Source organism: Leptodactylus fuscus, chromosome 9, assembly GCF_031893055.1.
Source record: "Leptodactylus fuscus isolate aLepFus1 chromosome 9, aLepFus1.hap2, whole genome shotgun sequence".
NCBI classification, from domain to species: domain Eukaryota; kingdom Metazoa; phylum Chordata; class Amphibia; order Anura; family Leptodactylidae; genus Leptodactylus; species Leptodactylus fuscus.
This window is the reverse complement of record NC_134273.1, coordinates 81,007,415-81,079,503: the sequence shown is the minus strand read 5'-3', so window position 1 is coordinate 81,079,503 and position 72,089 is coordinate 81,007,415. Positions and strand designations below refer to the sequence as shown.

Below are 72,089 nucleotides of genomic sequence, written 5' to 3'. Positions count from 1 at the left end.
GTACAGCCTGAGGGTCTAACCCCTATAGATCAAACACGTCCCGCCAGTCCCTCCCCAACTAGGCCCCCTGTTAGAAAGCTACAATAATATGATAATAGAGTTAGAGCCTTTCCCGAGTTACTTTTCTTCCTGCCCCTTGATCGATTCCCCGATTCCAACTGCGGCAGCGGAGTAGTAAAGTGATGGACTCCACAGTCTTTTGGGACTTTGAGTCTGAAAGCAAAATCTTCAGTCAGAAGACAAGATCACTCAATGCGGCATCCTGAGGGCCGAGGAATGTTGTGAACAAGGGCTGAGGAGATCTCCTGCTGAGAGCACAACAATGGAGCAAAAAACAGACACTTAACAAGAGACTTACGTGGTTAAATGACGTCCCCGTCCCCATTGTCAGCCGCAGGAGAAGCAATTTTACTAGTCCATCATCCAGCGAGCGGGTAATTCATTCCCTGCCCACCTGCAGGACGCTGAAAGACGATAACACCTTTTATTATGTTTGTCACAAAAAATTTTCTAATAACTTTTTGGCAGAGGAAATTTTTCTTTATTAATGTAAATTGTGAGCCCCATATGGGGATGACAATGTATATTTAGTTTCCTATCAGTATGTCTTTGTAGAATGGGAGAAAATCCACGCAAACACGGGGAGAACATACAAACTCCTTGCAGATGTTGTTCCTGGCGGGATTCGAACCCAAGACTCCGGCGTTGCAAGGCTGCAGTGCTAACCACTGAGCCACCATGTTGCATATAATATTGGTTTTGGATGCATCTCGATGACATCACAACATTGCACCTTGGGATGAAGGTATGGAGTCAACTCCAGGGGAAAGGGGCAAGGTATTACTTTTGTAAAGTGGGTGGAGTCAAAGGGAAGATGGGAGGGGCCTTCTTCCTGGATTGTTTCCTTCTTTCTGCCCTTTGATGCCCCAAATCTGTAATAATTCTGCTGGGACACCCTGAGGTTTGGTGTTAATACTTTAGTTATGGGTGACCTTACCTTTCTATTATAAAAGAGTGGACAACCCCTTTAAGCCACCAATGTACGAAACTTCTGGATCGTCTTTAAGATGCTGAATGACCTCGGGAACTAGGAAAGGAAAAAATCCTCTGACTGCAGCCTTTTGCTGATATAATATTCCAGCAGATGACATTCCCTGCATGCCGATGTGTTCTTCTTGGAGTTTGGTGACACCCTTCTCTTGTAATCGAAACCAGAGCAAGACTGCGAGCAGCATGTCTCCTAGCACAACCAGTTCATTCTGTGTGCTTAGATCACTTGGCTGACGGGTAGAGTTACACCCTCCAGGGACGCTGGCATGGCAGAGTTTAGAGGCTGTACTAATGATTGGCTAATTAACCAATTAAAGGGAAACCAACACCATTTTATCACTGTGAAATGACTACCTAGAGTTGTCAACCTCGGTGAGAACAAGGCATTAATAACTGACATGCCATGTGAAAGATGGCGAGGGGCCACCGAGAGGACAGCGCGGCCACCACCTTGCCATTGACAAATGGATTAGGAACATTTTTTATTGCTGGTGTACCTCCTCCATATTCTAAAAGTTATTACAATCCCTCGTACCGGTCCTTCTTCCCGTAGTGCACCCTGGTGCCATCATGTGACACATAAACACCCGGCTACCCATAAGACGTAAGACGTCATCCATCAAACCTGGTGCCTTCTTCCATTGCTCACATGTCCATCGAAGAGACTTTTGGCAATGGATAGGGGGTCAACATGGGCACTGTGACCAGTATGGGGTTATACAGCCCTAGACACAATAATCTGACACCTATATATCATATCCAGTAGACAGCAGTAGATCTTCTTTGGGATTGGACCAGATGGGCTAGCCTTTACTCCCAATTTGCCTTGGACACCCATGACTCTGTCCCCAGGTTACCCAATGTCCACCCTTGGACCACTTTTGGTAAGTGTATACTGGAAACACTCTACAAGTTTTAGAAATTCTCTGACCTATCCCTCTAGCCATCACAATTTGGTCCTTGACAAAGATCCTCACTCTTGCCCAAATTTCCGGCTTACATGACCTTGAAGAACTGCCTATAGGTGACCTTGTCTCCAGATAATCCATCTTCACCTGTCATTGGTTTGGACGTTATGGATGATCAGTGTGTAATACTGCCATATGGTGAGTATATAATAGTACCGCTCAGTAGTAGCGCCATAATAACGCGGCTACATAGCGGTCGAATAATAGCCTACAAATCCCTGAATAATACGACAACTTGTAGAGGCCATAGCTGAGGTAGGATGGTGGAGACCCTAGGGGTATTAGAAGGATGTCCTATAGGAATAACCCAAAATGATTTCAGTTTCACTCCATAACATGTAGTAGAGTTCTAGAGGCCAAGGTGAACTTGTGATGACAGGTGTATTACTCATGACACATCACATTTGGGCTGAGGCCAGTAAAAATCTGTTCTGTAATAGCTGACATGTAATGAGCGGATATACATGTCAATAAAATATAATCATTGGTCTATGGGAGACGTTGTAAGCCTGAGAGAAAGCAGAGAACGTTGCGACATTGTGACCGTCCTCAACCTTCTCCTTCCAAGGGTGTATAGGTTTCTTTGGGACTGGCCCACTGATGCGTATGGGTCCTCCTGAACATCAATGCCAATGTGCCACAATATGTGTACACTCAGCCATGGTGAGCATAAGAGTTACCCCTTATCTTGTGCACGGGGGTAACTTGTTCCCACTAGAATACCCCTTTAACTTGAAGTTTCTGGACCCTGATCGAAAACCGGTCATGGCACCAGCTTCTGGTCACTTCTGGCACCAGGGCATAGCTGTGACTTTTATACTCCTGATTCTAGTGCTACAAGACCACAATGCAAACCACGGAGCCAAGTAGCAATTTAAAGGGGTTGCCTCCATTTAGAAATAAAGACTATATTGAGTTTTGTCCAGGATTACTGTTCTGCCCCATTAATGTGGTGCAATACCAGACACAACCAAAGAACAGGTGTGGCGCTGTTTCTCCAAAAAAAAAAAAAAAAGTAATAATTCCAGACAATCCTGGATTTATTCTCATAAAGAAATCATCTGACATAAACGACAAGTCATCAATATCTTTCAGGATGGATTTGTCACACCTCCAGCGTGTGGACGGCCAAAGCTTCTTCCGACATCTTGCAAACTAAATGGATATGATTTTTTTGCAAATTGCATTTATCGACTTAAGGATTAGCGAGGTTTCCTGACAAATGGGACGAAAGAGACGGATTCATAGATTAACAGTGTCAAGTGATTAGTATTATAAATGGCTCATTGACGTGATGAATCACATAGTCACATGTATTTTTTTGGGGGGGGATTGGTGGCCATAAGTCTACAGCAGTGGTCTGTAACCTGTATTACACTATCACAACCTGACAGCTGCAAATCAATTGGACAGGGTGCAATACTGGGCACTGTCCATGAACAAGAGTGGCGCTGTTTCTGGTTATAAACATAAAATTGGCAGCAATTGGCGAATGGGTAAGAGTCTATGTTTGGACAATCCTTTTAAGTATCCATAAGCTACTATAAATTCCCAATGAGACATGCAAGGTAGGCACAAACAGAGAAGAGAAGCAAAGTATAGACATCTAGGAGTCAATGGGCATCATGCTATCATTATGTACAATACACACACATCCATAATTGACCAGTGTTCAAGGTTGCACCCTGTTGGATGGATTACAGGACTTTTCCAGATTTAGAAAAACATGGCGGCTTTCCACCAAAAATAGCGCCACCCCCGTTCACTTTGTTATTTACAAAATAAAAAAAATCAAAGCCACGGTTTTCTAATCTCAATGCACTGAGACATTGCATCTAATGACGGCCAAGGGGGTAACGTTGCGACCCTCAAACCTAGCACAATAGTTGCAAAACATCCAACCTGTTGGATCTTTGGCCACAAGTTGCACATTACTGTTCCATCATAGGCTGCAAAGCAAGGTGTAGACATTTTTTGATCCTGCAAGTTGTCAAAGACTTACATCGCCCTACACATGTCACTACGTAGCCATTGTCCTTTACAAATATTGTATAAGGGTATATACGGAGGTGGAAAAGGGAGAGAGGTCCCTGCAACTGTGGCAAGCTTTAGCTTTGAAGGACCATTGACACTAGGTTGGGTCCCACCAACCAGGAACATCTTGTCATGATTGGTCACTTACTTAGAGGTCCAGTACTCAGTTACTTTTAGTAGACCTACAACCTAGTCAATGGCTAGGACAACCTCTTGAAGGTGGAAGAACTAAAGAGAAGGGTATAAAAGCTGAAGAAATTACCGCTCAACTCAACCAAGGAGGCCACATAGATGACTATGGAGATGACTCTTGACCTTCAGTATATAGGGAGGTGCACATCTCCTGATATTGTGTCTGTGTCTTATGATCTGATCTCAATACCTGTACCATGGAGGAAGACCATCTTTCCAGCATTGGTCCTGTTCTAACATCTAGTAAGCTTCCACTCTTTAAATATAATCTGGTTATTGATCCTGGCTTTAATGGACCATTGGTGTTGAGTTTGTAATACCCACCTTCCACCATCCAGGAACATCTAATCATGATCGGTCCCAGAACCTAGATTCCTAAAGATCAGCTACTTCTAGTGGACCTACAACATGAAAAAAACATGATGACAACCTTGGAAAGTGATGGAACTAGTATAAATCTTGAAGAAACAACACTCAACTCAACCAAGACCACATGGATGACTATGGACATGACTCTTGACCTCCAATGTCTATGAAGGTGCACATCTCATCTATGTTGTGTCTACGTTTGATGATCTGACCTGAATCATGGTTCCAGGTGAGGACCATCATGTTCTCACATCTAGTGATCCTTCACTCAGCCCATGTAGTAGAACATCTAGGCATCCATCCTCCGACAGATAATAAAACAGATCTATAATGTGGGGTTATACTGGTCCCGGTGCTTTGTTTTCTATCACCTTCCTACTACTACCTGCCTTGTGTAGCGGCAGTCACACTTAATTAGCTAATTCCTCTAATTACCTCATTAACTGAAATTGCTAACAGCAACGTAACTTAATTAGGCTTAGCCAGTAGTGGGTGATTTCACTTAACGTACGGCAAGGATTGTATGACTGAGGGCAATATACTGTAGAGTTCTTCAAGATTAAGGGAAATCAATTGAGTTTGCATGGGCGCAGACGCCATCCTGCGATATCGCTTCTGGGATAACAAGATTATCTGTGCCAAGATGGTTTAGACTCGAAATGGATTTAGGTTGTTGCAATGCAACGTGACTGTCTGTGGTGGAACCTGGTTCATCCTGGGACCTAAAGCAGAAACCACCTGACCTGGTGCCACTACGTTTTCACCCCCCGCCTATTTGACATCTCTTAGGATTAGCTCTTACACTCGATCCCATAAATGTTCATGGTCAACCAAGATCTAACTAATCCCAACCATCTCAGGAGGCCTTTGCTTCACTTAGAGGAGGTATGAGTATCCAAGCCCAAAGGGGTTGCAAGGAGAATTATACCAGGGCGTTGAGTTGAATGGCACAGACTAACCTTAAGATGGGGTTATGGCAGAACCTTTAAGACCTGCCATAAGTGCCGTACCCATTCAGAACATCATGGGGACATCGTTCTATCCATTCATGGAGACTTCATCATTAGCAAGAGCGCCAGCCAACGTTGTGGTAGCTGCAGCCATTTTACAAACAATTTGCTAAACAGATGGGGATATACTATTTAACAGGAACTTGTGGCCCCAAAAATGACTAAAATTTGAGGACATTTCCAATTCATCGCTAGTCAATTGTATTCAAGATTAGAGTTGTAAACTGGGCAGGCTAGACTGGGACAATTGAGCACGTTCCACACTCATCCATCTAAATTAAACGGGTTATCCGACTATAGTGAATGGGACAACCCTACAATTCCCAGTACAGTTCTTCTCGGAACTTGCAGACAGTGTTTGACAGGACTGGGCAGGGAGGTTGTTCCCGCCGCCATCTTGGAGAACTAAGCCCAGATCTTCTGTGGATGTAAGCTTGCTCCAATCCATCTGTCTCTTCATCTAATCCAAGATGGACTGGATGATCAGGGCTCTGCAAGGGCATACCTCCCAACCGTCCCGATTTCCGCGGGACATTCACGATTTTGGTGATGTGTCCCGCGGTCCCGGTTGGAGGGAGGTATGTCGGCTAAAGCAAGGAGCTGTCAGAGCTCAGCTCCTTGCTTCGCTGCTGCACGCCGCCTACTTGCTGTGTAGATGCGATGTGATGACGTCACATCGCGTCTACAACTGTGTGCGAGAGAGAGACGCGCAGAGAGCGGCGGGGAGCGAGGAGAAGGTAAGTGTAATGTGTACACTGAGGTGGAACGTGAATCTGGGGGCAGATGAAGGAGAGGACGGCATGACACTGGGGGCAGAGATGTGGAGACATGAATCTGGGGGCAAAGATAAAGAGGACATGAATCGGGGGGCAGAGATGGAGCGGACATGAATCTGGGGGCAGAGATGGAGGGGACATGAATCTGGGGGCAGAGATGGAGGGGACATGAATCTGGGGGCAGAGATGGAGGGGACATGAATCTGGGGGCAGAGATGGAGGGGACATGAATCTGGGGGCAGAGATGTGGGGACATGAATCTGGGGGCAGAGATGGAGGGGACATGAATCTGGGGGCAGAGATGGGGGGACATGAATCTGGGGGTAGAGATGGAGGGGACATGAATCTGGGGGCAGAGATGGAGGAGACATGAATCTGGGGGCAGAGATGGGGGGACATGAATCTGGAGGTAGAGATGGGGGGACATGAATCTGGGGGCAGAGATGGAGGGAACATGAATCTGGGGGCAGAGATGTGGGGACATGAATCTGGGGGCAGAGATGTGGGGACATGAATCTGGGGGCAGAGATGGAGGGGACATGAATCTGGGGGCAGAGATGGAAGAGACATGAATCTGGGGGCAGAGATGGAAGAGACATGAATCTGGGGGCAGAGATGAGGGGACAAGAATCTGGGGGCAGAGATGAGGGGACATGAATCTGGGGGCAGAGATGTGGGGACAAGAATCTGGGGGCAGAGATGGGGGGACAAGAATCTGGGGGCAGAGATGGGGGCGCGCCGCACATTTTTTCCCTCTTTCGGTTCTTCAAAAGTTGGGAGGTATGCAAGGGTCATATCATCGCTTCCAAGACTCCTCTTCCAAAGGGCAAAGGTCACCCCAAATATTCCTTAATTCTGTTAATTGACAAAGCCAAAGGATTAACCCTTCTATTCCTGGAAGCGTCCTCCCTCTGCAGCACTTATCCCTCACCTGCCTGCTGTACATAACAATTTATGACTTATTCCCAGGGCGCTCATTCTTCTGCTCAACTGTTACTAAGGTGATTCTAAAATTCTGCATTAAAAAAAAAGCCAGAAAAATCTGGAGAAGCGAACCGTCAGTCACCGCGTGGCACAGGAGCCTCCCACCACTTAACGTATTCAACTTTTTGCATAGGGCATAGAAAATATCTTTCCGATCAAGGTTAAAGCATTGGGGCTGGCGGCTCTCCGGCATTCACAGAGCGGAGGCACAATTAAAGCCGCTAAATAAAAAGCTTTTTTTCTTTTTTATTCCTTTTCTTTCACTCGCAGAAGGACGGAGGCGAAAAAAGAGAATGTGTCTGACACACACGCTGGTAGCCTGTCTGGTTGCCACAGAGACAACCAATACTATGGCAGAGCCGGCTCTGGTTCTTCAAGAGCTCCCTAGCTAAGATGCTTATCCCTCTAAGTGCTGATCTGTGTATTTAGCATGCTCAATAGGCGCCGCGCCGTACCATTCTCTCGTGTCGGATAAGTGGATGGGTAAGGAGCGCTCTAACACTTTTGAAGAACCTTCACATTTTTTAATGTTGGGCACTTGCCATTTTTTGGAGATGCAGCAGAGTGGTGAAATGCCAGACCTGAGGAACAATCGTCCAGGGCAGTCAGACAACGAATGGTTAATGCGTCAGCCCCGATGGGCAGATTGTTGCAGGTTGTGGCTGCCATCACCTTGTAGCCCCCATTATATAGGGTTCCTATGGAGCAGGATTGGGTGAAGGGTCAGGTTAGCTGCTACCCCTGGGGACACTAGCAATGAGACTGGCACTCAGGTGGGCACTGGGGCAGATACAGAAGAAGACGCTGAGGGTGACACTGATGATAGGGGATAGCACCAAGCCTAGATCACAGGCGAGCACTCATGCTGGGGGTATTTAGGGCACCTGTACGAGATCGCTGTAGATGACACTTTTGAGATGTATGTAAGGAGGAGGAAGCTAATGCATAGGGGAATACAAGAAGCCGGGCATGTGAGGAGACTCCAGTCAGTGTATATAGGGACACTACAACTAGTATATATGAGGACATGGCATTCAGTATATACAGGGACAATACAACGAGTGCATATGAGGACATGGCAGTCTGTATATATAGAGAGAGAGAGACATTACAATTGGTACATACAAGGACACTGCAGTCAGTATACACTCACCGGCCACTTTATTAGGTACACCTGTCCAACTGCTCGTTAACACTTAATTTCTAATCAGCCAATCACATGGCGGCAACTCAGTGCATTTAGGCATGTAGACATGGTCAAGACAATCTCCTGCAGTTCAAACCGAGCATCAGTATGGGGAAGAAAGGTGATTTGAGTGCCTTTGAACGTGGCATGGTTGTTGGTGCCAGAAGGGCTGGTCTGAGTATTTCAGAAACTGCTGATCTACTGGGATTTTCACGCACAACCATCTCTAGGGTTTACAGAGAATGGTCCGAAAAAGAAAAAACATCCAGTGAGCGGCAGTTCTGTGGGCGGAAATGCGTTGTTGATGCCAGAGGTCAGAGGAGAATGGCCAGACTGGTTCGAGCTGATAGAAAGGCAACAGTGACTCAAATAGCCACCCGTTACAACCAAGGTAGCCAGAAGAGCATCTCTGAACGCCGCACAGTACGTCCAACTTTGAGGCTACAGATGGGCTACAGCAGCAGAAGACCACACCGGGTGCCACTCCTTTCAGCTAAGAACAGGAAACTGAGGCTACAATTTGCACAAGCTCATCGAAATTGGACAATTGAAGATTGGAAAAACGTTGCCTGGTCTGATGAGTCTCGATTTCTGCTGCGACATTCGGATGGTAGGGTCAGAATTTGGCATCAACAACATGAAAGCATGGATCCATCCTGCCTTGTATCGGTAACGGTTCAGGCTGGTGGTGGTGGTGTCATGGTGTGGGGAATATTTTCTTGGCACTCTTTGGGCCCCTTGGTACCAATTGAGCATCGTTGTAACGCCAAAGCCTACCTGAGTATTGTTGCTGACCATGTCCATCCCTTTATGACCACAATGTACCCAACATCTGATGGCTACTTTCAGCAGGATAATGCAATGCCATGTCATAAAGCTGGAATCATCTCAGACTGGTTTCTTGAACATGACAATGAGTTCACTGTACTCCAATGGCCTCCACAGTCACCAGATCTCAATCCAATAGAGGAGCATCTTTGGGATGTGGTGGAACGGGAGATTCGCATCATGGATGTGCAGCCAACAAATCTGCGGCAACTGTGTGATGCCATCATGTCAATATGGACCAAAATCTCTGAGGAATGCTTCCAGCACCTTGTTGTATCTATGCCACGAAGAATTGAGGCAGTTCTGAAGGCAAAAGGGGGTCCAACCCGTTACTAGCATGGTGTACCTAATAAAGTGGCCGGTGAGTGTATATAGGGACACTACAACTAGTACATATGAATACATGGCAGTCAGTATATATGGGGACACTACAACTGGTACATATGAGGACACTGCAGCTAATATATAGGGGCACTACAGCAGATATATAGGGGGCATTGTGGCTGTCACTGTTTTCAGTGTACAGATTATAGACAGTATACAGAGTATAAACCCCATTTCCTCCTTTGACCACTGCTTATGTTAGGGACATGGAGGGAACAATACCTAGAAGTGGCCGCTGACCTTCAACCCTTTTGCCTATGAGTTAGTCCTGCCTTTACATCCATTGTAACCTGTCAGATTTCAGCTCTTCTATTTCTATGGCCCTTTGGGGTATGAGAGCTGTAATGTGACTGGCTGCCATGGACAATCCTCTCTTACACCTTTGCACCACTTTTGATAAAACAGCCCCCATTAAAGGGATTTTCCAGCCCCACATATTGTCTTTACACATCACTACAACACAACAAGCCCAGAGCGACCAATCAGATTGCAGCTTTCATTATTCCAGCGTATCATGTGATCTGGCTGGTTGCTTTGGACAACTATAACGCTTTTTGCTTGCTATACCAGATATATGGAGATTGTCCAAGCTCGGGCCGTATATTTATTAGAACATTAGTAGGGACTACTCCACCATCCCTATAGGGTACGAGACGTAGTGACAGTCCAATATACCGGCTATAAACAGTCACATCCCTGTACACTGTGTCCTCCAACCATGATGAGAAGGTACGGATAAGACCTGTAGTTGATGTCCATGTTGTATTACTGCGATATATCACCAGAATACGCCATAATAATCTGATCATGGCGGTCTATGGCGTATAGAAACAAGCTGATCATCAGATTCTGTACTACAGTATATGACCACATTGCAAAAGTGGGGCACGGTCAGACTGGCGAACTATCCGCATGGTCAGACTGGCGAAGTATCCGCACGGTCAGACTGGCGAACTATCCGGACGGTCAGACTGGCGAACTATCCGCATGGTCAGACTGGCGAAGTATCCGCATGGTCAGACTGGCGAACTATCCGCACGGTCAGACTGGCGAACTATCCGCATGGTCAGACTGGCGAAGTATCCGCACGGTCAGACTGGCGAACTATCCGGACGGTCAGACTGGCGAACTATCCGCATGGTCAGACTGGCGAAGTATCCGCATGGTCAGACTGGCGAACTATCCGCACGGTCAGACTGGCGAACTATCCGCACGGTCAGACTGGCGAACTATCCGCACGGTCAGACTGGCGAAATATCCGCACGGTCAGACTGGCGAAATATCCGCACGGTCAGACTGGCGAACTATCCGCACGGTCAGACTGGCGAACTATCCGGACGGTCAGACCGGCGAACTATCCACACGGTCAGACCGGCGAACTATCTGCACTGTCAGACCGGCGAACTATCCGCACGGTCAGACCGGCGAACTATCCGCACGGTCAGACTGGCGAACTATCAAAGACCACTTTACAAAAAAGTATTAAAAATGTTTGCAATCTTATATAGATTAGTATAGAAAGTGATAGATTTAAAGATGCAACAATTGTATCCAACTTTGTGCGATGTTTGATCAATTTGGCGCAAATTACGGCAAAGCAGACGCTGGCAATACAGACTATAACATTTCCCCTCATGGCCGATCTCCAGTCGCCATAAACGTTCCTCTTTGCTTCCTCTATGTCATTGATATCACCGCGGCTCCATGTCCCCTTCCTGTCCTGGCACGTGCCCACCCGGGCTGTGCTATCTGTATCCTCCTCTCTCTCACCATCTTATCCCTCGTCCTCTATCTCTGTCGCTTCCTTTTCCATCTGCTCAGTGACATCCTCTTTTCTCAGTGTATCCCTTGTAACTTCCTATCCTTGTGGTCTCCGCCGCTCTCCGCCATACTCTACAGTTTTACTTTCTTTCTATCTTGTTCGCCATATTTCTGGAGACCTTCCTCACACATGGCCAGGCGTCAGACCCAGTGGTGTCACTAAAGCCTTTTGGGCTTGGTGCAATCTTTGGTCCAGGCCCCCTGCCTCACCCTATAGTGAATTCTTGATAGTGATGGTTACGGGTTGAACGCATTTAATCCGCCTTAGTGTGGTCTCCTTGGTTTATGGGAAGATGGAAGCTGCAATCTCAATACTGATGCCAGTGTTTCTGGGCCCCCTAAGGGTCTGACTGCACCCTCTGCACCCCTCAAGTTACCCCCCCCCCCCGGTCGGACTCCCACCAGTCTGATATTGTCATTGTCATCCAGGTGTCCCTTGTACAAGTTGGAAACTTTCTTACTATTCCTATTTGTCATTGCTGAGTCTAATGCTGGCCATACATATAAGAGGCGTAATGCTGGGGGCACGTGTCGCTCTTTCTGATTGTCTCTGCCACCAGGTTACTCCCCTGCAGTGCCCGCCACCGTCCTTTCCAGCGGGCACAGACATCAATGTACGTTCACTGTACCTTTGTACTTGCAATAGTATCTGCTGGTTGTTCTGCATTGTGACGGTTTTCCTTTATATCGACCATTGACTCCATATTCTGTTCATCCCGATCCTCCTGATTCCTGTCTGCCTTGTCTCTGACTTCTGAACCTGCGCTGCTTGCCCTGATCTTCCATCTGTTTATGGATCATGAACTTAGCCTATATTTGACCATTTTTTGCTTGACCCCTGGTACCCCTCACCCATGTCTGTCTGGCCTTTGGCCAGGACCACCCCAAAAGGTAGTGACCCGGTTGTCTCCCCATAGCAAAATCCAGATCCTCATACAGCAGTTACAAGGTGACTACTGGGGAGGCTACTTGGACGATGCCCTTGGGAGTGGCCCAAAGTCAAACCAGTTGGGTGGCATGGTGAGTCCACATCCCACTGTGTTACAAGAGCTCTTGGCTGGACGATCATTCTGTCGATTCCCCCCTACACATGCATGCTTGGCTCACCCAACCAGTGCATATGTCCTAAATGAGGAGAAGGGAGGAAGCTCCTGCCAGATACCCCTGATGGAGGCTTATATGCCCGAGGACTAAAGGATGGAGCAGCTAAATTCACCTGCACAATCCTAATCTCCCCTGATATCTGTCACTGGTGGAGAGTCAGAGACCCCATACACGGTGGAGAGTCAGAGACCCCATACACACCGGACAGTCAGACAATCCTATAGAAATTGGCAGCTTCGGACAACAGTCAGCGACTGTCCAGCTATTGAAACACTGCACGTCCTAGCCTGCCCCGACAGCCTGCGGCGGATATGCTTCATTATGCAAACTAAGGTGTATGGATTTGCCAATTAATTGTATGGGGAAAACAGGGTGACGACCTCTACGGGAGCTAAAATGGCAGCCATATTGATTCCCTCCAGTGGCTATTGGGACATGCTGGGAGTTGTAGTTTTGTAACAGCTGGAGAGACAAAGCCTGGAGAACACTGGTTTCCGAATCTGTTCCTACATGCAGAATCTTTCATCCTTGGCAAGAAAAAAATTATATAGTTTTAGGATTTTAATAAGACCTGGTAAAGCTATGCTGCAGCATGTCAAGGGTTACTGACCCCTGGATCTCAATGATACTATTAAAAAGATAAGATGATACCTGTCAACTACCCTGGATTGTACCCTTGCATTGTAATTTCCAAGACTCACTGCAGGGCACTGTAAAGGGTTTGTCTAGGATTAGAAAAACACAGCTCCTTTTTTTTTTTTTTAAAAAAAAAAAAAAAGCGCCACACCTGTCCTCAGGTCATATGTGGAACTGCAATTCTGTCCCATTCACTCCAAATAGATAAGTTGCAGAACCATACCAAGTTGTGATGCTGTTTCTGGAAGAAGGCTGCCATGTTTCTTAAAACTACTTTGGTCAATATGCAACTGAGCTCTCAGAGCAACAAGGACATGTCCTTGTTTTTCCATTTAACTTATTTACATATTCACCAAAATGGTGATATTTCCACAACAACAAGGGGAAAACACTTCTTGGTTCTGGTGACACTAACCTATCTATCTGCAGGACTGGGGTGATATGCTGGTTCTGGTGACAGTAACCTATCTATCTGCAGGGCTGGGGTGATATGCTGGTTCTGGTGACACTAACCTATCTATCTGCAGGGCTGGGGTGATATGCTGGTTCTGGTGACAGTAACCTATCTATCTGCAGGGCTGGGGTGATATGCTGGTTCTGGTGACAGTAACCTATCTATCTATCTGCAGAACTGGGGTGATATGCTGGTTCTGGTGACAGTAACCTATCTATCTGCAGGGCTGGGGTGATATGCTGGTTCTGGTGACAGTAACCTATCTATCTGCAGGACTGGGGTGATATGCTGGTTCTGGTGACAGTAACCTATCTATCTGCAGGGCTGGGGTGATATGCTGGTTCTGGTGACAGTAACCTATCTATCTGCAGGGCTGGGGTGATATGCTGGTTCTGGTGACAGTAACCTATCTATCTGCAGGGCTGGGGTGATATACTGGTTCTGGTGACACTAACCTATCTATCTGCAGGGCTGGGGTGATATGCTGGTTCTGGTGACAGTAACCTATCTATCTGCAGGGCTGGGGTGATATGCTGGTTCTGGTGACAGTAACCTATCTATCTGCAGGACTGGGGTGATATGCTGGTTCTGGTGACAGTAACCTATCTATCTGCAGGGCTGGGGTGATATGCTGGTTCTGGTGACAGTAACCTATCTATCTGCAGGACTGGAGTGATATGCTGGTTCTGGTGACACTAACCTATCTATCTGCAGGGCTGGGGTGATATGCTGGTTCTGGTGACAGTAACCTATCTATCTGCAGGGCTGGGGTGATATGCTGGTTCTGGTGACAGTAACCTATCTATCTGCAGGACTGGGGTGATATGCTGGTTCTGGTGACAGTAACCTATCTATCTGCAGGGCTGGGGTGATATGCTGGTTCTGGTGACAGTAACCTATCTATCTGCAGGGCTGGGGTGATATGCTGGTTCTGGTGACAGTAACCTATCTATCTGCAGGGCTGGGGTGATATGCTGGTTCTGGTGACAGTAACCTATCTATCTGCAGGGCTGGGTGATATGCTGGTTCTGGTGACAGTAACCTATCTATCTGCAGGGCTGGGGGTCTGGTGAATTGTCTTAGTGATACTAGAAACAAGCGAGTTGGTCATTCTGGAAAAACCTGTAGAGACCCCTCTGATAGTTTCCATAGCCATTAGAGAGCCAATCACACACTGCAGGCGCCGCTTATCATGTTGTCCCTGCATAGACATGAGATTTCTCCTCCAGTCCAGGGTTGCAGATACTCAGTATAAAATGCAGTGTCCGTGACTCCACCTCTGTTTTGGAAAAAAACATGTCTGAACATGTGCATATGGGGAAAAAACATTGTCACCTAATGTCACCGCTGAGGACCAGCATCAGAAATATGTCACCTGGGACTTGTAGTTCTGTAACTGAATGTAAAAGCACCAAATGCCTATCATTAGAGGATACTAATCTCTACTACCAAGAGGTTCTGCAGCAGCAGATACCTTTATCCTCACACACCTACAATAGTCTAGGAGGCTTCAGAGACAAGTGACTGCTGTGAGAGTGTCTTGGCATGCTGGGACTTCTAGTTCTACCTTCTTAAAGAGCATTGACTTCCTAAGACTGATTCAAAGAGAAGAGACTGTGTCTATCTACTGAGACTTGTAGTTCTACAGCAGCTGGCATGGCAAAGGTTAACAGGCCATCTTAAATCAGTCAATCACACACCACCCACAGCTGCTGCAGAACCTCTTTGCTATCACAGCCATTAACCATTCTTCTGCTCTGTCAGGTCATATGGACCTTATAGCTCCAGGGACACTCTAGATTACAACCATGCTCTGTCCCGGTGCTAAGAGGTTCTGCAGCAACTCATGCTCTAGTCACAAACCACCTGTAGCTGCTGCAGAACATCTTTGCCATCACAGCCACCAACTAATCCTCTACTCCTTTAAGTCATATGAACCTCATAGCTCCATGATATGAACCATCTCTGATCTGATCCCAAGCAGTTCTGCAGCAGCTATGCCATAATCACAAACCACCTGTAGCTGCTGCAGAACCTCTTTGCCATCACAGCCACTGACCAATCCTCTGCTGTATCAAGTCATATTACCTTCATAGCTGCAGGTACAATCCAAATGATGAATCAGTCCTGCTCTGGTTCCAAGAGGTTCTGCAGCAGGTGACACTTAACAGTAACAATCCAGTAACTACCTGTAGCTGCTGCAGAACTTCTTTGCCATCACAGCTATCAACTACTCTTCTATTATACCAAGTAATATGAACCTCCAGGTACATTCCAGATCAAGAGGTTCTGCAGTAGCACATACCCCATAGCCACAAACTACCTGTAGCTGCTGCAGAACTTCTTAGCCTTCACAGCGGTCAACTATTCTTCTCTTATATCAAGTCATATTAACCTCAGCTTCAGAATAATTTCATAGCATGAATCAGTCCTGCCTTAGTTCCAAGAGGTTCTGCAGCAGGTGCCACTCCACAGTCACAAACTATTACCTGTAGCTGCTGCAGAACTTCTTTGCTATCACAGCTATCTACTATTCTTCTCTTATAACAAGTCATATGAGGCTCATAACTCCAGGTATATTCCAGATCACGAATCAGCCCTACCCTGATTGCAAGAGGTTCTGCAGCAGCTGATACCCCATAGTCACTAACTACCTGTAGTTGCTGCATAACTTCTTTGCTTTTCACAGCTATCGAGTATTCTTCTCATAAAGCAAGTCATATGAACCTCAGGTATATTCCAGATCACGGATCAGCCCTACTTTAGTCACAAGAGGTTCTGCAGCAGCTGATATCCCATACTTACAAACTCCTTGTATCCTATAGTCACAAACTTCTTGTAGCTGCTGCAGAATCTCTTTGCCTTCACAGCTGTCCACTCCTCTTCTCCTATATCAAGTCATATGAACTTCGCAGGTACATTCCAGATCAGGAATCAGCCCTGATCTGGTCGCAAGAGGTTCTGCAGCAGCTGATACCCCCTAGTCACTACCTGTAGCTGCTGCAGAACCTCTTTGCCTTCACAGCTATCCCACTACTTTTCTCCTATATCAAGTCATATGAACTTCGCAGGTACATTCCAGATCACGAATCGGCCCTGATCTGGTCGCAAGAGGTTCTGCAGCAGCTGATACCCCCTAGTCACTACCTGTAGCTGCTGCAGAACCTCTTTGCCTTCACAGCTCTCCACTCCTGTTCTCCTATATCAAGTCATATGAACTTCGCAGGTACATTCCAGATCACGAATCAGCCCTGATCTGGTCGCAAGAGGTTCTGCAGCAGCTGCTCCCCCTACCTCCCCCATTATATCCCAGCTGCCCCCTGCCTCGCTGACCCCCCGGGATCTTGTGACCCCCCCATCAATTATTACAAGAAGAATATTTCACCTTCCCCACTTGCTGGACTTTTAAATCCCCCACGGGCCGTGATTGGCTGCCGGGAGGTGTGACGTCACCTCGGCTGCGCCCCGCCCTTCCTTCCGTCCCTGAGTGTCTGTGCAGTCTGGCAGCGGATCGGCGAAGGAGAGAGCACGGCTGGGGCTGCTCCCGGACCTACCGAGGAGGACCCGCCAGCCTGCCAGCCCCCCTCCCCCGCCGTACCCCTTCACCTCCAGGCCATCTACCTCCCCCCTGGACCCTCCCTTTAAATCCCTATTTATTTATAGGTGTTGGGGGGGTTCCCTGCAGAACACAAGAGGGGGGAGGGTGCACCAGGCGTGCAGGATTTTTACCTTCATGATTATGGGAGACAAGAAGAGCCCGACCAGGTACAGTGCAGCAGGGGATGGGTGGGGGAGGGGTATCATAATAAGCCTTAAAGGGGAGGGGGGGGGGGGTGCAGGTTTATTTATATACCCCCATTACCATGTAGACAGATGGAGACATAATCCCCCCCCCCCACACCCTCCTCCTCCCCAATCATCTCCCTGTCCTTGTAAGTGGAGGCTGCAGTACCACCACCCTGTAGCCCCCTCCCCATGATCTGCTATATGGTCTATGGGATGTATAGATGTATATGGGGAGCTGTGTGTGCTGCTGGGGAGGAAGTGCACAGCTCTGCTATGGCGGCTGATCCTCTCTCAGACACATAACACACACACACACACTCCCTGCACAGAGCCTCAGACAAAGAGAATATTTACCAGGAGAGAGAGGAAAAAAAGGAGGGCAGGGTGGAGGAGAAAGAAACGCCTCCAGCAGCCTTAAAATCTAAATAAGTCATTACCCCCCCCCTCCCCAATATCCTTTGGTATTATTTCATTATTGATAGGTGAATGGGGAGGGAATGGGAGGCAGTGGGTGGCAGGAATGTCTTGTCTTGGCTATGGCTTCTTTGTCTTTTGTGTGTTATTTTCACAGTGGGGTGTGTAGTGTTTTTATAATGCTTTTATTCCATGTAACCCCCCCACCTTCTGTGCCGTCACCATCCCCTCATTGCTATATGTCAGGGCCCTATAGGGGCATGAAGGGTTAAACATGATGGTGACGGCTGTCGAACGAGGAGGGGGGGCAGTGTTGTCGGAATGGCTGCATGTCACGATGGGGGGGGGGGGGTTAGTTCATTGGCGGAGATGCTGTGGGTGTCTTCTGTGACGGGGTGCTGGCACAAGGTGGTGGTTTTGAGGGGGGGGGTGTGAAGTGAGGGCATAGGAGAAGGCTGTAAGGGTAGGAGTAGATGTGTTCGCCTCTGCCTAGCCATTACAGCTGCTTAACCCCTTCCTTCCTGCAGCCTCGGACTAGGTTAATTTGAAGGGCAGGGAGTTTTCGTCTTGGCTATGGTGATTCTTGGTCGTGGAGCTGACAACCTGGAAAGTTTGGGAGGTCTATACCTTGACATGTAGGGGTTAGGCTATAGGACGGGCCCATGTGGGTCATGTGATTGACAGCTGTGTGATCGTAGGATTCTGATCTCTCTTGTCCTTGCTTTACAGGCCAAAACGGCAAGCTAAACCTTCAGCGGATGAGGGATATTGGGATTGTAGTGTGTGCACTTTTAGGAACAGTGCAGAAGCCTTTAAATGCAGTATCTGCGATGTCCGGAAGGGAACGTCCACAAGGTACAGTACCCGCTGCCAGCTCCCTGCCCTTCCTGGTGCTTGGAATCCTTCTATTTATCTTCTGTAAATATTTACCTTATACGTAGATACATTTATTTCTTGCTACATTTATTTGTTTGTTTCAATGTTGCCAATGGGGTATAAAGCTGGAGACGACTTGCGCCATGTGGTGTTATTTCTCCCATCACGCCGCCATGCGACTTTCCATTACGTAAATGTTGTACGACCATTGACTTCTATGGAGTTCCAATTAACTCCGGGTGAAATTGCGCACGTTATGCAATTTAATGTCTTCCTGTGAAATTCCATTATTATGCGGATGGAGTAATGCAGGCCTACATGCAGCAGAGTTGAACTTGTCACTTAACTCTTCACGGTCTAGTATAACCTGCATTCCTACATAGATCTTCCACTACGATATCACAATGGCTTGTTGTGCCACGTGATGAACTCAGCTCTGCTGCGTCTAGGAAACTTGGCTCTGCTACATCAGTGTTGGTGTTTTGTGTCGAGTGCTGACCCCTTATGGATGATGTCTATATATCAGCTTAGGCTAGGGCTGTAATGGCGACTTTGACTGTCTGTGAATGGAGTCACATTGTGACCCCCGGGGTGCTGCGACTGCTATTCCAAAATATTGGACAGTGCTGGATTTTTATTGCAACTAGACGCCGCAGTCGCAGCACCCTTGGGCTCACGGTGCAAATCCATTCACTTACAATAGAGAGAGAGTCGAAGGGAGACACGTGACAAGTCGCCATGTGGCCCTAGCCTTAGTGTCTTCCCTTGAAATGCCATTATTATGCAGCTGATGTAATGTAGGCCTAAATGTAGCAGAGCTGAACGTGTCACTATTTTGGGACTACCTTGTGATATTGGAGGATGTTTACCAGTGTTCCTAGATCTCCTCTATGATATCGCAGTGAGTTCTTGTGCCATGTGACGATCTCAGCTCTGCTTCATCTAGAAAAATGGGCTCTGCTACATCAGTGTTTTCAAGGAAAATGTGTTTGTCGTCTGCTGACCCTTTATGGGTGATATCTGGGCTGTGAATAATTAACGGCATGTTGTCCTGTGACCCCTTGTCAGTGAATTGTGACCCCCCGACGCCACAAGAAGTCAACTAGTTGTCGGGGTTGCAGTGTGACTGTTTGCCTATATCGGTGTAGGAATTGCAGGGATTTCTGGTCATGGTCACAGTTGTCTTGTAGCTCAGCCTAATGGTAGGCCTACATGTAGCAGTGCTGAACCTGTTGCTTTACTCTCTGCATCCTGGGATGGATAATGGAGGAGGGTGACCTGCATTCCTATGTAGAGCTCCACTATATCATCACATTAACTTGTGCCATGTGACAAACTTGACTCTGCTGCTTCTAGGAAACTTGGCTCTGCTACATCATTCCTATTCATTTTCATGGGAATATGGTGCATGCTGTGTGCGGACCTGATACGGGTGATGTCTATATATCATCGGCTTATGCGAAATGTAGAATTTGCTGGCAGGTGAGGAGCAGGTGACTTGTCTAGACGGTTGATTTAACTCCCTCCAGACCTCTTTGTCTGTCCGAGGATTTGCTGCAAAATGACACTTCCAGGTGTTCTTATAGTCCGTAGGTGTCAATTTATTGGCTGCAATGGATTTGCAGGGTTAACGCGTGAAATATATTCTTGCAAACTGTGGCTTTTACTGCAAGTGACTGCTATTTGCTTTATGTGTTTGTTTTATGTCTCATGGGATGAGTTTGGTTATTAAGCTTTAACCCTTTCCAGGGATGTGTTGCAATAAGACGTATGCACTGAAAGGGTTAATGCTGCTTATTCGAATTCATCTCGCGGGCCCCACCTTAAGTCATGAGGCAGTCACCTGCGGAATATGATGGGAGTTGTAGTTGCTTCAGGAATCTGCTGGACAATTGATCTGGTTGGTGCGGCCGATGCATAAATATTCTTCTTTTACGTTCGATGCCGCTGCTTTATTTCAATATTGGCCGTAGATGAGACAATAAATCAAGCGGCCGGGGCCATGACAGATGGCGGAGGCGGTAATGGGAGCATCTATGGCGGCAGAGTGATGGTTTCCATTCCAATCATCATCTTCATCTCAGGAGGTTCAGATGTTGCAGCCGTAATACGGACGCCAAAATGTTGCTGCCGCCTGAAACCGGGGGACAATTTGTACAAGATTCTACCTGAGTGTGATTGTGAGGTCAAAGTGATCAATAAGTGTCAAGTTTTCTTGGAAAGTGAGACTTAGGGGCAGGTATGACATCCCCCTCCCCCCAAAAAACAAAACTTGTGACACTGCTAGATAGGTGGTGAGGGTGTTTAACTTGACCCGTGCTTTGGATAGGTCATCAATATCTGGCTGGTCAGGGTGCAGTAACCCGGGACTGCCACAGAACAGCTGCAAGGATTGGACCAGTGACGTCATGTTTGTTTGTCACATGGCCTGTTTGCAGCTCAGTGTGAATGGGGCCGACCTGTAATACCAATGCAGAGGTCGCAGCTCAAGCCTGAACCCTGCAGCCGCTTGAAACTCATCTCTGGGGGTCTCAGATGTCAAACCCCCACAATCACATGATGATCACCTATCCTAGCATAAGGTCGTAAATACTCCGTTCCTGGAAAGCCGCTTTAAACAGAAATCACTTGATGGTTATGCTGCTTGTGTGACCGGGGAAAACATGTTTCAGCCCCCCTTATGTTGCCATTCAAGTCTACAGGGGTGCTCTGTTTCTATTCAAAGTTCGGGGCTTCCTCCACTGAAGACTCCTTGACCCTTCCCCTCTGCTCTTGAGTGACAGCAATAGTATTCAACCAGAACACTCACTCGAGTAGAGCCGAGGGTTGGGGGGCATTTGGAGTGGAGAATTGCAACTTGTTTTCCTTGGTCATGCTAGTATATGCATCAACCAATGTATGTATAATGCTTACCCCTTACCCTATATAGCTAATACAGTCTAAACTGATGATGAGCTTCACCTTAAAGGGAGTGTAACCAGAACCAGCTTATACAATGGCCGTCCTCTTGTTGCTCCAAAGAGATTATTTGCATAATGATAAAAACAATGCAAACAGAGATTTACAAGGGGAAGACACTGTTTGATTCAGGAGACCCTAACCTATCTATCTGCAGGACTGGGGTGATATTCTGGGTTCTGATGAAACTCCCTTTAAGGAACGATTCCATCAAGACAGACAGTCCCTATAGTGTACTTGATATCAGTCTTATATGGGATTCTTCTGAGATAAGAGTCCTTGCCACTTGTTTTTTTTTGCTGATTCTGCGTTCTGTCTTGACGTTGGGAATTCTCTCCGTATCGTGTGATTCATCTGTTCATGTGAAACTTCCAGCGTGTGGCCGGGGCTCGTGCGAGTATTTCCTGCACGTGACTTGCCAGTTAATAACACAAGGCGATTATTTGTTGACTTGTAGTAGTGATACCGAAAGCTTGTCGTCAGTCAACAGAAATCTTCGTGGTTTGAAGATTTTGGAAATTTTATGAAAAACAAAATCTTAAAAAAAAAAAAAAAAAAAATTGATAAACTTAAATGTTTGACAATCTAGTCTTTGGTGATCGCCCCAATAAAGGGTATGATGGGGCTGGTTAATGGATGGACAACAGCAGAGTGTGAAGCTTCCATGCGTACTTGCCTTTGGTTGAGACCCAGGTTGGACAGACTAGAGCCAGTTTGAGCCAGTCCCACATCATAGACTGGTTGACTCCGCAGGGTCTCTGTCAATTCATTAACCTCTATGGAGATCCAATATCCAAAAGAGTGTGGACCCCTACTAGGCAAATCCACACTGTAGTGGGGGTCGTCTTTGGATATTCCCTATTGCAGGGAGTTGTTTGCTCACCCCAGGCCATGTCTGCCAGCAGGACCCATAATAAGCATTTGTCTTGTCTATTCAAGTGTTAACTGGCTGAGCGTTTACCATGTGGGGTAATGTAAAGGGTCAATTGTTCCTTGATTTGCATTGACCGGATGTGGTGGTCATGGCTGGATGACCTTCACTTTTTGCTGAGGATTGCCATCATGGCAGTCAGGGTTAACTAGAACAGACAGCAAAAGGTTAACTGCCCCCCATGTCACACCCACATGGTCTTAGCTGTCTTTCACCCTCCTCTTATGGGGGAGCTTGGGGCAATTGCGAATGACCCTTAGAATTGGGAGTCCTCCTTGATATCAGGCCTGGAGGGTAAGGTATGGCCAGACATTTGTCTCCTGACAGGTGTGAAAGCCCTAAGGGATCCATCATGTGGCTTGGAAGTAGTTTGCATAAACAAAAAAAACCCAAAAACTGCAGCATGTGAATAGTCGCTTATGGTTTTGAATGTCAGTGATTTGGGTTGCCCAGGGGGTGCGACTGTAGTCTACAGGTGTGTATAACATGTCACCATTTACTATAGGGCCATTAGTATGTAAAGAGTAAGGAGGAGAGAGTTCAGGTCAATAATCATTAACTCATTGATGGTTTTGTCTATTGGTACGGCTGGATGTGTCAGTGTGAACAAGGTCAGGTGAACGGTGGGCAAACAGGTCCAGCCCATTGTACAATACGTGGTTATAAAATGTAACTGTAGCTGTGTATATTCCGATTCCTACTGACTACACCAACAGGGAGGAGACTGGATATGTTAGAGGACCTTTCGCCACCACGTCCAATTCTTTACATCCTTTAATAGGTTCCACTCCGCTGATTTTGGCACAGTTGGAATTTTTCCTGTAGCCCCTTCTGTTCTGGAGCAATCAGTGCTGATAATTTTGGTGATAGGTGAACTAGACTCCCTGATGTCCAGTGGGTGATGTCACTTCTCCTTCACTGCTCCTGCCTGACATCACCCACTGGATATTAGGGAGTCTAGTTTGCATATCGGATATCAAATAGAACAGTAACGATTGATCGGGAACGGTGAGGGTTAGAGAAAAAATTCCAATTACTCTAGATTCACTGGAGGGGGGTCTATTAAATGATGGAAAGCGCTGGATGTCTACAGTACATTCAGGTTATGATGACATTGTGGATTCGGTACAATGTCCTGTCTGTAGGACATGTCCTATTACTTGCACACTATCTGGTACTATTGTGTGCACACTATATGTTGCTATGTGTGTACGGTTTGGCGCTTTTTGATGCCGTTTTACTTGCACCACATGATGTGACATTATTGTCATGCCTAGATAGATTTGCATTCCTCGAAGTATCTGTACGTAGATGTGGTTGTCATTTTGGTTCCTTTTTATGAGTTCCTTGGAAAGCGCTGCTTACACCTTTATTAGGAATGTCTGATCTATTGGTCATGAATGTGTCACTTCTTCATTATAATTACTGGGTTAGCCGTGCAATGGCCGCCTCCTCCGTCTTATATATTAGGACACTCCCTTCCAGCCGCTTACAATCTAGGGCAGAATTGGAGAAGTTGTAGTATGGCCGATCTCTGAACGTCTTTAAAACTGGTGGGTGAATTGGTCAAACCCCCAGCCCTTGTAGTATTAGGATGGACCATACCACTGTTACGTAGTATATTGATTGCAAATTTGGCCAAATCGGACTCCGCCCCCCAGTGCACTTGCCATTGCGACAATTGTTCCAGACAAGCCTGTTTGATACATTGTAGCGAAGACAGGGTAAATATTTACTTGTATCCATTCATAGATTGCCTGGAATGGATACAAGTGTAACAGTCTCTGGATTATTCCCATTCACTGCGGGCAAGCGGAGATCTGGAGGATCCAATACAAAGGGGATCCATGAACCTGCCGGTGGATCAGAGCGCTGCCGGCATTGACTCCCTGCGGCTCCCTCTCCGCACACTCGTGTATCACATGACGATTTTCACCTCTCTTCACCGATCTTTAATTTTAGAATTTTTTTTCCTGCCTTTTATTTCAGTGTTTTCAGAGATGTCATGATGATTGATGAGCGTTCAGACTGAGAAGATGTCACGCCGGAGACACCTGTATGTTTTATTCAGATGATGTTGCTTGTGAGGTTCTCAGTGTTTTTAGTAAAATGATCCAGCTCGCTCAGTGTTTGGCTGACACCGCGCTCGTCTTGTTAACACTTTGCTTCCCTGTCCAATTATATTACATAGGAGTATTAATCTAAATGCAGAGGTGGTTCCCGCAAGATTAGAGCTCGAGGAGCGGTGACGTTTACGGTCCTGTAAGACTATGGAGGCATGTCTTGGGGGGGGGGGGGGGTCTCCTTTATGTTTTTAATTCCTGCTATAGTAATAGTAAACTTTTGTCCTTCCTTGTATGTGTCCTATACAGGTACCCACAAGGAGAATAAAGCTGCAATATTCTATATACCAGGGGTGATCGCCTATATGCAAACCTCTGCTTAACATGGTCTACAGTCAGGCAAAGGTCTATGGTGAACAACAACAGTAAAGATGTCTCCTTGTCCAGGGTCCCCCAAATATGTAGAACTATTTATATCCAGTATCATTGTTGGTAAGAAAACCCCGACCAAACCTCTAAGATCTCACCCATAAGCTTGTCCATCCTTAAGGTCAGACCCCTAAGCTTGTCCAATCCTGGAGGTCAGACCCCTAAGCTTGTGCAGCCTTGAAGTCAGACCCTTAAACTTGTGCAGCCTTGAGGTCAGACCCCTAAGCTTGTCCATCCTTAAGGTCAGACCCCTAAGCTTGCCCAGCCTTGAGGTCAGACCCTTAAACTTGTCCAATCTTAAGGTCAGACCCCTAAGCTTGTCCAGCCTTGAGGTCAGACCCTTAAACTTGTCCAATCCTTAAGGTCAGACCCCTAAGCTTGTCCAGCCTTGAGGTCAGACCCTTAAACTTGTCCAATCCTTGAGGTCAGACCCCCTAAGCTTGATCGAAGCCCTCAGCTTGTTGAGACCCCATGTCGGAGCCCCTGAGCTTGTTCAGAGCCCTGAAATTAGATCCGTGCGCAGTTACTATAATTAGTTAGACCCCAGGCGACTAATAGAAAAAGTTTTTAAAAATTAACCCTTGTCACTACTGGATCCACTTCATTGCCATAACGTCGTAGCCTCGGGGAACTTCAGGCCTTGTGTGCAGCACTTTTGCTCCTGCCATAATGGAGGAGACCATGTCCTACTCCAGTGCACCAGTTGTGGGTTGCTTCCCTATACAATGGTCTAGAACCCTTCTATGATTTTGGGTGCACCCTCCATACAATCTTCCATCCTATTTTGCATTTAAAGTAAATCCTTTAATACTTATTTGCAGCCGCCATTACTGCAGGGCCCGCTTCTCCTCCATGTAACTCTATCTTTATTAATGTCTGCCGTTGGGTCCAGTCTTGTTCCATATTCCAGTTTATTAGACTTTGGCTTTTGTGCGGCTTTTACCCTTCCAGTCACTCTCGTAGCTGCCGTCGGTCTCTTCGCACTGTCAGAGGCGCTGCCAGCGAACGCCGTATGACAAGGGCAGACGAGGTGATGAAAAGATGATGCATCGGGTGAAACTCTCCAACCATTCTTATAGAAAATCGCTTTAATTTCTTCCAGTTGAGGACTTGCTTGTTAATTGATCTGTGGACGCGGCGTGTGTCGTTTCCATCGAGTTGTTGTGGTTCTACATTGCCTGGATTTCATTATATTTCTATTCTTCCTCGGAGAATCATCAATGGAATTGTTAAGGAGTCTTCTCTAGGAACAGGGTTTCCTAAATTTTTCCAAGGTTTAGCAGAACGTGGCTGCTTTCTTCCAAAAAATAACAGCGCCACACCGGTCCACAGGTGGTATATAGTACTGCAGTTCAGTCCTGTTCACTTCAATGGAGCATTGAGGAATGGTTTATGTTAAACAAAAAAATTCCCATTTCTTCTTATATAGCTTAATGTATTTTATACTGCAATTTTAACTCTGGCCACTAAGCCTAATAAGACGTTCACTTGTCACTTCTGTAGGAGTTTTATTTGCCTAGTTTTATGGGGTTTTTCCAAGACTTGACTATTGATGATCTATCCTTAACTTAGGTCATCACTATGTGATCAGTGGTGATCCGCTACCCAGGGCATTCACTTGAATGGGACTGAGCTGTGGCTGTATCGTGTGATTGACCCCATCAGCACATTGAAGTGGCCTCAGTGATTGTGAGTGCCTTGGCTTCTTCAAAGAGATGACCGGCGGGGGACCCAGGGGTCTGACCCCCATTGATCACATTGATGACCTGTCCTAGGGATAGGCCACTCATATGTAGGTCTTTCTTAACATCAGGTTATCTTCCTCTCCGCAATTGTTGACCTATTCTCATAACTTTTAAGAAATCTCCTCTGGTTCCTAGATTTCAATCATTGGTTTCTGTTTGCCGTTTTATCTAGCCCCTGGCCAGAGGCGCCGAGCCCCTTATCCCTCGTGTCCTCCTCACGCACCGCTATATCGCTTTCCCTTTCTTGGCTCGCTGTAGTTATCAGGAAGCTTCTACACCTTGTGATGTTCTCCTGCGCCTCAGGGCCTACAAGACTCTTGAAGCCTAAATTCACTTCAAGAGCCGAGATGGGAAAAGCCTTGAAGGCAACATGGCCATAACCTGAGATCTCATTTCTTTAGTATGACCGGGCTGATGTGTCGGGGATTGCATTGATTTATAAGTTGTCTGCACCTTCAAGACTGAGATATTATATGCCGTTTTACTCGTTTAGACATCTACTTGGTCATGTCTCTTGGATTTTTGGGTCTTTGATGTTCTGGCTCTGTTCCACGTGTTATGATTGGCATCTGTGCTTTGCAGGACCAATGGTTTCCACCCATGGGACGTCCCGTCAGGTTCTAGTTTCTCGAGAAAGTTTGGCAATGGCCAGGTCTCCATGTGGTCAATATCCGTAACACTGATACATGACTATTGTGTGACCATATTTGTCTGAAGGCCGAGATGGGTTGGGGGTTGTCTCCATCATGACCACCTTTAAGGTCTTCTCTCTGACCCATGTCCCACTTGAGTGTTCTTCACCCATTCTGTTTTCACTACCCTTTTGGTTTCCGTCATCCACCATGTGCGTGGAGTCTGTATACAGCTCATGGAGTCTCTGGGGTCCTGTATTACGGATCATAGGCCCTTACTGTTCCCCTAGCAGAGCTTTTTATGGGAGAAGGCTTCCGTAATAGAGCGTACGGTTAAATATGCTGTGAAATCGGCCGCACAATAAATACAGTATGGGACCATAAATTTCTATGGTTGCTGTATAATGGAGCTCCACAATCTGGTCCTAATGGTCATGTGTGGCCCTTAGAAGTGGCCCTACACTGTATACGTATTCTGGTTCACCATCCAATATGTATGGTGTCCATGATGGCAGATAGGGTGTCTGGCAGCGGTTTGTTCCAGTCTCAATATTGAGAACATATGCATTGCTTGCAAGCTTGCATGTGCATAATGATGTCTGACGGAATAGGGTTTGTTGTCGGCGATCTTAAGTGGCTAACATTAAGAAGGAGAAAGGCCCTTAAATTTTTGTACTGCACAAGAATTGCTTCCTAATACCGGAGGCTTGCGTATCAGACTGACCCACTGGGGTATCATGGTATCCTTCGGTGCCCCAGCCGCAACACCATCGTCCAGCAGAAGGTACCCACATCTTATCTGGTTGAGCCAAGGAACCTCCACTGATGACACTTAAAGATTGTGGGTACCATCATATGACCAACCATGCCTATAACATGATAATAAAGAGTGGTTCGCTCTATGGCTGACACCACGGCTGCCATGTTTTCCACACCTTGCACTGATGAGGATTTTCTTTGTTTTGCACACCCATAACAGTTCTCATGAATTAAAGATTTATGGCTTTCTGGCTCAGTGGGCAATATCTCCCCCTAGGTCCTTGACCTTCCAGGTCAGGTTGAAAGGTCAGGAGAAAACAGTAGATAAGATCAAGGAAATGGCAAATGGATGAAAGGAGAAGGAAACCTCCTATTTACAGCCAAATTTCCTGTGTACTACAGATGGAGGGGCCTCAGATCTTCTTTTCCTTTTGTAGGTTCAAACCATGATCTCCAGTGATTGACTGGCGGTCAGCTCTTGTTTTTGCCAAATTCTAGGAACCTGAGGATAATTGCAACCTTGGCGTGAGCCCTGTTGTGTCGGCTTGGCGGCGTGAGCCCTGTTGTGTCGGCTCGGCGTGAGCCCTGTTGGGTTGGGTCGGCTCGGCACAAGCCCTGTTGGGTTGGCTCGGCGCGAGCCCTGTTGGGTTGGGTCAGCTCGGCGCGAGCCCAGTTGGGTTGGGTCGGCTCGGCGGTGTGAGCCCTGTTGGGTTGGGTCAGCTCGGCGTGAGCCCTGTTGGGTTGGGTCAGCTCGGCGCGAGCCCTGTTGGGTTGGGTCAGCTCGGCGCGAGCCCTGTTGGGTTGGGTCAGCTCGGCGCGAGCCCTGTTGGGTTGGGTCAGCTCGGCGCGAGCCCTGTTGGGTTGGGTCAGCTCGGCGCGAGCCCTGTTGGGTTGGGTCAGCTCGGCGCGAGCCCTGTTGGGTTGGGTCAGCTCGGCGCGAGCCCTGTTGGGTTGGGTCAGCTCGGCGCGAGCCCGGTTGGGTCGGCTCGGCGGCGTGAGCCCTGTTGGGTTGTGTCGGCTCGGCGTGAGCCTGGTTGGGTCGGGTTGGCTCGGCGGCGTGAGCCCTGTTGGGTCGGGTTGGCTCGGCGGCGTGAGCCCTGTTGGGTTGAGTCGGCTCGGCGGCGTGAGCCCTGTTGGGTTGGGTCAGCTCGGCGCGAGCCCTGTTGGGTTGGGTCAGCTCGGCGCGAGCCCTGTTGGGTTGGGTCAGCTCGGCGCGAGCCCTGTTGGGTTGGGTCGGCTCGGCGTGAGCCCTGTTGGGTTGAGTCGGCTCGGCGGCGTGAGCCCTGTTGGGTTGTGTCGGCTCGGCGTGAGCCTGGTTGGGTCGGGTTGGCTCGGCGGCGCGAGCCCTGTTGGGTTGGGTCGGCTCGGCGGCACGAGCCCTGTCGGCTCGGCTGTCCAGTTTTTCAGTAATTTCTTTGAAGGTTTATCTCCCGAGAAGGAACTTTTTCCCCTTCTTCATGACTAGTGCTGGTCAGGCTGTCTATGACCACTTGGTTTTTTAATCTGATATTTGAAGATGTTTATTTGCTTTTCCTGATAAATGGCTTCGAGAACTGAACTTATTATCCCAAATCTTTCCTTTTATGACTCGTTCACCAATGTGTCCCCAGATAGAACATAACCATTATACTCCTTGCCAGGAGCCGTAGATCAGCGTTGTACGTGCGCCTCTAATTGTGCTCCGAACACATCCCGTGCCAGAGACGTATTGATCCGAGAAGAGATGAATTAAAAAAGCAGAATTAGTCTAGACCGCTCTGATTTTTGGCTTTCGTGTAGGTGTTGTCTGCTATTAACAGTCTCTCTCGGCCCGGGTAAGACATGTTGAGGTGACAGATGAAGGTCTCGAATATTAGGGCAGATACATTATTGTAAAATATAGGAGCCAGTTGGCCAGAGATTGGGCCAATCTGTCGTATTGGCTCCCTGCTTCTTGAGGTTCCCAATGAACCATAGCAATTCTTTAATGTAGTGAATTGTCACTTGAGCAATTTCCTAACGTATCGTGAAATTTAACTAATACTCCAGGATCATCCAATGAACTTTAAGGGATTTTCCAGGAATATGATATTGTTGAACTGGCAGGCGCCTGGCACCACACTGATCAGCTGTTTGAATTGCTTACCAAGCGCAGTGCCATACACTGTAGAGTGGCTGTGCTTGGTATTGCAGCCCAGTCCCAGTCATTTGACTCATGATTATGACATCACTTCCGGTGAAGCTGAAGTGGGCTGCCCGCCAATAGAATATCGTAAGAAAAGGTTGTCACTATTATTGTCTTTAAAAATCCCTTTAAGAAACTGGAGCTGTAATTCTAATTCTAAATTTAGTTCAACAATTTTGCCCGGAGTACCACTTTAAAAAAAGGGGGTGTCTAATCTTGACCTTGACACTGTAAGTAAGGGGAGAGAGTCACTAAAAGATGACCATTCTGATGCATTAGGGACTGGATGACTTCCACGTGTATTACTACGTCTTCCCTGTAGTGGCCACTGCAGGGAAAATGAGCAGCTGATTGCCTGCCTGCTTTCTCATGACCTGAACCTGCAGCGATCACTTGATCATGGTAGCGACTTTCCTATCGGAGGTTGTCTGTGGTTAGTATTGTCTGTGAGTTGGGGCCGCTGGACAGGGGTGATTATGGGAGGGACGTAAAAGGGATTAAGATAACTTGGTAGGTAGCGCAGCATCCTTTCACTTGGGAAATGGGAATTCTGCTGAGCGTATTTGCGTACGCGCCTGCAACTGGTTTAATCCATCTCAATAAAATGTATACAGCACTCTAGCCGCGTGCTCCGGAGTCTGCACCGCATGACATAACTGAGATGCATTTGCAGTGTATAAAGCAATTAGAATAGTGACAAATTCTCACCTCCACAGCACATCTATCTGCGCTTCTGTTTGCAGTCTCTAATGCGCAGTATATTACATATTCCACAACTTCCCGATCATTCATCTGGATTACATTAAATATATGCACAGCTTGAGGAGTGTAGATTGAAGCGTCCGTATAAATCCACATGACGATGGATGCGTGTAGGGTGCCAATGACTTCTAAAGGAGTGTGCTGAAAAATAAACAATAAATATGTCCTTCTTAAAGGGATGCCTGGCATTGGGGAGCACTTAAAGGCGCACAGGGTCAGAGAGGACTGCATGACACAGATGTTTCCACTATGTCCTCCTTGTACCCCTACTGCAGGACATCTGTGTTCCTTTAAAGATGACCTTTCACTACATCCAATTGATTACATCCATGTATAGGTGCCGTTCCACTGATTCCAGCGCAGTTGGAATTTTTTCTCTAGCCCCCACCATTCCCGAGCAATCACATTTGTTAGTTTCAGGTGGGCAGTCCCTGACTACCTGTTCAGGCTGAGGACCGCCCACCGGACCGTACCAAGTATAACTTACCTATTGGGTGCAGAGTTTAACCAACAATTGTTCAGGAATGGTGGGGTCTAGAGGAAAAATTCCAGCTGGTTTGGAAACCGTACAGCTGTACCTATTAACAGGTGCAAAGATTTGGAGGTGGGAAAAGGTTCCTTTAAATCAAACCGAGGAATCTGTTCACCTTTAATGGGGTGCATTGGGGTTCTGATGTATGATAGCGACAGTGTCTGTGCATTTTGAGCGATCCGTGCCATTTAAAGTAACCAAAAGCTGAAAAGATGTCCAGAGATCCTCTTAAAGCTAAGTCGAATAGAAACGTGTCCATGAACCAGGAAGTGCTGGATGAGCAGTATTGTATATCCTGCTTTGCCAGTTTTAGATTTACTTTTCTCCGAGTCGTCTTTCCTGGAACGGAGACAGTTGTGGAGCCGTTTCTGTCTTTTCCAAAATGAGATGTGTAGATGTAGAAGATTAACCTTCACTGTATTTGGGGGAGGGGGAAGGACACGTATTGTACAACGCTGCCATGTATGTAGGAGCAATAAAAAAATGATGCTAAATAAATAAATAAATGGCCATCTATCTGGTCTGGCAAAGTGTCCACAATTAGAAAAACATGGCTGACGTTTTTTTTTTTTCTTTCAAAAACAGCGCCACACTTGTTCCATAGGTTGTGTCTGGTATTGCAGCCCAGTTTGATAGAAGAAAATGAGGCTGAGTTGCAATACCAGACCCAACCTGTGGACAGGTGTGGCACTGTTTCTGGCTGTGTGTTGGTAATTCTGGTCTGGAACTTTTGTTGGAAGGGGTCCTAATGTTGGGATGGCCGTATACCCAGATATTACATAGGTGCCCGGGCCTATAAGGGTATATGTTGCAGTATGCCTGAATAATAGTCGGACGTGTATAGGGGCTTCCGTTTGCATGTGTCTTGGATACAGTGTTGTGCGGTGTCCCTACCGCATTTTGTTATATACAGTCACACCCTTCTTGGGTAATAACCTCACCATCCATAGAGATGGCTCCAGGGCCACGGAGGGGTTAACAGACTGTCGGAGTCCTTTCTGCCGCTCTCCATCTCTGGAGGACCGAGGCGCGCAGCATATTATTAGTCTGTAAAGTGCCTCTCCTGCCATGTAGTGTTTCCAGAGGCCCCAGACTCGCCGTTCTCATCTACAATAGCGGATAATTCCATTTGGCTCATGTCGCATATTACTAGGAGACAATCTCGCCACTCTTAAACTATTACATTAGTGGCATGATCTGTTCAATTACCGGCCAAATCCATAGATCAGCCAAATTACAATATCCCCTCCCCCACCCCCCCACCTGCGCAGTGAGTCTGGCGGCTCTAGATCCTAAGTGCAAGGAAAAGATCATTTTATAGAGCACTTTTCTAAAATCGGCGTAATTATTTGCGGCGCGTTTTCCCCCACGGGGCCTGGTAACAGTATTTCTGAGCGTGAAGACGAACCATGAAATGAAATGCTCTTTGATTGTATTAGGAAGAAGCCGCGTCAAGAATTAGGCCAGAAATCTAAAGAAATGGAATGGAAAAATTTCAGATTTTTCCTCCCCCCCTCATGGCATTGTCAGATCTCTGAAGATGCGTCCAGTGTCTCGCAGCCGATTGCTATGATGTGGCTAGCACCTCGCTAAGTCAGTGTGTTCAGGGTTACCTTTTATAGTGGCTGTTCTTGGTATTGCAGCTCAGCCCCATTGCATGGGACTGAGCTGCAGCTTGGCCGTACGACCGATGAATGGGATATGACTGGCCTGAGAAGAGGAAGTGGTGCCCATCCAACTCGAGACAGCTGTGGGGTTGTCGGGTGTCAGACTTAATTGATCTAATATTGATGGGCCTAAGGATGGGTCGTCAATATCACCGAGGGGGGGGGGGGGTCATGAATTGGACCTCTGGGGAGAAGTAGGGCCAAACTCTTGACCCCCATGAATGCCACTTATGTCCTATTCATTGGTCACAGTGATTGGGTTGATCTGCAATACCGGGCACAGCCACTGTACAATGTAGGGCGCTGTGTTGGGTATGTAGTGAAGAGGTTGCAGTGATCACCTGAACTATAGGCAAGGAACTTGGTGGTCAGACCCCTGCCAATGTTCAGTTATCTAGTGAATCGGTCATCCGTTATCAAGCCTGGAATACCCCTGTAATAAAGCATTTGGATATCTACGTATTGCTACTGACTCCCCAACCCCCCTCCCCCTTTGTGACCCGCAGTATCACTGCCTCTCCCCTGCTGTAGTCTTGGTTTCCATGTTGTGTTCTGTGGTCACCCTGTTCCACTTTGTCACATTTGTTGAAGTTGTCTGCTGACGCCGCTGCCGGTAATCCTGGTACCGCTCTCCAGTCTCCACCTTGTCTGTCACTAGATACAAGCAGTGGGTTGTTGTAGCTCCGCGCGGTGACAGCTGTCAATGTGACACACGGTTTCGCTGATGCTATTTCAGTAATGGCAGTCTCATTTCCTCCTGTTGTTTTCGGTTTAACATCTTGTCGTCCGCGCTGCTGTCTCAGCAAAACCGATGTGGCAGTGGTAAACATGGCGGCAGCTTTTGGGATCCCTCTTTGATCGACATAGAACTATATTCGGTCCATTTAGGCGTCTGGTTTGGTAAATAGTTGCTCCCATTGTGTTCGTTCCTCTGTTGTTCTTCATGGAAATGTCTGAATAAATTTCCACTCCATCCTGGCCAGAGCCCCTTGTCACGCTGACCAGTCAGCAGGCCAAAACTGTGTAAGTACACCTCTTATTGACAAGGTGGAATGATGGCGCCCATATATTTCCAGGAGGAATAACGGAACAACACAGATGATCCAAGAAACACTAAAAATGAACCAAGATACAAATGTTGGATTACTGCAAAATTCCTCATGCACTTATGTAAATGGTAACAGGTGTGGGCTGGTTAGGCAGTGGGTGTTGACATAAGAGGGTGAGTGTACATATCGCCCTGAGGCTACTTTTGGGTAGTGTACCTCATTGACTGATAGACGGGGGCATCAATGTACTGAGACAATCGGGATGCGGCAGTTTTGATGAATTGGCTGCCATCTATGCCCTATGTGGTGTTGGGGCAGTAGTTAAATGACATCTATGCCGGTCTGCCCTTGGTGGTGTTGGGGCAGTAGTTGCATGAGGGTCCAGATGAGCAAGAGCCACTCCTGCAGTTTCCTTATCCACCATCCAGACATGGGGGCGCCTTCATTACACCCCTGTCTCTGTTCAGACCATTTCCCGGTGTTTAGCAGTGGGAAACCCATTATGTCCTGCCATTGACAACCAGACCCCGTCACCTTGTGATGATGTAATCAATGAGTAGCCTGGACGACTACCTGGACCCGGTGACTACGCGCCGACTGCGCTGTGTTTTCTATGATCATTACAAACATTTTGGGTGCGCCTGGATGACGGACATGTCCGTTTGAGCTTTGACCAAGGCTTATCGATCGCAGCTGCCGATTTTTGGCGGGTGCGCAGTCCGCGACTCCAGCTGTTCTCTGTGACGAGAGCTGCTGCGTTGTATCGGCTCTGCCTTCATTTCCTCTGATATGCAGATTCGGCGCGCTGGCCTTTTCCAGGTTATTTTTAGAAAATAAATTGAAGTTTTGGACACTGGAGCAGAACTCGATGTACTCGGCTATATTTGTAAGGCGCTCGACACCCAGCCGATCTAAACACGGTGAATCACCCGCTGGAGTTTACATATCTTACATTGCTTCGTCTTGGGCTGAGAGTCTGAATAAGGGCCAATATGTGTGGATGTGACGTTCCTGCATCTTGTATGTGTCCTGCGTTACCTATCCTTATGATCAGAGATCGGTATTAGATCTGTGGTGCTCCGACACCAGGGACCCTCGCAGATCACTGGGTCCGAGGCTGCGCAGCTTGTAACGGCAAAGGTAGGCACTGCCTTATAAATTGGGACGGCGCCGCAGAACCAACACACATTGCTACTGTTTGTATGCTGAATTGTGCTGCCTGGATACCAGTGATCTGCGGGGGGGCCCAGTGTTGGACCCCGACAGATCTAATTTTGATGGCCTCAATCATGGAAACCAGATAACCCTGTTAAAGAATCTTTTTTTTTTTTCTTAGAAACAGCGCCACTCTTGTGCACTGTATGTATATGGTATTACAGCTAATTCTCTTTTATATGAATCAGTCTGAGCTGCAATACCGATCATAGCCTATGGACTAGAGTGGCGCTGCTGCTAGAAAACACAAAGCAGATCCCTCTAGCTAATCCCCTTTAAAATAGGATTAACCTGCTTATTCTAGTAGCCTGGGTTGCCATGAGCAGCTTACGGGATGGCTATAGCATCTTCATTACTAGTCTCCTGATGGCCGGCGTGGCTGATCTTTGGCGATTTGCCGCGACGATGAAATGTCTTAGCTTTCCTGTAATATTCATCTCCGTAAAAATCTATTGATTTGGAGGGGGAAGAGGGAATAAAACGCCTGAACTGTCAGGATTTCGCCTTTTGATGCTCGTAGCACGGATCAGATTGGAGGTTTTTGCATGACAACAGAAGGCGGCTGATCACAGAGAGCACACGACGTTTACAAAATTGGAGGCAATAACGCGGACACCGTTGTGCCATCTTGTTGACAGCTGTAAACATCGCCGTCTGATAGAAGCCGTTCCTCCAGGCGGTCAGGGAAGCAAACCTGAAATTCAAACAAATGTGTATCTTCTCCCAGATGAGGCGTCAGGCAGCAATCCTCCCCTCCACGTCTCGCTCTGATCTCCGGCACAACAGCAGACTTGTAACAGGTCACCAGGGGCTTATCCTGACAGCCGTCTGTCACTTTCCATCGCGCAGCCTCCTGCAAGCCGCACAATCATTGCTCTACCTGCCGCAGCACAACCATCTTCTGGGTAAACGGAGGAACGTCTCCGAGCCGCCTTTATATCTAGCACCGCCAGATCGCTCACATTCCCCAAACTTCCATAAGTTATGATACGAGCTGCAGGCAAGTCATAAACTATTAAGGGAGCCCCTTAACCATCGCTACTCCATATCCTGCCTGGTGGATTATAGATGAAATGGACCCTCCTGACGCCTGCCGGTGAGATACCGGGTGCAATCCTATTTGTGAGCTGTACGACGTGGAAATTTTTAAAGAGGAAGCCCAGTGTAGTGGGATCGGTGGTTGGCCAAACCATGGGATCTCCAGAGATCCCAAAAATAAGTGAGACCACCCATCAACGGCCGTGAATGTTAGATCTAAATATTACCAAGTGGGACCATGGAGGGACATCTCCCACCCAGTTTGGCCAACCAATGGGATCTCCACTGATCCCCAAAAATAAGCGAGACCACCCATCAATGGCCATGAATGTTAGCTCTAGATATAACCAAGTGGGATCACAGAGGAAGATCTCCCATCGAGTGTGGCCAACCAATGGGATTTCCAGTGATCCCAAAAACATCAGGCAAGTGAGACCTCTCAGCAGTGGCCATGAATGTTAGCTCTAGATATAACCAAGTGGGATCATGGAGGAAAATTTCAGAGTGTGGACAACTAGTGGGATCTCAACTGATCCCAAAAATAAGTGAGACTGGCCATGAATGTCAGATATAAGAATAAACCAGAACATTTCCCATCCAGTATGGCCAACCAGTGGGATCTCCACTGATCACAAAAACATCAGGAAAGTGAGACTGTCGTCAACGACCATTAATGTTAAATGGGATCATGGAGGAAGATCTCCCACAGAGTGTGGACAACTAGTGGGATCTCCACTGAACCCAAAAATAAATGAGACCGGCCATGAATGTTAGATAGTGGGATCATGGAGTAGCACCAAGGTGAGGGCCCAATTGAGAGCATTTTGGGTGTAAGGTATGTTATTCCCATCATGCTGCACAATAGAGGTACGAGGGATATAGAAATTTTGGTAATTGAATTATTCAGCGACACTTCCTTTAAGCTTGTTTGAACCTACTTAGACAGGTTACCCACAGCGCTAGAGGGCTTGCTCATTGTTCATACGCTTTGGGTTATTCTTTGGCTCCCTCTTCCCCGCCGTAGTGTTCTGGTCTTTGTCACCTACTTTTCCACTGTGTATAATGGATTGTTTCCCTCACGTCTATGCCAAGTGGCCAAAGGCGCATGTCGCTGTTATCATACTGATTAGAAAGCAGCTGATATTGGGCAAAAAGTTGAAACTGAGCTAAACTCGCTGAAGCTGATCTGTTCCTCACGGTCGTATCAACCAACATGGATGTCCTATGTCCATACGCCCAACTCATTCAGTTACAATCGACAAACATGTCTGACCTTCTATCTACCCCAGAGCCCATTTCACATGGGCATTTTCCGTGGTGGAAACTGAATCCGGTATCACCCAAAATATCCCCCGAGGTTGTGTTCACGCACAGTGTAGTGGTTATGTTGCTACGTCTAAACCCTACCTAATAGTAAACTGTTCTCCTCATGACCTCCATGATTTGGACAGATCTTTTGTTCTCCTGCCGTTCCGCCCTCTTTCACTCAGCTTATGCATTTCACAGGGGGTCATGTTTTTGACTTTTGACTCGCCCTTTGCTTGTAGAATAATAAACAGTTCCTTTAGCGTCTTCAGACAGGTATTGTACTAGTGCAGGCGTTCAGGTCATCTTCACTTGCTTGGTGGGCTTCCATATGTTTTGTCAGGTCATGAATGTGGACCTTCCTATAGGGTTTAGTGTTGCGTTGTAGAGTAGTTGAATTTTTAGCTTTAAGTTTCTGTCCCAAGTGTTGGATTCCCAGTGGTCCGGTATTGATGACCTACTCTATGGAGACCCCTTTTAAGTGACCCTACCACCACCATCTATCCCATGAGCTGAGATGGAGGGAGGACTTACACAAGGCTGAGGCTCTTCTCCACTGACCTCCGCTATTGTGATACTCCACAAGAATTTCACTAGATATAAAAATAGGTTTTGGTTTAACGTCAACCACTAAGTTGTGGTCAGCATCTCCGACCGCCACTTATACTTATGGTTATTGTTGGGTGGGAGCCAGCCTATTGGAAAATGGCCATATGTAACTGGAGTAAGTGATATTCCTTTACGAGTTTCAGTACTTGGATGGTTTGATGGAGGTGACAGGCAGGAATGTCCTGAGTCATGGACTCTGCTCGCTGCTTCACCGCTCTGTGTAATGGAGCTGCTTTATGTGATCAGGCAAAATCATAATTCATATTTTTCCAAAAAATTTAACGTCTTATTTTGTCGAAGGTAGAGAACGGACAAGATGGGACTGGACAAATATCCATTTGGTCATATGCTCGATCTATGAACGTCTGAAACCATGCAGACTAGACTATACCTTTTCGTCAATTGAAAGTTTTAGAATATTGGTGGAACATGAGCGTCAGATGTTTGTTGTCTTGTCTGAGCAGTTCTTTGGATTACTGAGAACATCACAACATCGGTAGATTCCACCAAACGTGGCTGGATCTGCCCATAAACATCTCATTTCTAGAGTTGCCCAAAACCGTGATGGACTGAACCACCAGAGGGATTCCCCGGTGGGCCCAAGTCCTAACGCAGTTGTCCAGCAGAAGATACTATGAAGGGTTACTATGGTCCATTTCTTGGGGGTTGTTAGAGAGTGGATCTCCAGAACTGCTGGGTTCGGGGGAACTTCAATCCGATCTAGACCCAAAGCCGAAACCGGCCGTATGAGACTGTTCCTCTTCCAAAGAGTAAGTGTAATCTTTACGTTAAAAGGGCCCAATTATTTAATGTATATAGGATTGCCCCATCAGGTGGGAACGTTGGGTTTCAGCATGCACGGTCCCTAGTTCTGAAGCATCTGGCTGCAAGTTACTCAAAAGTGCATGCACATTAGTGGGAGAGATGGGAGGAATCTCTGCCCTATATTTGCCATAGTTATCAGCAAATCCGTTGACCTCCTCCATGGTGCAGTTTTGGCTTCATTTTTTTGATGAATTATGGTAAAACCTCGTTGCGTGTTTTCTACAGCCCGACTTCTGACACATTTCTGTGATGAATATTATGGATATAGTCACTGTTGTCACCTTGCTTGTCAAAAATAATTCAGCCCCGTCCCTAGTAGAGCGTTTATCTCTCAGACGCATAGACAAGCCAGTGTGTTTACCCAGGGTGCCACTATGCCTTTGGCCTGTAGGAGAAATCTGGGCAAAGCGAATTCTAATGCTGGCATATCCTACCGAAAATCCATGGCCGCAGTTGAACCCTCGGCCCCTGCACTGCATGGCGGTAATATTAACCATGGTGCCACCAGGCCTCCCTTTTATTCCCCCGTGAGTGACATATAAATTGTTAGTGGCTGCAGTCTCGAGCCCCGGGGCGGTTATAAAAACGACAATGCCGAGCTCGACTCCAGCTTCCCCTTCCAGATGACACACTGCGCTGGCTGTACAATTCCACACATGTTGTGGGTCAGGCAAACAGCCAGCAGTTCTGTGTTTAGCCAGCAGGAAAAAATAAGCATTAGGATTCCCAGTAAGCCTCACATCCGTCTGTGTGTGCCTCACGGTCAGAGCCGCCCGCGCCACTGAACTGCGGGGAGATTGCCGGTATTAAGTGGGATGGGTAATGAAAGGTTTTCTTGGCTCCGATGTGACAATTTTTTATATTGAAAATCACTTTAAATGTTGGTATCGGGGACGTCTGTTCTCTTTCCACCTGCGCGGCGGTGTGTAACACAATGGAGGGAAAACCGATCGGGCCTGGTGGGCGTATGTTAGATGGTGACACTGATGGGAATAGTAAAGGCAGTCCGTGAGGGGGAGCGAATTAAGGGCCGAAATTTCTCTTTACCCCCTTGGGAAATGTGAAGGCCACCATAGGCAACCCATTGGAATCTGATTTTTACATGTCTCACTGGCTCTGGTGGGTCGAGGGCTCTAAGGGTATATTCACACACAGTTGGCAGCAGATTTGGCGTGGAATTCGCCTCAAAACCGGCTCCCATTGACTTCGACATGCCCTATCCTACTGTGGATTCCGCAGCTGACGCGTCCGCGGCGCAAGACTCCCTCCTTATTAGACCCAGAGTGGAATGCCGCGACGGGACGCCGGTGCACTGCAATGGCATCCTGTTGCAGCTGGCCGCGCGGTATGTTCACACCCATTTTCCGTTGCGTGAACATACCCTAACACAGTAATGGTCCAATAGAAGACGGACCATAAGGCCCTCAAAATGTCAATACTTCCTAGGGGTTGTTGGAGAGTTGGCCCAAGGAACCTCAGTCTGACACTGGACGGTGCGCCCTCACTGCTGGGATTAGTGGGAGTTTAAGAAACCCCACAAATCTCCATGTGCCCATTGTACTATTTAGAAAATACATTCTCCTATACCCATTGGGGATTTTGAGTGAACATTAAAGGGAGTCCTCAGTTCAGGACCCTCCTCTCTCTTGCTCTGGAGACCTGTCCTGTCCTCCATTACCGGCAACCTATAATGGACAAGGTGTCATCTTCAATTTTGCCTGCGGAGGCGCTGTAGAAAAAATGTAATGTGCAAGATTTCCTTAGAGATTGCAGAGGTTCCTTGAGTGTGTACACTTCACGATCAGATTATGATCTAGGAGCCCATTTAATAATTCGGTCCAAAATCAGAGAACCCCTTTAGTGAATATTGAGACCTGAGGCGAAGAGCCTCATACAGAGCAGTTTTGGGATTTGTAGGGCCACAAGTATCAATGGACACCCATTCAAGGGGTTGTGCAGGACTTGAAAACATGGCTGCTTTCTTCTGAGGAAGTGACATCATGTCCTTGGGTGAATGCTCAGTCCCATTCATTTTATCGCTATGGGACTGTGACATCACGTCCCGAGAAGACAACAGCAGCCATGTTTTTGAAGTCCTGCACAACCCCTTGAACCCGTGGCCCTTCAAATGCCACAACCGTAATGTGGCGTGTTTTTTTTTTTTTTTCTCAAGCCAATGAAGGGTTAAACAAGCAATTACGCTATCCTAAAATCTAGGACTCTGCGGCGAATGATTAGTTCTGGCCTGGTAGGGGTTAATCGAGCGTTGCATTATTATCGTTTATCCTGATATTATAAAGCTTTGATTTATTCTCTGGTGACTTTTTAGCAGCTTAAAGCAGAATCCGACGTTACTAATTAGTTTTATCGAGAGCAAAAAGCGCAGGACGGAGAGAAATCCGTGATGGAGATGTTACCGCCTAAACCTGAGGCGCACCGTGGTGTCTAAGAAACGTCAACCCTGAGGGGGTACAGGATAGCCCAGGGTTGTCCAAGATTAGGAATACAAAGCTTTCTTCCAGAAACAGCGCCACCTTTCTCCATGTGGTGTGCCTGGTATTGCAGCTCAGTTTTTATTTTAAAGTTATTGGGGCTGATCTGTAATTCTGCGCAGAATCTGTGGACAGAGGTGGTGCTGGTGATCGGCCTACCCCAAATTCTCTGATCTGGCATTGGGTCGCCCATTTCCTCTCATGCAGTCACTGGCAGGTCTGGAGGTCGTATGTTGGGGTTCGGTGACATAGGCGGTGACCTCATCAGTACCCAACCTGTGACCCCTGTGATTGGCTACCTGAGCTGCGTCACTTCAAGCCCTCCCAGCGCCTGCACCCGTTTGAAAGGGCAACTCAACAGTTGAATGGAGTCCAAGGGGTAGGGGAGTATCACTTTTTTTGGTTGTACCCCACCCCTGGCCCATATGGGCTTTCCATTTTACCACTCCATTAAAACATAGGACCCCATTCTTATGATCGGTGATGGTCCCGGACTCAAAGGTTTGAATAATGTCAAGCCAAATGGCAAACTCTGCTCTGCTATGTCAGATTGTAGTATCATGGCACGAGCGAAACGGTTTTCTGTGCACGCATTTCTTGTATTGCGAAGGGATTTTTACGTATTCGTGGCCGCCCCACGATACAGGGCGCCCCTTAATGCACACCCCATAAACGGAATCCGGTGTCTGCTGTTCTTGCGGCTGGCGTTCTTTGTCCTTTACTAGCAGCGTTCTCGATGATTAGCTGGCCCTCCTTGGCCCCAGAGCAGCGCTCATCTAATAAGCCGGAGAGCAGATCAAGTAACAGGAAATTCTCTCTCTCTCTGGGTAAGGGTCAGGCGAGGACAGGAGAAGAATACTAAGAAGTTTCACACCCAGACTCCCTGTGTGCAGGGTGCAGTGAAGGCCTGGGCTCATTCACTCCAGATAGGCCGCATTCTTCCACTGCTTGCATGTATTGTTCGCTGCAGCAGGCTCGTAAAGTGCTCGCAGCCCCTTCCCCTCCCCCATACCTTCTCCAGCACGTACCAAGCATTTGCAGCACAGGTTGAGATCTCTGAAGCTCGGCGGTGGAAGAATACAGCGTTGCGAGTAACAATGCTATATAGGTTGTTTACCCTGAGAAGGGTTGGTCTAAATATATCTCCTCTTACCTGCATAAACTGTATACAAAGACGGCTGCAGAGTGTATATAGATGAATAAAAATAAAATATATCTCTGCTTTGCACCCCGTAACCCTAACACACACACAAATCCACCGATCCGTTGCGATCTGTAGGGTAGTAAGTGTTCAATTTCCCTGCAGCGCCACCACTGGGGAAAAATAGCATTACGCCATGTCCATTGAAATCAATGGGTTGTGTTTTTAAGGCCGGACAGGACAGGTCCTCCGAAGAATGAGACTTTTATAGCTGCTGTGGTGAGGGTCCACTGCAAATGAGGCCCCAGACCACGGCATTGATTGGTGCTCCATTTACAGATTGCGGTCTTCCCATGGTCCTAGAAGTGATTGGAGGGATGGTCTCCCACATTGCGAGTGATCAGACCCCCAGTGATATGACTGATCTTGCAGTTAGGGGAGAAGTATCTGTAATGCGACGACCCCTTTAAAACAGCAGCAGGTGCCACAAACCATTGTTAAAGGCGATGTCCATGGGGCCTCCACCACCCACCCATCCATCTAGTTGGCGAAGAAGTTCCCGATTGATCTTCTATATTACGTTTCCAGTTCCCTTCCAGCTCTACATGTCAGTTTGACCTTTGTCTTCCATTAGCAGGTCAGTTTGTGTATATATTCGGTCACCCTCGCACATGGCTCGCTGCGGCTGTATGCTACTGTCCAAGGTCTTTTTTTGCTACTGTAATGGGGGCGTATCCCTGGTCTGACAAGTTCAAAACTCATTGGACCGTGTAAGGACATGCCACCAAGGGCAAAAGCACAGTTCTCTGTATTCAGACATTTCCAGGAAGAGTAACAGAGGATCAACGCAATGCAGAATTCAAAGAAAAGGTGCAACAAAATTTATATTTTATTGTATTAGCGTGTACTTACTAAAAAAAGACATGTTAGGAGTACTGGCAGGTCCTTAAAAAAGGGACTGTCTGAGACACTGTCCATAAAGTTGATAGGGATTGAATTGATCGAGTCCTGATCGCTGTGATCAGTGGATGTTGAATGTATGGATCCCTATTTGAAGCTATTACCTTGTACAGCTCTGCCGGGCGTCATGACGGCTTATAATAATTTATATAGTGTGACTTTTTTCAGTAAACTTTATGGACTATGCTCTGCAGACAGATTTATGGACTGTGTTCTGCTAATATCAAGGTTTTCCATATAAATGCAGGCTAATATGAATACAGCGTCGCCCGTTTTACTGGAACTCTTTTTGCAAAAAAATTTGGCCATTATTTAGCAGAAAATCTGACACGCCGATAATGACTGTGAGGTGTGAATAGACTCAGGTTTTTGTCCCTGTAGTCTTTTATCCCCTTTGCATGGGGTGGGCTAGTGGTTTCCAACAGGTGGGTTGAGGCACCCAGGGGAGCCTTGGGAAAACTGCTCGGGGCCACTTGGGAGACTGTCTGCCTTCATGCAATCTTATCTGCCTTCTTAGATCAAAAGCTATTTGGTGTGACTGCCCCGAGGAATTTTTTTTTGAGTCTGAAAAGGTTGGGACACACTGAGTTAGTGGATAAGGATCTGATTGATGGGGGTCTGACCATTGGGTCCCATCATCATAAGAACATGGAACCCAAAGTTCCATTGAGTGCTCCATGTCAAAGAATCAATGGGGCTCTTGCTAGACCACCACTGTAGTCAAGTTTACGGGCCTGGGGGGAGGACACATTTTCCAGAACTTTGATATGGAAGCCTTAGCTGCTGATTGGTGGGGGGTGCTGGTTGTAGGACCCTCACTCCTCTGATCAGGAAAAAAGTAGCCCAAACCAACAATTCTCGTTTGGTGGGTCTCCTGGATTAGTCATGTTGCATTTCAATATCTCCAATTCTTGGCTTGAGATGAGCTGAAATCCCAGGCCTGGCTCGTATGCACGACACTAGGTTGAGTACTTCAGTTGGGGGTCTTGAGGGTACCACTAATAATACACTGAAGGCCATCACAACCCTATAATCTCTCCAAATACCCTTCCTCTACATACAGTCAGTCCTGCTTCTGTAGAAAAGCATGGCCACTAACCAGAAGGTAAAAGCACAATGGAGATTTTTTTTTTTTTTCTTTTACGAACTTGTAAGCGCTTCATTTACTGTACATTTGTCAGGCTCGTTCGTGAAATTGATCGTCCATATATAAAAACTAGACGGATCCCCCTTAAGCATGCGTGAAGGATTATCATTCCCTTCATTGGGTGTGAACAGTAGTCTGAATAAATGGAGGTGAACGTTAATGGCCAACCTGTGATTCACGACCGTTTTTTGTGTAAAATTTGCTCTCCATGGTCTTCGGTGGATGTTAGAAGATTTAATTTTATAACCAGTTATGGGGACGTCAGACTGAGTCCTTTGTGCTTGGAGATGTTTCATCAGGAAACCTTCCCATGAAGGCCAAAAAGTTACGTACCAATCGTGATTGGATCTGAATTTTTTTTTTTCTTGTTTAGATCTGTATGGTCCAAGCTAGACTTGGCCTTCTAAACCGTGTCAGACTGAGGTTCCTTGGACCAGATAAAATTATTCTGTAGGCCCACCGTCTAACAACCCCTAGGAAATGGACCATAGGACCCTTAAATATTCTGCTGGGTCTACTGGTGGATCCTCTGCTCCTTTGATGGGCCACACGATACTGCTTGTAAATGTCTGGTGTATGAAGGGTTTAAGGTTTTCTGAAGACCAATTTTCCACCTGGAAACATACAACGTTCTCCTGGAGAGGTATTTTTTGTTCTAGTTGAAGGAATGGTAACCTCATTTTTCAGGAACAGTAGAGGTTGGAGAGATTGGTCTGTAATCTGGCTTACATTGTCTAGAGATGAACAGGTACCCATTGAGGTCAACCAATGGACTGCTGTCTAGAGAATTGCTAAAATTTTGGAAAGTGGTCGTCTGGGCCAGTATGTGGAGCGTTCTCAGACGCACTGGCTTCATCTTGTCCTTGTTTGCCTGATGTCCTATGTAGGTCCCTGATGGTCGGGAACGTCCTGGATTTTATCCATTATTGGGAATTGTCACCACTGCCGTATTTCCCAGGAGAACGTCTTCCTTATGTAGACACTTACGCACCAAGGACAATCTATAAGAACAACCACATATAACGCAGCGGGTTCGTTACGTGGAACATGTGGAGGGTTATTGGAAGCAGATTGTGTTTGCTTTAGTAGAATACTCTACAAATTGCATTGTTAGAAACTTCTCGACAGACCTGAACTTATTAAAACATCCAAATATTTTATTGTTCTGCTAGGGGCAACTGGAAATGTGGCCGCTGCCCCCATCTGGTTGTGTGGTGTTTCTAAACATCTAGAACATACTTGACATAGTTTAGGGGCGATCTAAGTGTAGAGACGTATGGATCTTATTAACGTTCTCCATGGAGTGAGGTAGTCTTGGGTTCGGTTACATAACCTTTCTGTTCGCTAATGTAAGACGTAAATATTAATCAGTCTTCAAAAAAATCCCCTATTAACATTTTGGATGCTTAAAGGGTCGATCTTCAAAGGTAACTCAATATTCGGCCATCCCCTTTATCTTGCCCGCTGAGTCAGTTTTGTATAGGTCGTGCCTATAACCATAAGGTGGAAGTATGGAGGTTATGTAACAACCCATAACCTGAAACCATAGACAACTTGAAGACCGTAATATATCTTGGGAGAGGTCTCGTTGTGTCACTTGCACCATAACTGACTTGGAATGGCAAACAATGATGACCCTTTACTGATCTGACTGCAGACTGGCATTGAGAGGTAGAGGCATTTTATCAGTACTGGAGGTTCCTTGGGCCCACCAGATAACCTGATTCTTGGGGTCTACCATCACTAATTCCTAGAAAATAGACCATACTACCCTTCATATTTGTCTCCTGCTGGACCATTATTGTCTTAGAGCCTGGGCCTACTGGAGGATCCTCTGATGGGCCACTCCGACACGGTACCAGAGGCTCCGCCAATGGGGTCAGGCTCTGGCGTTGTATTGGCGCAGCTTACATGGTGGAAATAATACCCTGTACTCATCACATTAGGATACTGAAGCATATCCATAGGGCTGCACTCTCCTAACAAGGCCATAAGGGTGTCCTTTTGGCCTCCGATGGACCCATATATGTTGATAGACTGAATAACCCCAGTAAACTATGCTGTTCCATAGAACTGTATACAGGAAAAGGTCCATATGGTTTATACGATGGGACCCTATAGGCGACTATGCTAGCATGTCCCATGTGTTGGGAGATGTTGCAGGCTTCTGTTGGTGCCACAGGCTGGCATCTTGTCCTGGCACATACGTATATTAACACGCTCTTACTCCGTGGTGGTGTTGTATCTGGCACGTTGTACGATTCTGTACAGACCAACATGATTTTTATGTTCTCAGCTGTAGCAGTAACTACACTGCGGGCACCGCCATACGACTGGAGCTATTTTATGGCTCTGCTGTGTGGCGGGCACAGTTTTATGAGCCGTTCTACGTGGCGGGCACAATAGTGCGGGCATTTATATGCTGATATTACTGTACTGGCTGCAGAGTGATGCATTGGTAGACGTGTAGTATATCCGTCTGCACCTGACCCTGTTGGGTTTGAGAGGACTCTCTATTTTCACAGACCCATGGCTGTGTTTGCACACCAATCTTACTGACCGGCTGGTGACAAAGTTCAGAAGCCATAAACGCCGCTGCTCACATGCCAGGACTTTGTGCGTGGTCTTCCCTGGTGACACCTGAGCAGAGAATGTGTGCGGTCTCTTCAGGTGAAGGCCATGTTTGTATGACGGGCACTTGTCCTGAATTTGGTAGTTCTTCAGTCCCAGGTCCTCCTCATCCTCCAGTCATATTTATAGAGGACCTGTCACCAGGTCTGAAAAACCCAATGACATCCCTTCTGTGTTTTATCTATATCCGTTCCGCTATTCCATAGATATAAGCCCTGTTATTGTTGATGCACATTAGGGTCTACGAGTTTTACCCTGTGGTTATTCCAACCATTGACACATTGGTGGATTAAAGGGGTATCCCATCTCCTATCGCTTGGATATGCTAACCTGTGGGACCCTCACCGATCTTGAGCTGCAGGGTTCCTTGCCACCTGCCGTGCAGTGAACTGTAGGACACTGCCACATTCACAGCCGCTGCTCTGCAGGGACAGGCCGCAATGATGAATCGCTGCTGGGACTAGTTCGTTCTCAGAATTGGTTGGGGTTTCAATGTTGGACCCCCCTCAAGTCATAAAGCAATGGCTTATTCCGGTCATAAGCCACTTTATGACCATACTTGCCAACTCTCCCAAAATGTCCAGGAGGCTCTCACTAGGAAGAAGAGGTGAATCTCCCTGACCTGGTCTCCATCAAAGTCCTATCTAAATGTTGACCTGTATCTTTATAACCTAGAATACCCCTTTAAGCAGCAATCCCGGTAAACAGAACCATAAATTGCATCTTAACATCCGACTTCATGATTTGGGAAGGGAATGGTTTAAGAACTTTTCCAGTTTTGGAAGTTTTCCATCGTTTTTTGAGTATCTTTCAGATATTCCAAGCTCTCTGGTGTCATGAAGGGAATAGACATAATCTGCAATACCATGGACAGCCTGCAGACTGGTGTGGCACTGTTTTTGGAAGAAAAGCAGCCATGTTTTTCTAGCGATGACTGACTGATTTTTTGGTTAATAAAAATGCAAATAGCAAAGTCCCGACCGTCCGACATCTGTTGGTCTCCGATTTTAGATCTGCTGGGATTCGCGTACATGATGTGTAGTCTAGAAGATCGCTGAGGACTCGTACAGGCAAATCCTGAATTCTGCTGCCTGGCTGCCAACATTATTTTTGGGCGAGTGCCAGACCAGCGGACCAGATGGATATTAACGTCTCTGTTTCAGATACAATCTACTGGCAGGAAGTCTTGGTGGTCGTACTCGCGTTTTATCAAGCAAAGTCTGCTGCAACTCCGATGGCGAATTCAGGGGAAACCACCCTGCCCCGACTCGGTTCTCACAAGTACTAGGAAGGTGCAATGGAGCGTGCACTTAAACATAACCCAAATTCTGTCCCATCCATTTAGAGCAAACATTTGCTCTAGCCCCCAGCAGTCACTCCCCCCTTTACAACCAGCAGACCGCCACTTGACATCACTTATGAGTTGACCCTTGAGTCTGTTCCTACCTGTAGCATTTACATTTTACGTGCGGTCTGACGGTTTCCAGGCTAATCCTCTTAACCCAGATGCATAAAGAATCTGAATTATTTTTAAGTAATCCAACACATGCAGGAATCCGGCGCCCGCTCGCCGAGCTATGGGGCATTGTGGTTGCCAGGGTACGGTAGAGCATTGAACATGATGGCTACTTCAGACATGATCTGCATGGCCAGAGGCCGATCCTTCCACTGACCGCTGTTTAACTTGTGAGGTTTCCTATAATATCTTATTGTTACCTAAAAAGTCTGTGAATTATGTAGTGAAATGGTTAAAATAAATCTATAGGATAGAGGAGAGAAGCTGAGCTGTGTGATATATAGGGTTATAGGATAGAGGAGAGAAGCTGAGCTCTGTGATGTATAGGGTTATAGGATAGAGGAGAGAAGCTGAGCTCTGTGATATATAGGATTATATGATACAGGAGAGAAGCTGAGCTCTGTGATACATAAGAGAGAAGCTGAGCTCTGTGATATATAGGGTTATAGGATAGAGGAGAGAAGCTGAGCTCTGTGATATATAGGATTATATGATACAGGAGAGAAGCTGAGCTCTGTGATATATAGGGTTATATGATACAGGAGAGAAGCTGAGCTCTGTGATACATAAGAGAGAAGCTGGGCTCTGTGATATATAGGGTTATAGGATAGAGGAGAGAAGCTGAGCTCTGTGATATATAGGGTTATATGGTAGAGGAGAGAAGCTGAGCTCTGTGATATATAGTGTTATATGGTAGAGGAGAGAAGCTGAGCTCTGTGATATATAGGGTTATATGATAGAGGAGAGAAGCTGAGCTCTGTGATATATAGGGTTATAGGATAGAGGAGAGAAGCTGAGCTCTGTGATATATAGGGTTATATGGTAGAGGAGAGAAGCTGAGCTCTGTGATATATAGGGTTATATGGTAGAGGAGAGAAGCTGAGCTCTGTGATATATAGGGTTATATGATAGAGGAGAGAAGCTGAGCTCTGTGATATATAGGGTTATATGGTAGAGGAGAGAAGCTGAGCTCTGTGATATATAGGGTTATATGGTAGAGGAGAGAAGCTGAGCTCTGTGATATATAGGGTTATATGGTAGAGGAGAGAAGCTGAGCTGTATAGAATTCTGATTCCATATGAGCTGAATCCTGGCCTGTTCCATCCTTTGCCACATTTCATAGATTTCTCTTTCCACCCTAGTAGTGTCCCCCGTAGACATTAGTATTGCAGCGCAGGGATCACATATGTGGCTCCTTACTATGGCCCGGTGGGGACTCCATGGCGCACCGTACAGGATTCCTACATAGGGCTTTGCTATGCGTATAGGTCTCTTCTACGTAAGAATATATTTACAGATCAGGAAATCTCTCTCTTCGCAGAACTCCACTGCCTTACTGGTTTTTCTGATGGCGGACTCTGACGGTGGCTCGGAGATCGCACTTTGCTCCAGGAAGAATGCCACAGATGTAGTTTCTTTTGTAGCGATGTTCTTTGTTCCACTCCTTATCTGTATCTATAGGAGAGCACTAATTAAAAATGTAGGGTCAAGAGCATAGGCCATTGTAACAAGATTCTTCTGCGGCGAGTTGCTAGGCACTCGGTGACAATTACCCTTGACTCCATGTTTCCTTTCTTTTTACGTTGAATCGACTGGGCTCCGCTTAGAAGCACTCTTCATACGGTAGACTAGATGGAGGTGATCAAATGGCAGCGGAGAGATCTTCGAGAGTCTATAAACAGACTGTACGGATTCTGAAGAGCTTTTCACTTGCGTACTATAATACCATCATTCCGGCATAAGTGCTGGATTATCAGACCTTCTGGATGATCAAGTAGAGATGTGAGGGCTTCGAATGGTGATCGTCATCCTTCTCCGTTTCCATAGAAAACTTGAAGGATCATGTTCATCATCCTGAAGATTTCTAGAATTCAATGTCCCCTCGAAGGAGATCCACTACTGCTGAACCCTGGACATGTTTAGATCTACTCTACATGGTCTGTGCTGTAAATTTGGGCCTTGTACGACCAATTTAAGGTCAGTATGACTGGAGACATCGAGACGGGCTCCAAGGAACCTTGCAACCAATTTCTAACTCTTTAAGGCTTGGTTGACGTGTCCTACGGAGACTCTTGGTCAACAATCGGCGGAGATAAAAGTCCTGCACCGTGGATGTTTCTCTCCGTTGGTTTTATACTGAAAATATGGCGACCCCCAATATAGTCTATGGAGTTCGGAGGTAACGACTTTGGTGGTAGGTCTACCACTGAGTGGTGGTAGCTGTGACAACATGTGTGCCAATATGGCATGGAATAATATGATGGACCGGGCCACAAGAGATGATATCTGGTTGTTTAGGAGTAGCAGGCAGCAACAGCAGTAAATGGAACATGATGCAGGGAGATGGTAGGAGCTCGATGTGGAGTTGTTGTTTTGCCGTTATGACAGCGGTTTGTATGGATTGGTTAACAAAACGAAATCCTTAAACAGAAATTTTTCAGTCTTTATTTTCCGATAGAACATTTTGGTAATATGATTGGTCTACCTTTAGAGACCAATTCTGTTGAGAGGTCCCACATTGGCAGACAGTGTCGTGTCAATTCAGAGACTGTTGCCACTAAAGTCTCCATCTGCCAAGGGGCTACATAAATTGTAGGTAAAATAGATGAGGGATTAAACTTGTTCCATTTTTAGGTCCCTGGTCTTCTCTACTGGCTGTCCATGTTGTCTTGTACCTTCAGCCAAGAGAGCAAAGGAGATGGCTGTTGTCTTGTAGACTTAGCTTTCTTTGGAGACTCCTAGGGAACTTCATAGACCAGTGGTGGTCACCTTTGTTGTTTTTGGGTCTTGGTTTTTTACGGAGATCTTCTCCGACTTTGTCAAGTACATTCTATAGCTACGTATAAGAGAACTTGGCTTAGTGCTTACGTGCACGCCTTCCGATTGCTCAGATATCTTGCCGTATTCCTCTGTAGCGTATCTGCATTTCTGGTTCTCAGTAGATCATATTTTACTGACAAAAACAAGGAAACCACAAACGCCAGATATGAGATAAACCTGAGATTACGAGTAAGCGATGACTACTTTCTATTACATGTGGAATGCTTCTATCTAGACTACGCTTGTAAATGGTGAGATTTCCCCCACGTGTGAAGTACGTTGTGTCCTACTCTCGCATGGATTCGGTTTTCTTTTTGAAGTCGGATGCCAAGATTTTGTTTTTGTAAGAAGATTGATCTTAAGAAAAGACTAGATTAGGTAGAACATAGCGTTGTCATGACTGTACACAAAGAGGTTTCAAGTGCGACGTGAAATACTGAAACTCATTGCTGTACCTTTTTGAGTCAACATTTTTGGACAGGTGTTTTTTGTACGCTGTATGGTGGAGCCAGTTTAGGCTACCCAATTCTGACCTTGGAACAGGATTGTGTTGTATTGAGATGTCAGTATTCGGGAACTTTCCCCCAGAAAGATATGAACCAGCTGCACGGGAGGGGGCGAGGGTTTCCCCTATGGGTGCCTGCGTGTATACACTGTCAACTTTCTCACACCCACACACTTGGTGTTTCCACCTGAAATCTGAAAGTTTGTCCATATGAGTAAATAACATGTTACTATGTGATAACCAAACTCTTTGATTCGTGTTTTTATTTGACTATACCGTCATTCTTCTATTTTTGTTGCTTCAGTCATTTTTCTAAAAAGTGACAACGGGAAGTGGAGCCACATTAGTCTTTATTGCTTTCTCGAAAACTTATGTTGAAACCGTCAATAAGTTCAGTCACTAACAAAGTTTACCATCAACAGAACTCTAAGGGGGCGACCAATACGCCTCCAATTCCTGTCGACAGTGTCGTAATGGCCACTATGGCGAAAAATCACAATATCTGATAGAAGCCGAATGACCAAACTTTGGCTGCTACTCTGACTTCCGATGTGCTACCATATGAGTTTTGAGTGGAGACCTACTTTAATTTGGGTTGTCCATGCCTCAGGATCAGGAGTCACTGCAACTACAATCCTCTATGGACAGATGACAGTGAGTGTTTGGATAGCTACAGCCTTGGGAATACCATTTTGTGTCTGGATCAAATCCCGATAAGATGCTTGGTAATTTTTGGTTTTGGGCACTAAATTTTTTGGAAAGTTTTTGATATACACACACATATATATTAATCTCCTTCTATAAAATAATCTAACTGGTTCTTAAAATTGACAGTATGCTATCCTTCCCTCTCATTACCCTGGCAGGTATTTGAGGAAGGGGAGGTCTTGTTCTCATTGAAGCCACCCAAAAGGTGTATGGAGAGTTATTTACATGTGGTGGTCCATGGGAGTAAAGTATCAAAATTGAGTCAAAGCTGAGACTCCTGCAAAACTCTGAGCGACCCGTTAATAGACAATGGTATCTAAGTTCTTGCGCCTTGTCCATACAGAGCAGGGTACTAGTTGACTAGGTGAGAAGCGTTTTTTACAACTCGGGTGTGTTAGTGGTTTCCATTGAAGGGACCCAGCAGAGGTATGGAGACCTACTTACCATAAAAAAAATATATATCAGTCACCTTCTGTGTTGGCGAGGGGGCAAGAAGCCACTTAAACTGTTAAGTGAGGGGTCTCTCTTACGTTCTGAGATGCCTCTGATCTGGCAGACGTGAGCTAATTTTTTAGATTGGTGTTCAAAGCCTTAGGCGCCCAGTCACGCTTGCAATCCAATTTCCTTATTTTGGACTCTCCACGCTCGGTCTAGTCAAAGGTCAGTGAACTCTTCCACTTTGACCTTTGGGCACTTTGAGATTACTGGAGCACCATCTTTGTGGAACACAAGGCACCCTAAGTAGTTATCCCCAAAGGAGGTTGCCATTAATTTTTTACAATATCTGCAAGACCATGTCCTTCTCCATCTTGGTACTGCACATGATCTATCATCTATCCCTTTCTAAATGCCTAGGCGTAGAAGGTAGTTGGACCAGTCCTGGCCTCTGTGACTGTCCTGCTCATCAGCTGGTTCTCTGCCCAGGTCAATAAGAGACGAGCTAGAGTGTAAATATTGTAAGTGCTCGCTATTTTACCCAAATTTTCTGTCATATCCAAGATGTAACTCGTGGTTTAGGGATATTACACATACACCTGAAGAACATCCAAACGGTTGAGGTGCCTTGTCAGGTTAAAACCAGAGACCCCATTCTGCAAATTGGTGCAAAACTAGTGGTCATCCATTGCAACCAAATTCTACAGTATTATACCCACCATGTATCCTTCACCAATGTAGTCATTGCTTTCTAACGTCAAAGGAGTTGTCCAGGTTTAGAAAATTGTGTCTAACAGGTTGCATGTGGTATGAGAACACCACCTTCTTCATGTCAATGGAGCTGAACTGCCGTACCAGAGATGACCTCTGGACAGGTGTGGCGCTGTTCCTGGAAGAAGTCTGTTTAAAACCCTTTTTGCTTTGACCCCCTTCAGTTTTTGTTTATTCCATACATTGCTTCTGTGCTATATTACGGAAGATAGACTTTCTAAAAGCCGAAATTTGTTCCGCTCGGTGTAACGTTCCTAAAGAAATAATGGTTCAGCCAAACAAAAATGGCGGCCTTCCTGTGCTTGGGTGTCTGGTGTTTAGAAAGAGGAAATGTCCATGTCAGCACGTCTTGGTTCTTGCAGGGTTACATGTGTTCTCTTTTATCCACTACATGTGGAGATTATTTAGGCTCGCTCTTTCTTGGCCTCAAATCTCCTGAAACATAAAGCCGGTGAATTAATTGAATATCCTCTGGGTTAATGACTCGGAGATTAAAGGAGGCTTCTGATCAGTACGACCTGTCAATTAAATGAAAATTGGCCAAATGGTGGAGAAAAAAAGTTGACTGTTTTTGGCAGGTTCATTGGGGAGTTTCAATGAGTGATTCAATCCTCTGAGATCCGCTGTCTGTTATACCAGTCCCCGCTCTCTCTATTCTCACAATTTCAGTCAATAAGTATGAAACTGTCATCCCCGAGACAAAATAATCATTCCGACTCCTTGGAGACGAGCAGCAGCAGCTATTGTTGTGTAGAGTAATGCCGCGCCGCGATGAAGGCACTGCTCGAAACCAACGTGCCTTGAATCGGAGATTAGCTTTGGACGCCTTCACCTCCTCTCAGACTTAAAGTATCTTCTTTCAATTGTTCCATTGCTGGAAAGTAGCACAAGGCGGCTGATACTTCTATAGCCGCCCCTGCCGTCTGGCCCCCGACCGGTAATGTGCTGCCGACATGAATATCCATATGCATCCTTGGAATCTCTTCACGACCGTATCACCCTGGTCTGAAGAATGTGGCACTTGTCAAGACGTGATGGAAATATATTTGTAACTAGATGTAGGTATAAGGTTATGCAGATGAAACATTGGATAGGTTGACCATTCCAGGAGTCTGTTGGGTTGCTCCAAATGGCCTTCACGGAACACTTGGACATTTGGAGACCCGTTCTTTGGATATCACCTTCTATAGGTTGTGATCGAACAGTCTTGGCAACCTTCCCAAATACATGCTCCTCATGGGTCATGCATGTGTTCAGTGAACGCCAGAAACTGCTGGTTATGGCTTGACACCCTGGAGAACGATGTTTGTTTGTTTTTTCCTCTTAACTAGGCCCCACTGTTTGGGTTAAGGGTTTTTGTGGTTTAGTTACAGAAATTGCGCCACCTGTATCCATAGGTTATGAGTGGTATTACAACTTGACCCCATTGACTTGAACATTGCAATACCGTATAGTCTGTGGATAAGTGTGGTGCCAAACTTCTACCTACTTTCTAATATCTCCTTCCATTCTGCCTTATGACCTAGTAGACCTCATAATATTGTGTATAGGGTAGTCATTTCCATACCTGTGCCCTAATATTTCCTCTTTCTATTTCTTCATAGGAAGCCTAGAATAAACTCCCAATTGGTGGCGCAGCAGGTTGCCCAGCAGTATGCCACCCCGCCACCTCCAAAGAAGGAGAAAAAAGAGAGGATTGAAAAACCCGAAAAGGAGAAAACGGACCGAGAAAAACTAGAAAAGGAAAAACCTGAAAAGGATAAGCTGGACCGAGAGAAACTGGACCGGGATAAGCTGGACAGAGAAAAAATGGAAAAGCTTGACCGGGAGAGATTAGATCGTGAAAAGATAGACAGGGAAAAAATCGACCGGGAGAAACTGGATCGTGAAAGGCTTGACCGCGAAAAGCTGGACAAGGAAAAGATGGACAGAGAAAAAATAGAGAAGGATAAGACTGATAAAGAGAAACCTGAAAAGGAGCAGAAAGTGGAAAGGGAGAGGCATGAAAAGGAAAAGCCGGAGCGGGAGATTACTACAAGTGTTGTCAAGAAGACCACTTACAAAAAGACACGGTAGGTGCAGGACATGGAGCCGTGGTAGGACGTTGGCTTCTGAGGTTGGTGGAGATGACTCCCACCAAACCTTCTAGGATTTGGTCAAGTACTGCTATACAATCTGGGTACACTAAAGTAGAGTTGTACATGGGGAACGTGAGGTTTCATGGTGGACATGGATATTTGTCACCCAATCTTACACCCTACTTTATAATAACAAGATTCTTAGAAGGGCTGAATAACTTCTTGGCCAGTTACCCTGCTCCTTGTCTTATAATGTGGAGGTCTGTGCAGGTTCACGCGACTCAAGGGGTTGGATCCAAACTGGGTCACCAACTCTACATGTCTTCTGTACCTGGTTACGTTTACGACTTTGATCCAATCTGATGTTGGTCAGATGCTCCTCTCTACGAAACCAACAGTAATAAGTTCATTTGGCTCGTGTAGACTAACCAAATATACTGACATAATTCTGGGGTTGGTGACCTAAGTCCAAAGCTTGTCTACTTCGGAAACTTCAACTTTTGCACAATGGTTTGATGCTTTGTACATGGGTGGCGTTATGGTCTACATGGATAAGTGAATGACATATTGTTGGAACAGTTTCTTGGATGCTCTGATTTCATTTATTGAGGTCTGTTGAGGATGAGGTCTTCACAGAGCAAAAGCTTTACTATAATTTGTGTAAAAATTGGTGCAAATTACAGCAAAAATCAGTTGTTCAAAGGAGGGGTAGTGTTAGATTATTGGCATGATGTGCCAAATTTGAGATGAGCGCCTGTAGCTTTGGTGCGTTGCACTTTAGAGCCCATCAATTTCATTTTTAGATACAGTTGTCCCACTGGGGTCAATAATGAGTTTCCTGTAGTTTTTGAGCTGCCCCTAGTGGTGGTTTCAGGTAATCAGCATGCTATCATTTAACTTTGTCCCTGCAGAGGATTTGGAGCTCTGTATCAGATAAATGGTGAATTATGGACTTAAAAACAATTTTAAAAGGCAATGATTCTCTTAAAGGGGCAGGGTAGTCCAATGTTGTTGTTGGTATACAGAACTTTATTTGGCGTGCTGTATGTAATGGACGCCCATATTTGTCACGACTGACCCAGTTCTGAATATTTGTCCAGGATTAGAAAAAACAGCACCACACTTGTCCACAGGTTGTATGTGGTATTGCAGGTTCTCCAAAGGAGCTGAGCTGCAATATCGGGTACAACCCATAAACAGCCATGGGACAAGAAGCCGTGTTTTACTGCTCCAGGATAATCCTCTTAAAGGGAGTCTGCCACCACCAAAAAGGCTCGTAAACCTCTGTTTATTATGCTAGTAATCGCCCCTTCAAAGCCATACAAGTGATTTAGAAGCCATTTTGGCAGTGGTAGACCCCTTTAAGTTCAGTGGTACATGGACCTCTCTGGAAGAGGGTGGCACTTTCTGGCAAGGCCTAAATATGTTATATTTTCTAAGGTTGGGGTCACGTATGTTGGAGATTCCATCGCAGAAACCACCGAATATCAGCAGAGAGAAAAGTCCTACATGGAAGACTTTTCTCTCCATCGCTTTCAGTTTCAAAATAGTGGACCCCATTATAGTCAATGGGGTCTGCCGATGTCTGTGTGTAGCGGTCCAACTTTCTATAATTTGGACCCCACGTCGTCAAGACCAATGTCAATCTCTGCTCTCTGGGTGGGGCAGATTTACTGATATGGTCTCTAAGTTACAGGACAAACTTGGTCAAGACAGTCTTTGGATCTTATTTTTGAGGCGAATTCCACCCCATAATCCTCTCCAAACTCCGTCCCGAATTAGTCTTCCATTGTTATTAATGGGGAGCAGTGATGTCCACGGACTGAAGTGGGGTCCTGCCTGATTTTGCTGCAGATTCTTCGACTGATTCAGCCTCAGATCCCACGGCGCGAGGCTCGGGCTGGTTGGCTCCATGGCATCTGAGGCTTTCTGCCCTAGGTTCCACACGGCTGATTTTTGTCTCCAATTCTTCTCCAAATTCCAAATGCAAAATCCTTTCCAAAATGCGACATGTAAACCTTTGTTTTAAACCAGGTCTAATAATGTGACAGATTAAACATAAGGGTATGTTCACACTGTGGAAATCTTCCGAACTGAAAATTTTAGCTTCAGGAACTTGAGGCTGAATTGTTCTTCTTGATCTGAGGGCCCCTTCACACGGCATAAGCGCGCCGCTCATTTAGATACGTATATATGTGTCAGAGCGCGGCGCTTCAAAACAGAGCCCATTGATTTCAATGGGAAGCGTGCGTTTATGCGCGCTTCCCATTGAAATGAATGGGCTCTGTTTTGAAGCGCCGCGCTCGGTCTCGTGTATACGTGTCTAAATGAGGGGCAAGCTTATGCCGTGTGATGGCGTAAGTGCTCCTGTTCTGTCGGGAAGAGATTAATAGGAGCACTGCAGATCCCCTATAGTCAGCCAGGCTGAATTCCAAGTGGGGGAAAAAAAACTCAGTCCTCAAGCTCAGGGAAGGGGCAGACAGAAAACCAAAACACCCCCTCCCCTTCCCCAGCATCTACTGCACCCAAAAACTCCGACCATTTTAATTTTTGAAATTTTCCAGTAGCTGCTGCATTTCCCTCCCCCCCGGCTTATACTCGAGTCAATAAGTTTTCCCAGTTTCTTGTGGTAAAATTAGGGGCCTTGGCTTATATTCGTGTCGGCTTATACTCGAGTATATATGGTACTTGGTTCCTTCATCAGGCGAGTAGGTCCGAAAGCTCGCAATACATCATAATTTTTTCTTAGCCATTAAAAAGGTATCAAATTACTGAGGCCTCTCAATCTTTACGTTTCATATCCACCGGCTAATACGGTACAAAGATAACTTTTTCTTAAATTCCAGTGTGTGAACATACCCCGATTGCCTGACCTATCGTTACCACTCCTACTCATTAACACCAGAAAAATGTGCCAAAATTTGGCGCATGGACCATGGCGTTGAAACTTGGGCCGTGCTCACGTTCTGAGAGGCTGCAATGTACCAGATGTAAAAATGTCCTGATAAATATGTCGGCAAATTACGCCCGAATTCTGGGCCGTTCTGCTTAGTAAATCTTCCCCTCAGTCTTGTACCGTCTATAAGGTTATGTGACATGAATCTGGTAGGCCTCAAAGACCACGAGGGAAGCAGTAGAAAGCCTCGGCCTAGTCCGTCACGTACGCGAGCCCCGGGCCGAGACCAGAGAGCGTGTGCACGCATTACACGCTTCAGTAACTCCTAGAATTGTGACACTATAATTTTCTCCTTAGTCCTGGGATGTTTATCAACTAAATTCTGGGCCCGGCTTATTTTCCAGGCCTTTGTTGTTCCAGGAAGGGCTGAGAGCAGAAAACGGGGCCCTTGTCGCCTCCCTGACAACAAAACTTTCAATTTTCTATAAGTGTAAATTGCATCATTGTAAACATGGCGGGCCCGGCAGCTGTATGAATTAAGACGGGGAGTGAAAACCCTTATTGTTCGGGAATAAAAGTGTCTCATTGTTTGCGCTCGCATGTGAGAAACCCTCGGCGTTTGGGGCTGAAGAGCCCATAATTACTTTATATTGGGAGGCTGTGTATTTGTTGCCACGACTTCAATAGCTAATTTACATTCCAAAACAGAGGAGCCGTGGAATTGTGGGAAATATTGGCCACTAGATATCTGCGCGTTGATGAGAAGGATCCTTTTGTGTGTTCGGAGAAGGCGCTTGGCTCGGAGTTTGTGTCTTAAATCCCATTTCACAGGCCCGTGAGGCATTGCTGAAAAAAAAAAAAAGGTTATTGAGCAAAAGCCTAATTGGGATTATTAGTCGTAGGAGTGTAGAGGGAAGGATAAAGAAACCGCTCTTAAAGGGGTTTGACTGGGGTATTAGAAATAAATCGCCTGCATGTCGATGACCTATCTGTAGAGGTCCGCCACCCTGGCGTATAGTGTCTGATTAGAGGTCCACTCCGGAATAGGAGGTTTCTTCTTCACTTGCCTCTATCTTTACGATTTCTCATCAATATGTGATCGGCGGGATCGGACTTGGGACCCGTGCCGATCAGCTACTTGAAGAAGCTGCAATGCTCATGACAGTAACAGCTTCCCTGTTCTGATGTCTTCATTCTCATGTCCAACAGGCATAAAAACGTGGTCGGTATAAGTGGCATCTGTTCTGATGAACTTGAGCCGTCTTTGTAGTACCAGGGGCGCCAAGTGGGAGATCCATTTTAAAGGGGGTTGTCTCTTTGAAGAAACAACCCCTTTAAAAATATACAGAGTTCATAGAACTCATCCAGTGTTTCACCGTGGGCTCGACAGTACCAGGACCTTCTGGTAAAACGCCTAGAATTAAAGTGAGGGAATTGTCAAAAAACATTAACCCCTTCCAAATCAGGATAGCCATCTTGTAGCCATACCCAACAATCGCTACACAGACCTTCGTGATATGAAGGATGACTTCAGCTAGTTTCTGATGCTTGTCAAGTTTTGACCAAAAAACGTAAGACTCCTTTTTCTTGCCAACGCTTGAGGTCCCAGGGGTTGGATCATCACCAAACTTTTGCTTCAGGGATCGTCATGTGTTAAAGTTAATCCAATCTGATAACTTGCTGTTTGGTTGTTTCACTGGAGTTGACTTTGTTGCCATGGTGGACCATTGAGCCAAATGGATCTCCTACCGTTTTCGCGTTTCCTGTGGTGTTGACCGGCTAATGTGCAGTGATCGGCTCTCCGCCGCATTGTTTAGTTACGTAGACGTTAGGCGGTGTTGATAGATTCTTTATAAACAGTGTTGTTGTTTCTGTCCCCGCAGACCAAAGCCGGATATCCACCGAAACCCCGAAAATGAAATGAACAGTATTCAGTCCGCAAATGCAACAAAGATCAGTAACTTTAACCACACTTCAAGGTGAGTTTAAGGAGTGGTCCAAGTAAGGGTGACTTGGGAAATCATGTCCTACTCCTTACCAATGGTCACATACTAAAAGGACTGTCAAGATGTAATTTTTGGTAAGACCCATTACCAAAGTCGTACTCTGTATAATGAAGTTCTTATGAATGAGGTTTGCCTAGGACAAGTTCTCAAAGTTTTTCTTCTGCCCAATCCATGGTGACCATCTTTTCATGGTTTCCAATTCTTCCCATGTACAAAATCTATGATGACTTGGACCCCAATGGAACTGGAGCAAAATGTCCTTGGATTGCTGGATTATGTTGTATTTGGGGCACTTGTGAGGTCCACCACAAGGATTAAAGTGGGGTTTTTTTTTTATATACGGAGGACCCATGCTTGGGATATGTGGTGAGACCATGTTATCCTATCAGGGCAAGTGCTATTGCTCTCCATGGGTATATTGTATGATGTTGCAACAGTGCCATCACCACAAAAATTACCTCTTGGTTACTCTTCCTGTAGATATTTCGGTTTTGTACTACGGTAGTTAATGCAAGGCTGAAGGCAACAGACTTACAGCAACTATTAAATTACTTTTGCATTGTTTTTGTGGCTTTGCGTAACTGTACCGTGTCTCTAGTTTCAGTGTTCTGGGAGACGTTTTAGATACTTGTAGAGACCACCAGTTGGCTTGGGTAATCTTAAAGGTCTTGCAATGGCGCTTGGGAAAAGGGGTATGCAAATGTATTCTCATCCTGGAGCTGGAAAGATGTCCTTTTGGGCCACCTATTGGTAGTAACTCCCATATAAGTCCGTGTTCGACCCATTGAAATTTAGGATAAGCCCATCCAGAGAAGGAAGAGAGACCCATGTTATCCTTGGTTGTAGGGGATTGTAGGGTTATAGGTTGGATATGATGGACTGATGATGGGTCCAAGGATGATGGGTCCATTGATGATGGGTCCATTGATGATGGGTCCATTGATGATGGGTCCATTTTTGATGGATTACTTGAAATTCTCTAGTCTCTTCTGAATTGGTAAAAATTTAGGAGAGTTGTGTCTAAGGTAGCCATAAATATGTACGTTCACAAAGGTTCTTATTTGTCCTCCTTACAGGCCCAGGCTGAAGAACGTGGATAGAAGTACCGCACAACAGCTTGCAGTAACGGTCGGCAACGTGACCGTCATTATCACAGACTTTAAAGAAAAGACTCGTTCTTCCTCCACCTCGTCCTCCACAGTCACCTCCAGTGCGGGCTCGGAACAGCAGAACCAGAGCGGCTCTGGCTCAGAATTTACAGACAAGGGTTCCTCCCGTTCCTCAACCCCTAAAGGCGACATGTCCGTTGTGAACGACGAGTCTTTCTGAAAGGAACACAAAATATTGCACATACATTGGGCAGAAGAGACTCTGAATCGTGGTCAGGAATTCCCAGACACCCGCCTGCCTCGTCTCTTTATATTCCTGGATTATTATTAATATTATTATTATTTTTTGTTCAGACTGAATTTATTTTGGTTTGTTCCTTTCCCGGACCCTTACGAGTGCTCCTCCTCCCAGGACCATTTCTGCTCGACTTGGGAACCTGGCAACCATCGTACCGTCAAAAACGACCCTTAACAATTGCGTATTCCATTATTTTATAGCATTTCCCTAGCGATCATTTGTAATTGGATGTGCACCTAAATCTTTTTTTTATACAGATTTTTTTTTTTGGATTTATTTATTGCATTGACAACTCCTTTATTTGCTTTTTTCGAGCCCTTACTTTTTTTTTCCCTATATTTTTTTTTCGCCCTACCCCCCAGCTCCTTTCCTGTAATACAGCATATTATCAATTTTTATACATCAATATATATATAAAATATATATATAAATATATATAAATAAATGGTTATTTAAAACCAATACATAGAAAAAAACACTGGTGCTTGATACACTGTGAAGTGAAAATATCAACACAGGCCCGAAGACTAGAACATCGACGCGTTTTGGTGCCAGAAGTTTGTGTTGATCGGTTTAGGATTGAGGGTACAAAAAAAAGATAGTAATAAAAAGTGTGAACCTTCTGCTTTTGTTCCAGCCTCTATACCAACTTATGTTTCCCATACACTTAGCAGTGGAAATTTTTTTCCTGTAAACAGGAATGAGAGTCTCTTGGGTAAGAAGGGTGGCTTGTAATAGTCACAAATATGTGTGCAAAAATTTTAGAAAGCAACTCGATGTTGAGCTTTCCAATCCAGGATTTGGCCATTGACCTAGACAACTGTTGTAGATGCCATTTGGTGACGTGGGTATTATTGGGGTTGCCAACTTTATAGTCGTTCTGTGTGTTATAATATTTTACATACAGGTAACGGCAACACTCGTGCCAACAGGGTGCGAAACATGTCTTGGTGTGTGTTTTGAGAGCAACTGTGGTTGTCCCATTATAGTCCTTCTACGTCAACAAATGGGTCGTCCCAATCTGCCACCTGGGCAACAAGAAATATGGACAACAGTCCCTACCCAACTTTATACCTGCCATGCTCTGGGAAGTGTCTGGTGATGGTACAGTATTTGTCCAAGGCACCATCTGGATCTGTAACCCAATGGCTGAACCCTACCAATTGGTTGAGGTACGTTCTTGAAACTATCCTCCAATTGTAAGATACTAGAGACTGGCATCCTTCATGGTCTCCTGTGGTCTGGCCAGATTTGACATACTGGAAAGTCTTTGAACAACCAACCAATCCTTTCTCCTAGTCCTGTTGCCTAGAAGGTCTGTGTAGGAGAAAGTTCGGAAAGAGATCTCCAAATTTCATATGTATTTGTGACTATTACAGAATGACTCTTGGGTTGTATTGCATTCATTTCATGGTCACGTCATCTGAAAGAGTCCGCCGCCTAGAGTAACCCAATTTATTCCATTGTTTATTGGTGTATATGCAAGGATTAATTCTATACGATGTTAGATCTACCCTGCTTGGTTGTCATTGCCAATATCCATTTATGATCCTGTGTGTTGGAAGATGTAACTTTTCTTGGCCAAAGAATGATTGTATATTCAGTGTCTTAGATTGGACCAGTCACCGACAGTCATTCAGTTTAAGACGTCACTAGAAACCACAAGATGGCTGAGGCCTCAAGACGATCCGCTCTGTGTAGGAGACTGGTCCAATGGAGGTCATATCTCGAATTCTTGGCAAATAACAAATCGGACAAAAGCTTCTCGTAACATTCAGAAAGTGCTTATATTTTGTTTGCATCATGATGACCAGGATCTTGATATTTATAGTTAGAGGAAGGTTCAGCCACATTTTTTAGACAGTGGAACATAGAAGACCTTTCACAACCTCCACCAACGCAAGTTCTTATCGTAATGTGTTAATAGATGTCACTCCACTGATTTTGGCCCAGTTGGAATTTTTTCTCTAGCTCTCCTCATTCCCCAACAATGAGTTCAGTTTCGATGGCTGACATTCTGTCTTGACTCTATTAGCAAGTGGGTGGTGTCATTCAGGAGCAGACAAGTGGGTGCAACTCTGAGCTCCAATCCCATATTTTCTCGTGCCATGCGCCACCCACTTGACATTAGGGAGATTAGGTAATTTTGGTGTCTGATATGCTAACAGCACTGATTGCTCAGGAATGGTGAGGGCTAAAGAAGAAAATCCAACTACACCAGAATAGGGGAGTAGTGCCTAAGAAGACATTCACGAGAACATTTTGGGTTAATGTTGAGTGCGAAAGGTCGTCTTTAATGCTTTCAAGGAAGGAAAGCCAATGTGGTCTCTAGAACTTGGATGTCATGGTATTGGTTGCAACCTAAGAGTTGACCATGGGAGGGGACTCTAGCTACACCCCAAACATTCATTCACTCCATTCTGTCTAGTCACAACTTTATCCACCAAATATGATGTGTATTCCTGAGCACAGTCTTTAATCTTGTCAGATCCTGAAAGCTACATCCTCATGTGGTCTTCAAAATCTAAGATCTTCGTCTCCATAAATTACACTGGCCATGTTGGATCTGTGCCTAAAGTACAACGGATGTACAGATTTCCTCCAAGCCCATCTTTTACATAACTTCTGAATTTACATACTGGTATTGCTGGGATTTATCCTTTTCCTTAAGCCCATGACCTAAACCCACCAGTCTACCAACCCATGGCTTTCTGGAAGTTATAGTTGTCCTGTGCCTCCGACTATGCTTGGATGACCTTGTCAACAAAACCTTGAGACGGTGAAAGGGGTTTGCATGTAGTGCCTAAATATGATGGCTACCCTATAGCTATTTACTCTTACAACAGCAAGAATTTACCGAAAGAGACCTTACCAACCTAGTGACTGTGGTTACCCCAGGATTGTGGTCTAGCTAAGACACTATATGGCTCTAGAGGCTCCATCTAAATATCAATGGCTTGGTGTTCAGGCCAAGTAACCATGTAGCTTGCTAAATTATGGCTATAGTTGACTTTACTGCAATGGTTTCCTCCATGGGCAGATCATTAAGTTAGTAGAACCTCGAAAGGTGATCCATTGTGGATCTCCGAATGCTGTGAAACCTCAAATACCGAAAGTTGGCGTTTTGCAGGAGTTGAAGGGCCACAGGTTGGAGACCAATGATCTTGAATTGTCCAGCAACTTTCTCATGCGTTGGCAGATCTTCCAATCTTCTGCAGCCTAGTCTTCGTCAAAAGTTAGCAGATCAATTTGCTGAATTTGCCAGTTTCCCACTTGGGTTGTTTTTTGATTTAGGTATTTCAAAACCTGCTTTTGTGAATGTTACGAAAAGCTTTTTCTGAGCGTTTGTTGTATTTTATGGGTTTCTTTGTCTACATCACAACACAAGTTAATAGTTTATGGAAATTGTTTGTTGGAATTCTTAGTGTTATATATTAAACCTTTTGCGTGTTTCTTTACCATGAACTTGACTTTTGCTCCATGTCAGATGTCATGTTACAGGTATTGATGGGACCATACACCCTGGTTTAGGACAATCTGCAGAATCCCTTTAACCCTTTTAGTTCTCCAAATCTGTGTGCGCTGCTAACTCATTGTATCTATGTCAACCTTGTGTTATAAAAGCAAATTTAATTGTCCAATTTCTTTCTGGTATTGGATCTATTGATGTTTGATTCCATGTGGCATCAAGTGCATTTGCTTCTTCATTTTCTAAACCTAAATGGTGTCCACCCTCAGTTGACTTTAATTCATTGGCTTGTGTGCTCGGTTTGTCAACTTTTTGTCCATATTGGTGTGAGAGTGGGGATCCTTAGTCTAAATGGGCTACTCGTGATAAATCAAGAGGGATGGGTTAAGAAGACTTCTCATGGTTGACCAACCGAAAATTTTGGCGAGGAGATGGAGGTCTTGGATATGAACTCTAAAGTTAACAGGATCCACCAGACCTCTCTTTGTCTAGGTATATGGTCCTCTTTGGACTTCGAAGACTAGCAATGATGAATTGTCTTCAATAATAGGATGATTTGGATCTCGCTCAAGGTGCCCACCCATGTAGATGTCCAAACTGGATGTTACTGAGCTTGAGCCCAAATGATGCCTTAGATCCACGTTCTTCTTGGTTTTGGAGACACCCATGAGTGGTTTAGATAGTTGATCCAAACTTCTACGAGAAACCCGGAGCCTTGTCTTCTGCACACAAGCCAATGAAGGGGTTATCTCATGGCGGTACACCCTTTCCCAAGGTGGCCTATGTAACCAACCCTCCGTATATTTAATGACTTGTACAATTGAATAACCAGTTTATACTCTAAATTGTTTGTGTTGTAAATTCTGTAAATGTAGAAGATAAAAAAAAAAAAAAAATCTTGATGACCTGTTTAAAAAAAAAAAAAAAAAAGGAAAAAGTCTAAAAAATTTTGAATTTATTTTTCCCTCTCCCAACTTGGTTTTAAGTTACAGCTGGTAACAGAACTTCATCTTTGAGGGTTCACTGGCACAGGGCGATAACACAGAGCACAGTGTTTAAATTTTTTTTTTCTTCAAGTATCACAGATAATAAGACTTTGTGCAAGTTGAGGCATCACATCATGAAATAGTAAAGCATTCAACAATCTTTTCTCCTTTCCTCCCCCATCCATCAGAACACTTGGTTTGGTCCAAATTTGTTTAAAGTTTACCCGTTGCCATCATACTGTACAATTCTGCACCTTTGGAGTCACTTACAAGTAATTGTTCTAATATACCCGTACCTAATGTAGGCCTCGAGGGGCAAAGTATGACATCCGAATTGTATCTTTGGTGTCCTTTAAGGAGAACTTTTCATCACCTCCAGTTCTTTGCATCCTTTAATAGGCGCCGCTCCACTGATTTCGGTGTAGTTGGAATTTTTTCTCTAGCTCCCACCGTTCCTGAGAAATCAGCAGTGGTCGTTTCAGCACAATCAGGATCTCTACTGCCTGTGGGTGGTGTCAGGGAGGAGCAGAGAGACAAGGACCGCCCACCTGTCAGCAGACTACGTAACTGCTGAAAGTAACAGGGATGATTTCTGGGGAACGGTAAGGGCTAGAGAAAAAATTCCAACTGCACCAGTATCAGTGCATGGGTGGCTATTAAAGAATGCAAAAAAGTTAAGATTAGTAGAGGTAGTGAAAGGTCCCCTTTAAGATCTTTATGCTTCACTCCCTCGGGCCCACAGAGTAGACCTAACACAGGGTATCTGTTCTGCCCAGAGTGTCCCTTTAAATGGCTCCAAGATGGAGGTTCCTTTTAAAACATAGCCTATACATTCACTTAGAATTTTGGGCCGTGACTGGGATCGGTTGTAGTAACGTGCTCGGCTATGGGTGCACTTTAAATGATTGACCCCACCCTGTGTGAGACTATCACCTGCCTTACGAATTTCATTTTCCTTTAAGCTTATTGTATCTTAAATTATTGAAAAATTTTTTAATAATTGCTGACTATATAATATGAACTTTTTTTATTTTTACTTTTTTTTTTTTTTCCGCGTGTATGTAACCAAACCTGGTTCCAGAGCCAACGTTTAGCTAGACATTGAAACGTAGAGATTTTCAATGCGCAATCGATTTTGTTGTTACGTATGACTTGTAACCTTTATTTACTGTGTAAAGCTGGTTACATTCTGTCTTTTTTTTAATTTTTATTAAGTTTCGTAGTGTTTTTTTTTTGTTGTTTTTTTTTCTTTACCCCCCCCCCTCCCTCCCGACAAGTCCTATAGAATGCTTGTTTATGTCCGACATGATCTTTGTAAACCTTTTGGCTTGTATTCTGCTTTTGACCGTTACTTCTGTACAGTCTTTGAAGCATTTTAGGGATTTTCCTTTTTTATTTTTTCCAGTTTTTTTTTTTTTTTATTTTACAGTATTTTTTTTTTTTTTTTTTTCATGCTTAAAAAGTGTCAATTGGTGGTTTTTGTGAAATGGTCAGAAATTCACAGGTCTTTAAATGTTTTTTGGGAAAATTTTTATTAAACACTGCTTTTTTTGTCTAGCAAAATAAATAATAAAAAAAATGTTAATATATTACTGTTGCTAGCATGTGCACGGCTGTCCTAGAAGCCTTTTTATCTTTTCTTTTTGTTTTTTTTTGTTTCAGTTTTTTTTTTTTCTTTTATCCCGCTTTAATTAGAAATGTCTATTTATGAATCTCTTGCTTGTAGTTTTTTTTTTCACAAATAAAATAGTAAAAATTAATTTAAATATCCACATTTTATTGAATGGCATTTCATATGATTGGATAGGAGATTCTTACTGGTGTTTCGAAAATGGCGTCATCTGCTGGGTTAGTGCCACGGGGTTGTATGAACTTTTTAAAGGGATTCTAAAATCAATTTTTTTTTCTCAATAAACACGTAGGAATAGCCTTAAAGTCTATTCTTCTCCTACCTTTAGATGTTTTCTCCACGCCGCCATTCGATAGAAGTGCCGGTTTTCGTCGGTATGCAAATGAGTTTTCTCACAGCACTGGGGGGCGTCCCCATTGCTGCCAGAGAACACTCCAGCGATGCCTCCATCTACTTCAGGAACGGCCTCTTCACACGTCTTCAAACTTCTAGGCCTCGAGCAGAGCTGACTGTGCATGCCCACAGCCACAAGAAAAATGTCCGCTTACACAGTAAATAAGCTGCCATTTTCTTGTGGCCTGTGGGCATGTGCAGTCGGCTCTGCCTAAGGCCGACACATAAAGAGGACGTTCCTGAAGAAGATGGAGGCGGCGCTGGAGTGTTCTCTTGCAGTATTGGGGACGCCTCCAGTGCTGTTTGAGTGCTGGGGCCAGACCAAAGTGCTGCGAGAGAACTCATTTGCATACCGACAAACCAGCAGGAACGGCGGTGTGGAGAAGACCTCTAAAGTTAGGAGAAGAACCTTTCTTAAGGATATTCCTACATGTTAGTGAGAAAAAAAATATTTTAATGGTAGAATCCCTTTAAGCTTTAAAGTTGGTAAAACTTGGGATAACTTCGTGATTGGTAGGGAACCCTTATTGATCTCAAGAATGTGGGCCCGATTCAATCATCCTGATGAATCACCAGGCTGAGTTTTCGCCCTACCTCTTAATTCAGTCTATATGTGTGTGGCATAGGCTGCATTCGGTTGTAGGGGTAATTCAAATCTTAGTATACCCCCTTTAAAGCCTACTCTCCCGAAAGAGGACCTCTCAAGGGATGGTAAATCACCTGAATTAGCAGTTACTTGTTCACTTAGGAAAAGATGTGGAATAATGGAATAATGTCCCTCGGGGGCGGGATCATGTCCTGCAGGGGTGTGGCTTCTGTTTCTCCTCCACCATAGCTAAATTATGGCAAGTATGCTTTTAAACTTTACAACATCTGCCGTTAATGTCTGATGTGGGGGGTCCCGAAACCCCCATTTGCCATTTTATGGTGGACCTACCACTTTAATGTCTCCCATTACTGGAACAAAAACAGAAACCCAAAATAGTTGCGGCCAGGAGGTCAGAGCTGGCGATTCCTCCACCTTCTCTGATTTCACCTCCATGTGCCAAGCTATGAAACGCGATCGGCCTTATGCACCCAAAAATTAGAACAAATGCGTTAAGGCTTACCAGGCATTTAATTCAATAACGTGCAAAACCTCCTGGCATGGGCCAGGAATCCTTTAATCAATACACTTAGCTGCAGTGCAATATGAGCTTATCACAGCGGGCAGCCATTCTGGGGACGGCAGGATCACATTCAGCCCATGAAATGTACACGCTGATCGCTTGTAGTAATAGATTGCCGAGTGCATTAGGTAAAGAGGTTGTGCAGGATTACATGAGCATGGTTGCTTTCTTCCCAAAACAGCGCCACACTTATGGTCAGGCTGCGAGTGGTATTGCATCTGTGACATTCAATGGAAATAAGCAGCAATACCGCTCATAACCTGTGGGCAGATGCAGCGCTGTTTCTGCTATGTCACACTTCTTGTCCAGTAAGGTGCAAGGGTGTCTAAAATACATAACTTATTGGGCCCAAGGCATGTACGCTGTTTTTTGGCACAAATTGAGCCAGAATTCTGTTACTTAGCATTGTAAAGCCCCCCAATGTGTTATGTTTAGTGCAATACAGAGATTTAAGAGGGTTGCCTAGGATTTGAGAAACAGCGCCACTTCTGCCAACAGGCTGTGCCAGGTATTGCAATATGTGACCTAATCCATAATATGTGAGCATTACATATGCAATGCAGCAACACTAAATTGTCCATCTCCAAAATTCAACTTCTGGAGGAGATCTGGTTTGCGCACCAATTTTAATTTGTAAAAATAGGGGAGGTCATCAACCAAAGATTGTTGTGGGTCTGACCCTCACGGATCAGCGGAATGAAGTGACAGCAGTGCTCTGTTCATCGATCACATGGCCTCTTTGCGGCTCAGTCTCATTCAAGCGAAAGGGGCTGAGCTGCAAAACCAAGCACAACCACTGCAATGTATGGCACTGTGCCTTGTTTTTAGCAAAGAACCTTGGGATTTGACCAAACACCACTGGCTGCCAACAGGGGACCCAGGTACAGAGGAGTGCACCGATTCATGGCTTCAACCAAATCCAAAATTGGGGTTTCTTTAGAAGCCCTGGGGACGTGGCCTCCACTCAAAGAGTCTGGTGATCCTCTCTTATGTTGTCTTCTGCCCTCCGGGGTGATGTCACAAGTCCTGGGCGCGCGTGTATTGGTCCTCGACTTTATACGCCCAAACAAACCCTGTAGGCCGGGACCCCGTGTTGCAAAAACGCAGCATTTGCCCACTGCGGCAAAAAAACGCATTACCTGTAACGTGGATGGGATTCTGACTAATCTCATCCACACGTGGCAGAAAAGCTGCGTTCACGTGCCATTTTCCATACGGACATGATCAAGGCGGGGAAAACGCTGCAGAAAGAAACGCAATGCATTTTTTTGGCAGCGATTCGCTGTGCGGGACCTTAACTCGTCTTTAAGTATTTGGAAGGTGAACGTCTACCCATTAAAGTCTATTACTCTGTAGTGCCCATATAATGCTGCC

At 45.7% G+C, this 72,089-nt stretch overlaps 1 protein-coding gene across 1 annotated transcript; it reads left to right on the top strand.

The window, feature by feature from the left end:
• The first annotated feature begins 17,281 nt into the window (after nt 1-17,281).
• Nucleotides 17,282-65,069, top strand: RYBP (RING1 and YY1 binding protein). The gene is made up of 5 exons (XM_075287539.1): nt 17,282-17,561; nt 18,726-18,851; nt 56,286-56,753; nt 61,539-61,634; nt 62,738-65,069. Exons 1-5 carry the CDS (start codon nt 17,530-17,532, stop codon nt 62,988-62,990), a joined length of 975 nt encoding a protein of 324 aa, XP_075143640.1. The 5' UTR covers nt 17,282-17,529; the 3' UTR covers nt 62,991-65,069.
• Nucleotides 65,070-72,089: the final 7,020 nt, after the last annotated feature.

What these genes read in the sequence shown, in the direction of transcription:
- RYBP (XM_075287539.1), top strand. Translation starts at nt 17,530, where the DNA reads ATGATTATGGGAGACAAGAAGAGCCCGACCAG. An exon ending in GACAAGAAGAGCCCGACCAG is followed by an intron (nt 17,562 to 18,725) that starts GTACAGTGCAGC and finishes CTTGCTTTACAG; the next exon opens with GCCAAAACGGCAAGCTAAAC. An exon ending in AACTTTAACCACACTTCAAG is followed by an intron (nt 61,635 to 62,737) that starts GTGAGTTTAAGG and finishes TCCTCCTTACAG; the next exon opens with GCCCAGGCTGAAGAACGTGG.